This window comes from Trichoderma harzianum (genome assembly GCF_003025095.1).
Source record: "Trichoderma harzianum CBS 226.95 unplaced genomic scaffold M431scaffold_2, whole genome shotgun sequence".
NCBI lineage: Eukaryota > Fungi > Ascomycota > Sordariomycetes > Hypocreales > Hypocreaceae > Trichoderma > Trichoderma harzianum.
The window spans coordinates 1,867,795-1,932,804 of NW_020209250.1; the positions used below are offsets into that span (position 1 = coordinate 1,867,795).

General features: G+C 49.1%; 24 protein-coding genes across 24 annotated transcripts in view; 11 read left to right on the forward strand and 13 right to left on the reverse strand.

Annotated features, from left to right (window-relative positions):
- Positions 1-1,083, reverse strand: part of M431DRAFT_1765 (hypothetical protein) — a gene marked incomplete at both ends in the record, with an annotated part of 1,599 nt that extends 516 nt beyond the window's left edge. The window contains 3 exons of the mRNA XM_024913078.1: positions 1-578; positions 649-953; positions 1,025-1,083. The exon at positions 1-578 is cut by the window's left edge and continues 516 nt beyond it. Coding sequence (XP_024778791.1) covers positions 1-578; positions 649-953; positions 1,025-1,083 — 942 coding nt within the window. The remainder of the gene's footprint in view (positions 579-648; positions 954-1,024) is intronic.
- Positions 1,084-1,834: 751 nt separating this feature from the next.
- M431DRAFT_74798 (hypothetical protein) lies at positions 1,835-2,981 on the forward strand (the record flags this gene model as incomplete). Its single annotated transcript, XM_024922267.1, has 3 exons — positions 1,835-2,199; positions 2,260-2,788; positions 2,844-2,981. 3 exons carry the CDS (start codon positions 1,835-1,837, stop codon positions 2,979-2,981), a joined length of 1,032 nt encoding a protein of 343 aa, XP_024778792.1.
- A 3,189-nt stretch (positions 2,982-6,170) lies between these two features.
- M431DRAFT_544345 (hypothetical protein) lies at positions 6,171-8,004 on the forward strand (the record flags this gene model as incomplete). Its single annotated transcript, XM_024921161.1, has 4 exons — positions 6,171-6,198; positions 6,262-6,542; positions 6,620-7,495; positions 7,552-8,004. 4 exons carry the CDS (start codon positions 6,171-6,173, stop codon positions 8,002-8,004), a joined length of 1,638 nt encoding a protein of 545 aa, XP_024778793.1.
- Positions 8,005-8,413: 409 nt separating this feature from the next.
- M431DRAFT_106958 (hypothetical protein) lies at positions 8,414-9,687 on the reverse strand. The gene is made up of 2 exons (XM_024911627.1): positions 9,496-9,687; positions 8,414-9,407 (listed from the first exon to the last, which is right to left on the reverse strand). The coding sequence occupies exons 1-2, from the start codon at positions 9,622-9,624 to the stop codon at positions 8,496-8,498; spliced, it is 1,041 nt and encodes a 346-aa protein (XP_024778794.1). The 5' UTR covers positions 9,625-9,687; the 3' UTR covers positions 8,414-8,495.
- A 175-nt stretch (positions 9,688-9,862) lies between these two features.
- Positions 9,863-11,389, reverse strand: M431DRAFT_504084 (hypothetical protein). Its single transcript, XM_024918407.1, has 3 exons — positions 11,359-11,389; positions 10,132-11,269; positions 9,863-10,061 (listed from the first exon to the last, which is right to left on the reverse strand). The coding sequence occupies exons 2-3, from the start codon at positions 11,047-11,049 to the stop codon at positions 9,960-9,962; spliced, it is 1,020 nt and encodes a 339-aa protein (XP_024778795.1). The 5' UTR covers positions 11,050-11,269; positions 11,359-11,389; the 3' UTR covers positions 9,863-9,959.
- Positions 11,390-11,865: 476 nt separating this feature from the next.
- M431DRAFT_478236 (hypothetical protein) lies at positions 11,866-13,823 on the forward strand (the record flags this gene model as incomplete). The annotated part of the gene is made up of 3 exons (XM_024915652.1): positions 11,866-12,017; positions 12,098-13,594; positions 13,658-13,823. 3 exons carry the CDS (start codon positions 11,866-11,868, stop codon positions 13,821-13,823), a joined length of 1,815 nt encoding a protein of 604 aa, XP_024778796.1.
- Positions 13,824-14,076: 253 nt separating this feature from the next.
- Positions 14,077-14,886, reverse strand: M431DRAFT_75487 (hypothetical protein; the record flags this gene model as incomplete). The annotated part of the gene is made up of 3 exons (XM_024922341.1): positions 14,077-14,373; positions 14,434-14,585; positions 14,850-14,886. 3 exons carry the CDS (start codon positions 14,884-14,886, stop codon positions 14,077-14,079), a joined length of 486 nt encoding a protein of 161 aa, XP_024778797.1.
- Positions 14,887-16,771: 1,885 nt separating this feature from the next.
- M431DRAFT_63700 (hypothetical protein) lies at positions 16,772-17,401 on the forward strand (the record flags this gene model as incomplete). The annotated part of the gene is made up of 1 exon (XM_024921643.1): positions 16,772-17,401. A coding segment is annotated over one exon (630 nt), but the record flags the coding sequence as incomplete, so codon positions are not given.
- Positions 17,402-19,061: 1,660 nt separating this feature from the next.
- Positions 19,062-19,728, forward strand: M431DRAFT_478239 (hypothetical protein; the record flags this gene model as incomplete). Its single annotated transcript, XM_024915653.1, has 3 exons — positions 19,062-19,295; positions 19,355-19,597; positions 19,657-19,728. The coding sequence occupies 3 exons, from the start codon at positions 19,062-19,064 to the stop codon at positions 19,726-19,728; spliced, it is 549 nt and encodes a 182-aa protein (XP_024778799.1).
- A 172-nt stretch (positions 19,729-19,900) lies between these two features.
- On the reverse strand, positions 19,901-21,616 carry M431DRAFT_134208 (hypothetical protein). Its single transcript, XM_024912513.1, has 2 exons — positions 21,067-21,616; positions 19,901-21,001 (listed from the first exon to the last, which is right to left on the reverse strand). The coding sequence occupies exons 1-2, from the start codon at positions 21,241-21,243 to the stop codon at positions 20,030-20,032; spliced, it is 1,149 nt and encodes a 382-aa protein (XP_024778800.1). The 5' UTR covers positions 21,244-21,616; the 3' UTR covers positions 19,901-20,029.
- A 3,578-nt stretch (positions 21,617-25,194) lies between these two features.
- M431DRAFT_490746 (hypothetical protein) lies at positions 25,195-25,599 on the reverse strand (the record flags this gene model as incomplete). The annotated part of the gene is made up of 1 exon (XM_024916829.1): positions 25,195-25,599. The coding sequence occupies one exon, from the start codon at positions 25,597-25,599 to the stop codon at positions 25,195-25,197; it is 405 nt and encodes a 134-aa protein (XP_024778801.1).
- A 1,797-nt stretch (positions 25,600-27,396) lies between these two features.
- Positions 27,397-28,686, forward strand: M431DRAFT_74112 (hypothetical protein; the record flags this gene model as incomplete). The annotated part of the gene is made up of 1 exon (XM_024922194.1): positions 27,397-28,686. The coding sequence occupies one exon, from the start codon at positions 27,397-27,399 to the stop codon at positions 28,684-28,686; it is 1,290 nt and encodes a 429-aa protein (XP_024778802.1).
- A 680-nt stretch (positions 28,687-29,366) lies between these two features.
- On the reverse strand, positions 29,367-31,442 carry M431DRAFT_504090 (hypothetical protein). Its single transcript, XM_024918408.1, has one exon. It carries the CDS (start codon positions 31,102-31,104, stop codon positions 29,596-29,598), a length of 1,509 nt encoding a protein of 502 aa, XP_024778803.1. The 5' UTR covers positions 31,105-31,442; the 3' UTR covers positions 29,367-29,595.
- An 880-nt stretch (positions 31,443-32,322) lies between these two features.
- Positions 32,323-33,573, reverse strand: M431DRAFT_75215 (hypothetical protein; the record flags this gene model as incomplete). Its single annotated transcript, XM_024922317.1, has 2 exons — positions 32,323-33,341; positions 33,420-33,573. 2 exons carry the CDS (start codon positions 33,571-33,573, stop codon positions 32,323-32,325), a joined length of 1,173 nt encoding a protein of 390 aa, XP_024778804.1.
- A 2,050-nt stretch (positions 33,574-35,623) lies between these two features.
- On the reverse strand, positions 35,624-36,794 carry M431DRAFT_490750 (hypothetical protein; the record flags this gene model as incomplete). Its single annotated transcript, XM_024916830.1, has 3 exons — positions 35,624-35,843; positions 35,905-36,573; positions 36,661-36,794. 3 exons carry the CDS (start codon positions 36,792-36,794, stop codon positions 35,624-35,626), a joined length of 1,023 nt encoding a protein of 340 aa, XP_024778805.1.
- Positions 36,795-37,264: 470 nt separating this feature from the next.
- M431DRAFT_13512 (hypothetical protein) lies at positions 37,265-38,239 on the forward strand (the record flags this gene model as incomplete). Its single annotated transcript, XM_024912527.1, has 1 exon — positions 37,265-38,239. The coding sequence occupies one exon, from the start codon at positions 37,265-37,267 to the stop codon at positions 38,237-38,239; it is 975 nt and encodes a 324-aa protein (XP_024778806.1).
- A 2,762-nt stretch (positions 38,240-41,001) lies between these two features.
- On the forward strand, positions 41,002-43,671 carry M431DRAFT_1779 (hypothetical protein; the record flags this gene model as incomplete). Its single annotated transcript, XM_024913096.1, has 7 exons — positions 41,002-41,414; positions 41,506-41,700; positions 41,761-41,905; positions 41,966-42,384; positions 42,463-43,003; positions 43,062-43,135; positions 43,194-43,671. The coding sequence occupies 7 exons, from the start codon at positions 41,002-41,004 to the stop codon at positions 43,669-43,671; spliced, it is 2,265 nt and encodes a 754-aa protein (XP_024778807.1).
- Positions 43,672-44,746: 1,075 nt separating this feature from the next.
- Positions 44,747-51,085, forward strand: M431DRAFT_490753 (hypothetical protein; the record flags this gene model as incomplete). The annotated part of the gene is made up of 1 exon (XM_024916831.1): positions 44,747-51,085. One exon carries the CDS (start codon positions 44,747-44,749, stop codon positions 51,083-51,085), a length of 6,339 nt encoding a protein of 2,112 aa, XP_024778808.1.
- Positions 51,086-51,455: 370 nt separating this feature from the next.
- Positions 51,456-53,191, reverse strand: M431DRAFT_106993 (hypothetical protein; the record flags this gene model as incomplete). The annotated part of the gene is made up of 4 exons (XM_024911629.1): positions 51,456-52,083; positions 52,252-52,456; positions 52,567-52,677; positions 52,762-53,191. 4 exons carry the CDS (start codon positions 53,189-53,191, stop codon positions 51,654-51,656), a joined length of 1,176 nt encoding a protein of 391 aa, XP_024778809.1. The 3' UTR covers positions 51,456-51,653.
- Positions 53,192-54,140: 949 nt separating this feature from the next.
- On the reverse strand, positions 54,141-55,391 carry M431DRAFT_490754 (hypothetical protein; the record flags this gene model as incomplete). The annotated part of the gene is made up of 3 exons (XM_024916832.1): positions 54,141-54,355; positions 54,413-55,127; positions 55,191-55,391. 3 exons carry the CDS (start codon positions 55,389-55,391, stop codon positions 54,141-54,143), a joined length of 1,131 nt encoding a protein of 376 aa, XP_024778810.1.
- Positions 55,392-57,775: 2,384 nt separating this feature from the next.
- M431DRAFT_490755 (hypothetical protein) lies at positions 57,776-58,593 on the forward strand (the record flags this gene model as incomplete). Its single annotated transcript, XM_024916833.1, has 3 exons — positions 57,776-58,139; positions 58,172-58,173; positions 58,339-58,593. The coding sequence occupies 3 exons, from the start codon at positions 57,776-57,778 to the stop codon at positions 58,591-58,593; spliced, it is 621 nt and encodes a 206-aa protein (XP_024778811.1).
- Positions 58,594-59,432: 839 nt separating this feature from the next.
- M431DRAFT_478251 (hypothetical protein) lies at positions 59,433-59,805 on the reverse strand (the record flags this gene model as incomplete). The annotated part of the gene is made up of 2 exons (XM_024915654.1): positions 59,433-59,677; positions 59,700-59,805. 2 exons carry the CDS (start codon positions 59,803-59,805, stop codon positions 59,433-59,435), a joined length of 351 nt encoding a protein of 116 aa, XP_024778812.1.
- A 745-nt stretch (positions 59,806-60,550) lies between these two features.
- On the forward strand, positions 60,551-61,562 carry M431DRAFT_490756 (hypothetical protein; the record flags this gene model as incomplete). Its single annotated transcript, XM_024916834.1, has 5 exons — positions 60,551-60,803; positions 60,858-60,983; positions 61,039-61,163; positions 61,223-61,307; positions 61,363-61,562. The coding sequence occupies 5 exons, from the start codon at positions 60,551-60,553 to the stop codon at positions 61,560-61,562; spliced, it is 789 nt and encodes a 262-aa protein (XP_024778813.1).
- Positions 61,563-62,271: 709 nt separating this feature from the next.
- On the reverse strand, positions 62,272-63,968 carry M431DRAFT_295704 (hypothetical protein). Its single transcript, XM_024914123.1, has 2 exons — positions 63,788-63,968; positions 62,272-63,717 (listed from the first exon to the last, which is right to left on the reverse strand). The coding sequence occupies exon 2, from the start codon at positions 63,574-63,576 to the stop codon at positions 62,590-62,592; it is 987 nt and encodes a 328-aa protein (XP_024778814.1). The 5' UTR covers positions 63,577-63,717; positions 63,788-63,968; the 3' UTR covers positions 62,272-62,589.
- Between the last annotated feature and the right edge of the window lie 1,042 nt (positions 63,969-65,010).

Below are 65,010 nucleotides of genomic sequence, written 5' to 3' on the forward strand. Positions count from 1 at the left end.
AACAGACAAGTACCGAGTCTGAAGGGAGTAGACGAACGGGACCCAGACAAGGTCTCCGAATGACAGCATCATGCCGAAGCCATCAGTGGTAATGTCCATGGTCGTCAAGATGGCTGCCTCGTTCACCCACGAGTCAATGATGTACAGGGCCTGCACAATGGTAATGCAGACGACACTGTCTGTGACGAAACCATAGTTGCGGTACTGCTGAGCGCACCAAGAGCAGTTCAGAATGATCCATCCCATCATGCCGGGTCGAAGCTCGCACCACTCCTTCAGGTCGACCTCTCCAATAAGGGGGATCGTGACGCGAGGGTTCAACTCGCGTCCGATGTACCAATCATACAGGATGTTTCCCGTGTGTCCTCCGGCGGCCAGCTCGCGGTTGTCCTTGTTGCCAGCCTTTACGCTGAAGCTTCGGACATAGACAAAGGTGGCCATGCCGTACGAGAGCAGAATGCTCGCGGTGAGGAGCTGGACGTAGTTGTCGCTGATGAAGGTCCAGACGGGGAACTCTGCACCCTGGGCGATGGTTCCGGCGGCAAGCGCAAAGAGAGTCGCCATGTTGGAGTACATGGCTGTGATGAGGTTAGCATGACAGCCCGTATATGCGTATCACATGCAATTGTTTCTTTCCGTATGACGTACTGTTGAATCTGTATTTGAGGCGGCCGCCAGATCGCAGTTCTGTTCCCTCCACTTCGGCAGCAGGGAGAATCGCGTATAGAATCAGGTTGAGAAGGTAGTATGCCGCCAAAGCGCCGGAAGCCTTCCAGCTAGCCAATCCCAAGATGCCATCCTCAGGCCAGCCAACCTCGACCTTCAGCTGGTCGATTGAGAGAGTTTTGGGGCTCAGGAACGAGGGCGCGGGACAGCCCGAGATGTCGTTGCAGGAAAAGGTGAAGAGGTAAACGAGAACGGGTAGGCCGAAGGAGATGCCAAAAGCACCGAGCCTGTGTGAACACGTTAGAATCTCGCGACCCTTTTTTCTTTTCTTTTCCACAACTTAGAGATTGCGACTTACGGTCCACCAAATTCATAACCGTGAGGCTGCTCGGTGGCAGCTGGCGATGATTTGCCCATTGTGACACGTCGATGCGAAGCTCTAAAAAAAAGCTGGCCCAGCACTTGTTCCCCCTGTGACGATACTGTCGGTGCCTTTTAAAACAATCTCTCCAAGGAGGCTTAGACACACACAAACAAAAGAAAATAGGTGACACTGCCTCAAGCCATTGGGCAAGTATGACGAATTTCCAAGAGCTGGTGTCGGGAGTATACGCTTCCGAGTCGTGTCTTGTGAGTGTATACACGCTTCAGAATCGTGTCTTGTGGATTTGGAATTCTCCCGACTCAGGTAAGCTTGGCTCGGGTTCCTGGTGGGCTAGACCGAAACGGACAAACACATTACCCGATCGGCGTGTAGTTGGCGACGATCTACGTCATCCAGGAACCCGCCAACCAGAGGGCGAGACGCAAATCGAGATCCCGTGACTTGACGACAACTTGCTTTGCCCAGGTATCATTGCGCTTGAGGCTGGCGGGCTGCGAGGCTGAGACCATTTACATCACCCAAAACTCCATTCCTTTGAAGTACCACGTCGCGGATTCCCTGTTGAAAGCTACCAGGATCAGGTTGTGAATTTTCTGCCGCGTTGCAACAGCCATCGGCCTTTGCTCAAGACATTGTCGCTCGTTTTGTCTCTCCGTGTCTCACATCAAGCGCCCCCGTATTACGCGGCAATTGATGATCGCGCAAGCATCGCAAACTTGACAGCCCCTCAAGGCGCCACTCTCTTCCATCACCAACTAGTTTTCCCAAAGGATTCTGTCCAGCATGATTCCTTCAGTCTCTCAGTTCGCGTTGCTTCTGGCTACGGCCGCTGGCGCTGTCAACGCCGCCGCCGATACTCCCTCAGCGACGGCGCCTCCGCCGGCCTGTACGGCAACCTCGTCCACCACCGGTGGCTTCTTCGACCTACGACCAGATACCGCGGTGTTGCCACCGGATAATGGAAAGACGCACAAGTCAGGCATTTACAAGGACTATCACGCTCGAGGCTGGGACTATGGCAAGAACTTTACGCTCAACATCTGCGGTGCCGTGGTTGACCCCGTTGGCGATGTCGTCGGATTGAAGGAGAGCCAGTGGGCCAATGTTAGCGCTTACTACACCACTCACAACAGCGTCTACTCAATTGGGTTTGTTTGAAGCTTTTGCATTGCATCGCAGTCGGTTCCGCGCGCTAATAGTCGATGCAGATCTCTATCACTGGACTTGCATAGCCGGGGAAGAAAATTGGTTCTGCAGTACACCGGCGGATCGCCGTGTGGGGAGAGCAAGTCGAGCCCAGATAACGATGACGATTATGATTATGACAAGCGGGGTGCGAAACGCTACGACGAGGGCCTTTCATCGCCTGGCCACGCCCATGCGGTCGAGACGATTGATCGTGACGGCAGCACTGCCAAGGTTAGACGGAAGTCGGCTACAATTTCTTTTCTGTGCGATCGGGACCCCGGGCAGACTACCGCGGTCTCATTTGTCGGCGTCGATCCCGATGAGTGCTCCTACTTCTTTGAAGCCAGATCCGTGCACGCCTGCGCCCACGCTGAGCCGCACAAGCCCGGCAGCGTGGGCCCCGGCAGCGTGTTCGGGCTGATTCTTGTCATTGCCGTGCTTGTGTACATCCTCGGCGGCGTCTTCTACAATCGCACAGTCGCGCACGCCCGAGGATGGCGGCAGCTACCCAACTACAGTCTGTGGGCCGGTATTGGGGGCTTTTTCAGCGTGCGTCCTTCCCGGCCCAAGGCGGGGCTGCCTTTCCACTAATGTAAGCGTGTAGGATATGTTCATTATCTTGTTGTCATCCTGTGGACGCCTCTTGCCGAGCAGGAGAGGCTACCAGCATCTTGGCTCTAGCCGGAATAACGAAGCGGAAAACCGATTGATAGACCAGCTAGACGAGGAGTGGGACGACTAGAGTTGGCATTTGCGGGCTCTCTCTTTTATTTCTTATTCAGCTTTTGTCTGGCGTTTTCATGCCGGATTCTTTAATCTTCGTAGGGAAGTGCTGTTCCCATTTGGATGTACATATATACATGTCTCCTTTTGTTTTCTTCTCCTCTTCCCTTTCCGCTTTTTACTTTTAAACTTGACACCTTTTCACGGCATTTATGGCGTTTTGTCTTTGTTGGAGCGGGTAGGATATGCTAAAGTACGTGGATCGAAAACTTTTGGCTTCGAATACCTGCTTTACTCGGAGGAATATGGAATAATATGCAGGGTTGCGATTTTGGATACCTGCTTTGCGGTACGAGATTGTCACGGGATATGAGGAAAATAAGACTTTAGTTTATAGGTAGAGCAATGAAGGCAGGCACTCTATTGTTTTCTTCCCATTTACGATTCATACTTGGTTTGGCTGTTAGAGGGTTATTTTGAAGAGTATGCGGTAAGACGTGCAAACCCACATTCATCTTCCTGCTTGACAGAAAAGCTGCTTCATATCACATCTAGCCCTGAGAGCTGGAGATTCCGAATGGAGAAGAGTGAAATTGGATCGTCTTTGGGTCCCGGGAAAGGCGATCCCGAATATGATGGGTCGAATGCACGACTGTACGCCAGAGGGCCGTCGGTTTCTGGAATATGCGGGATGCCGGAGGTGGCGATGGGTGGAAGAGGGCATGTTTGCGCAGAGATGAAAGATTGACGGTGTTGAGATCATTCTGAACGGTGATGATGCATCTTTTCCTTTAGCAATATAGTTGACGAGGAACACCATGTTCGACGGTCCGTGTCAGCTTTGAATTACTCATTCTACCACCCACTATTTCCATGTGTACTCTTTTAGATGATAGTAGAGTCATCTAATATCATCGGCACGTCCCGTGCAAACAGATGTTCCCTCTTAGACAGCCTCACCGCTCCGCATCCGAATGTGCTTCCCGCAGATAATTTCTATCCGCGGCTAGATATAGAATCAGATTTAGGAAATGTGTCATAAAATAACCTACCAGCCTTTCTACAGCTTCCACGCTTCCATCTTCTGTCCAGGCTGGATTGCATGATGGGCTTCTATTATACGCATACAACGGAGTAGGCGATATGTTGTACTATTTGACATGACACCATATGCATGATGGACAAATATTTTGCGTCCTGCAGTGCTATTTTCTGCAATTCGGAGTTTGTGCTTGTTGGCTGGGACATGCCGTGCGACCTGCGTGCGCTCGGTTACCCGGGCTGAGACCTCTCTGTATAACGCGATTCAGCTGATGAATGGGGCGAGCTGTGGTAACCAGATGGATATACGGAGAAGACAGGACGGCACAAAAGGAAAAGGTTGGGGTGGATGATGAAAGTAAGCTTTGACTGCACGTTTCCTTTGTGCCGCCTCTGGGGATGGTGGTCTTTGTCCGAGCACTTAAGGACTTGAAGTGATGTTCAGTAGATGGCATTGAAGAATTGTAATGGAAGTTGTAACAAATATGGAAGCAATAGCTAGTGCAGTGCATACGACTGATTCTTTGTCTGTAGCTGTACTCTTCCATTCAAACCACTCGCAGATACATGGAGAACGCTGGGTAGCAATATGTGATGCAGTCTAGATGATCACCAGCCTTCTATGCATAAGTACGCACAGGGATGAATGCATACCAGTTTATGGCCTCTTGTCTCTAGACTCAGAAAATCCACATACTCTGCCTCTCGAATATTCTTTGCTTCAACACCACTCCCCACTCATGCATGTCCCTCCACGCCTTGCATGCAGACTTCCGGTAAAGACGCGGTTTGTTCCCGCTTGTTCAAACACCTTCGTTTGAACCATCAGGGTTTAGCCACGTCGGCAATCCCAGGGCCCCAGCCGGACGACATGAATGTGGAGAGGCCGCGAGAATAAACAACGGCAGATCCAGAACCCCGGTCTTCGGGAAGAAGCGTTGACGGCCGCTAAGCCTGAATCGCTGAAGCCAATCTTCGTGTTGACAGTTGAGGCTTGACGTTGCCGTTCCAGGGAAGCGGTCTGTGTTGGGAGTGAGCAATTGAGTGATGCGATGCTGTGTTGCCATTTCTCCAGCTTTATTCTGCGACTAGAATATGCAGTCCTTTCCCCTATTTCTTTCCCTTTTGTGTCAGATTGCTTGATTTGGAGGCTTTGTCGTGTTACAAAAAAGAGATCTTCTGGCGTACAATGTCAAGTTCGCCTCTTTACATTTGGTGGCGCTGGGACTGAATGTTAACCTTGAAGCTTGGAGTTTCAGGGGTATGGATGAAGATGGGTGGGGGAAACGCCTCTTTTGAGATGATTGAACGACTTCTGGCATACCGGTTTTGGAATTACTTGCATCTTCTTTAATCAAAGTTGTTATTGTCTGCATTTCCGGTAACGGGAAGCAATGACCAGTGGATCTTGCGCTATCGAGATGATCGTAGGGGGATGGCGGGAAGCTGTGCAGGATAGAAAGGGGCAAAGCAAAAGATTGAAGTGGGTTAGTATCATCTCGAAATAATGTGCATCTAACTCTCCTGTCATCACATATACTTAGTAGCCATAGGTGGTCAATTTCAAGTTGAATTTTATATCATGTGGAGGATCGAAGCTCGACCAGGGCATGTGCACCTCGGACACTTAATGTTGCCAAGTGACAGCAGCTCGAGGACTCTGTTATTGTCTGTCGAAACTCGTTGCCAGCTGTCAGGGCTTGAGCAGAGTACTACTTATTTTTCTCAAACTTCTTCCTCAGTGCAAGAAAAATATTTCCTTCTCCTTCTCCTTCTCGAGATTCACCACACGTTCTTTGAGCACAACTTCTTCACCAACATTCGTAGTTGTCTTCAAAGTTAGACGAAGCCTATTCTATTCGTTGTCACATTTTCCTTCTCAAGAAAGGAAACAATTTTCGACCTTTGCCTTTTCGAATTTTGTCCTCCCAAGCATCGCGTTTCGTTCGAGCAAGATTTGTTTTTGTTTTTTTTGTTTTTGTGACCCAAAGAGTCACATCATCGTCAATCATCCCATCGAAAGATTCATCACATCAGAATAGTATGTCCATATGCCCTTCGTCTCTTCCCACCCCCAGCTTCTCTCTTCCCCACCGCGTATCTTCAGGACGGGAATCTACATCATCACCGTGCATAGCAGATCCATCTCTAACCATCATCACAGACCATGGATAATCAGGCAGCGGGTAGTGACGGTCAGTTAAGCTGGCTGGTCTTTTTTAGGCGGGAACAGACGGACTTACTTGTAAAAACAACAGCAGGTAACCCTCCAGCCGGGAACGAAGCCTTCCCGGGAGGCCAAAGCTTTGAGGCAGCGCCAGGCTTTGGCAACGGTGATGGTACCGATCCTGTGTACCATCACCAATTTCATCCAAACTGTGAGGAATGCCGGAGACAAGCCTATCTTAGGCTTCAGCAAGAACAGTTTCTGGCGCCTCCCCAAGTGTGGGAATCGATGGACCCCAATGCGCAGTTCTATGAACTACGTCGATTGAACATGCCGGAAGACGAGTTCTTTCAGTCCCTGTCCGACTTTGAGGTATGTGTTGTTCATTCTTCTACGCCGTGTCTACCTTGGTGCATGGTGAATGCTATACTGACTTTGAATGACTACAGGACGTTAACTTTTTCAACCAGCCATACCTGGCCCAATTCCAGGAGCACCAACACCAGCAGGAATACCAGCAGCACCAGCAGTTCGTTCCGTTGCTCCCAATGGCTGAGGAACAGCAACCAGCATTCGGGATGCAGAACATCCCAGACGAGGTCATCGAGCCTCTTCTGTTCCAGCAGGTAGCACCTGGTGAGGCCTTTGTGCCTACAACTTTCCAGCCAGCAGCATCTGAGCCCATGACGGTTCAACCAGGAGTGTATGGGCCGGCTGAGCCCACAATTTATATGCCGACGCTTGTGCCTCCGGGCGTTGAGGCTTCAATCTATGAGCCTGCAGAATTCAACTTTAACACCTTGCCTCATGAACCTGTGCAGCAGCCGATTCAGGGCGAGCCTTGGGCAATGACCCACGACGGCAGTCTCTTTGAGCCGACTCCTGAGGATGGCTTCAGATATGAAGCACCTGGCGAGGAACGCAATGTGTTTTCGTCTGCCGCCCCGCAGTTGAATGAAGCTACTACCAGCATGGTGGGTATGCAGAACCCAGTTCAGTATGAACCACCAGTTCCCAGCCAAGCTCCAGTTCGACCCCCTCGTCGGCTCCTCCCGTCCAACGGTCAGCGCGAGCTGCCTGTTCACAGGCAGCCGGAAGGTCGTGCCAGACGCATGCCCCTCGTTCAGCTATCCTCTGAAGAAAGTCTCGAAAGAGCTGAGAAGGACCTTTTCCTTATAGAGTCCAGGAGACAGAACATTTCCTACAAGGATATCAAGCGGTTGGGAAATTTCGCAGAGGCAGAGTCGACTCTGCGTGGAAGATACCGCACCTTGACAAAGGACAAGAAGAATAGGGTCAGAGACCCAAAGTGGACTGACATTGATGTGAGTTTAACCAGCAGTAGTAGTAATATCGCGCCGTGCTCTAACTTTGCTGTCAGATCCACCTGTTGAAAGAAGCCGTCCGAGTTTTGGGTCATGGTTTGCACCCGGACCGGGCTAAGCTCTCCTGGATGGCGGTCTCGAGATATATTAGCAATCATGGCGGTAGCTATGATTTTGGCTTTTCGACTTGTCATCGTCGATGGCTTCAGCTGGAAGCAGATGGCCAGTTGGGAGATACTGGTTACGACGACAGCTGGGCTGACGAGGATGAGGATGCCGAGACTCTGGCCGATGCCGAAGAAGAACGCAGTGATCATGAAGAAGACCAGGACAGTGTCATGGTCGATGAGGACGATGAGGACGACCAAGAAAGTGAGGAAGAAAAGAAGGATCCCCGTCAGATGACGGAGGATGACGAGAATGAGAGCGACAGTGAGAGTTCCAGCGACAGTGACGACGAAGACGCCGGCGTTCCGATCAAAGCTGAGATTAAGACGGAAGAAGAATGAAGGAAACTTGAGAACGCTCTTAAGGAACATGACAGCACAAAGAAGGCGCGCTTTGTTTCCTTTGTCTCACTTGGCACTTTGGGATTTTCTTTTATTAGTTTTTCATTTGTTGCGTTCAGCACGCTATTCGTCACGAGAACAAAGTCTCGCACAAAGGGAGTTTTAGGGAACAAGGTTTTAGGGAACAAGGGATGGGGAAATTTGCTTGCTTTTTCGGTTTTCATTTTGTTATTTCTTTGTCGCGTTTTTCATTTTTACATTTCGCATGGCATACTTTGCGGTTTAGGCTTTGCCTTTCAGATTGCATCACATACTTTGCATTTCGCATTTGCCAAAGACGCATACCAAAGGGTAGCAACATCACGGATACGGACTAACACGGATACGGAAGGACCAACGGTCAGAAAGGCGCAGAATTTTATGTTAGAGTAAACATTTCATCTCTTCTAGTTCTAATGCATGGCTCTTTAAGTCACTTGGTCTACTTGCTGCTATAGTTTGACCTGCTCATCTATGACCTCTTCCCGTGGAACACCGATATTCTTTAGTACGGCAAGCAATTCATTTGGGCTTTTCTTCAAAGCATCCCACTCTGCTTCGCTCTTCACCAGTGCTGTCCCTGCTAAGAGAGTGCCGTTTAGAGCGAGGGATCCAACTGGTGAGGATGTTTCACTGCTTTTGATTTCGGAACCTTCGCTTAGACGAGGGCATATGACTATCGAGTCCTTTGTCATGGCCATGTTGTAGCTGATTCTGGCTTCTCCAGTGGTGGGAATTTCCTCTGAGGCTGAACTTGTAGCTCCTGCATGCTGAGCAACTGCTTGACACGCCTTTTTGTAGAGACGGAGATAGGCGGCGTGGACACTTGCTGGGGAAGTTTCCGTGCTGATGGGTTCTGAAAAAGCAACAAAAGGTGTCTTTTCTAGTTTATCTGCCTGTTGAGCGAGCACATCCCATGACGAGTCTGTGTCTAGGCCGTCCTTCATCCGGGAGATGGGCAAGAGCTGAATGTGTCTATGAGGTTGGCTTGCTCCAGAGTGCTGGCCTCCATTGAAGAAGGCGAAAAGACCATCATCGTGTGATTCTTTTTCCAGTGAAGTTGAAGTTGAAGAGGTTCCGTCTTGCTTGGCCTGTTCATAGGCGTCGATGCAGGCGAGCGTGGCTTCAAGATCGGATTCCTCTAACAGATGAGTCTGCAGCTTGTACTCTTTGGTCGCAAGGATGAAGTGCTCCGGAACAACGGCAAATTTGTTCAAGACTAGGAAATGAGATGGTCCCAAGTCTGTGATGAAGAGCGAGGCTGGAGGATTGGCAAAGGGATCAAACGGCTTGCGCGGCTGTGAGGGATCTGGAGGGGGGCCTTTGGGCTTGTTTGCCAGAGACGGAGAGAATCGCAGTTGGAACTTGAAGGTGTGTTAGACATCAGTTGATTTTTGTTTCTTTTATACTTTATCATAGATTGAGTATATATGGAGAGAGATGGACACGTACGGGAATAGAATTGACATGGAGGATGGTGACTTGAGTGGGGAAGTAGTGAAGCTCATTTGCAGAGAGGGCTTTGGAAAAGGTCGTCTTGACGAGTTCATGGAGGTTTGCGGGAACTTTCAATCGCGACATTGTGGTGATGTAAAAACGGGTAAAGATGATCAGTTGATAATGGCGTTTGTATTGAGATGGACGCTTTATAAGTAGGATTGCCTCTATTTTATGATGCAAGATGGATGACCTCGGAGAAAATGGTCCGTGCGCTATTAGAGGTTGGACAGATGCCCCTCCATAGCAGATCGGCATTCAAAATGATAGCTTCAGAGTAAGCAACAGATTTGGTGTTTCGTTTGTCTAATTCATTCTCAAACACTTTATCAGGGAAGAAGTTATTAATCATTAAGAATTCAATATGGCTATCCTATCTTCTCAACTCGAATTTATACAGTTCATGCTCGCATTGCTATCTATATCCCCGGCAAGCCAATCACTCCTCGAACAGCCGGTACAAATCTAGGCACATAATAGATGGTGTATATCCCTACGATGGCGGTCAAAAGCCCAGTAAGCTATAATACGGGTTGTCAGCTTTCTTTGTTTCTCTCTATCTCTCTCCACATCTCATATCAAGCGACTCACCTTTTCAAACCACGTGTGAAAGTATATGGCTGTCATCAGCAGCATCCACAGGTTCAATGACATGATGCCTATGGCCGTCTTTCCTGAGATGTTGAACACGGGCTCTCCTTTGCCCTCCCCAATGGCCGTCTCGGACTCTACGCTAGCGCTCTGAACAGTTCCGTCAGAAACGACGATGCTTCTCTCTTCAGCTAGCCATCCGCTGAATCTGAGAGCCGACCAGCCAACTTCCTGCATCAAAAACGCAGTTCCCAGCACCAGAAGAAAAACGTGCCCCGAGATATCGTGGCCTCCCTTCCATTTACCCCCAGCCGCCTTACACGCTACGGCCGTCAACATCTCTTTGACGGAACCATCTCCCATGGCAACCTCTCGCTGGGCCAGCTCGCATTTGCCGCCGGTCCACCGAAAGCTGCGGTCAATAATGGGTGGGCCAAAAAACCACTGCGTGACGAAAAACCACCAGCCCGTGACGGCCACCCACCGCAGCCCCGCGCGGATTCTCCTCATCAAGACGACTGCAGGCGGCGTCTTGCCGGTGGGCTGCACGAGGAGGGAAAAGACAAAGGCAAAGGTGATCCATCCCCAGCCTCGCTTGACGTAGAAGACGTTGAAGACGTTGTTCTTGCGGGCAAAGTAGCCGGGCGCCTTGCTCGGGTCTTGGTGGTGCGACTGCGACACGTGGTCATATTCAGCGGCTCGGATGTCGGGCGAGAGGACAGAGAAGATGGTGCCGAAGACGAGGATCGCGGGGAAGATGCCGAGGGCTATTCGCTCGAGGGGCGTCGGCAGATACGGCGGATGGTGTTTTGAGACCTGGTTCTTCTCTTGGTCTTGATCGTGGCTCGTAGGGGCGGCCATGTCGCTGGAGATGGAATTGTTGGGATCAGAGTTGGATGTGCGGCGTCGAGGTGCCATTTGATGCTGGACAGGAGAAAGAAAGGAAAAAGAGTGTGAGGATCTAGCGACTCGCAGAAAGACGAGAAATCAACGTGTTGCGATCATGAAGAATGGCAAGGGAATGTGTGAGGTTTATGCGATGTAGCTTGGAAAGGAGCTGTCACTGCAAGGCTGAGAACTTGGGCTGTAAAGTGTATGACGTCGCCGAGGCACTAGAAGTTGGAAGATTCTGGGTTGTCTGTGGAGATGATTTAGTGGCGATTATTTTAGGCACACGTCTTGATGATATCAATATGCTTGTTATCTATCGATATGGTCTGATCTTACCCCGAATATTGTATTGCTTGGACTGTTGCCGTAAAGGTGTATTGTTCATGGTAATGGAGCTCTTTATACTAAGGTAATTCGGGCTTTCAGTAATGAAGACATGTGATAATCCGTGATGTAAGCGTCTGGTCTGAGTATCATTAGAGAACAACTTACAGCATATAGAGAGTAGTTTCACTCGCTCAATAAATTCAAAGTATTTTTCTTTAGCTTTTCAATTCCAACTCCATTTCTATTCTAGATTCTTCCAAGATAACGAACCCCATCTTCTCCAGCTTCATGTAAATCCCAACGGGATTCTCTCGACAATTTACAGGGTAACTAAACATCAGTGCCAAAAAGAGCCGGTAGTGGATACTGGTCCCTGCCCCACTATTCTAGCCTCGCGGCAGGAAATTCTCTGATCCAAAAAGTTTAGCCGCCGCATCGCAACATTTCGAGATTTCTCTTGCACCTCGAATCTCGAGATTTCAGGCCGCGGGATTCTTCAACATCTCCAATGCCAACATGGCGGCCGCTGACGAGGCTCCTGTCGCTAGTGGTGCGCCCACGACCGAGCGCAACGATGCAAAGCCTTCAGGCGACAACCAGAATAAGAAACCTGACAACGGCCGTGGAAACAAGGGAAAGAAAGGCGATAGAGGCCGCGGAGAATGGAGGTGGGTTTATACCAGTTTTTGCTGTTAATTTGCAATTGGTGGGTTGGCCGCATTTACCAACGGCGCTGATCAGACTGTAGCCGCACAAAGGTAGACAAGCGGAAGCGCAATGACGAGTATCGCGAGTTCAAGCGCCGCAAGATTAGCGACATTGACAACCCCAAGGCGAATCCCTTCTCTAAGGAAGAGATTGAGGCCGAGAGCCGTCGACCGAAGCGCAAGGTTGCCGTCATGATTGGATATGCTGGCACGGGCTACAAGGGCATGCAGCTCAATGGCGAAGAGGAGACGATTGAGCGTGACCTCTTCCGGGCCTTTATCAAGGCTGGCGCCATCTCAAAGGCCAACGCAGACGACCCGCGAAAGTCGAGTCTGGCCCGTTGCGCTCGCACTGACAAGGGCGTGCATGCCGCAGGCAACGTCATCAGTCTGAAGCTGATTATCGAGGAGGATGACATTGTCGACAAGATCAACGAGGCTCTCCCGGCTCAGATCCGAGTCTGGGGTATCCAGAGAACCAACAACAGCTACAACTGCTACCAATACTGCGACTCGCGGTGGTACGAATATCTCATGCCCAGCTACTGTCTTCTCCCCCCACACCCGCAGAGCTTCTTGGGCAAGAAGCTGGTTGAGATCAACAAGGAGTACGGCGCCGAAGAGGAAACGAACGCACGACTGGCCGATGTCAAGAACTTCTGGGAAGAAGTGGATGAGAAGGAGATTAAGCCAATATTGGCCCGACTAGACCCAGAGACTAGAGCCGCTGTTTTGGAAAGCCTGCACTCCGAACAAGCCTCAGGAGAGGCGGAGACAGATGATGCCAAGAAGGCCGACAACGGAGAGCCTGCTGAGCCTGCTGCTCAGCAAGAGACAGCCAAAGAAGAGGAAGACTATGTCATGGTCGACAAGGATCAGCCGTCTGCAGAAAATGCCGAACCTGCCGCTGCCAGCGAAGATGCCGCTGCCCAAAAGCCGACAGTCGTTCTCGAGACGGTCCAGCCCAAGCGCCGCGAGTTGGGACCCGTGGACTTTGCCCTGCGCGACATCAAGGCGGCGTACATTGGCGCCAAGCGTGCGTATCGCGTGTCGCCTGAACGCATCCAGAGACTGCAGGAGGCCCTCAACAAGTACGAGGGAACCAACAACTTCCACAACTACACCGTCCAGAAGTCGCATGGCGACCCGTCATCGAAGCGACACATCCGGTCGTTTGTTGTGAACCCCAAGCCCATCATCATCGGCGACACCGAGTGGCTCTCGCTCAAGGTCCACGGACAGAGCTTCATGATGCACCAGATCCGCAAGATGGTTGGTCTGGTGACTCTGATGGTGCGGTGCGGAACCTCGCTGGACCGCATCACGGAGAGCTACGGCCCCAAGAAGATGGCCATTCCTAAGATGCCCGGTCTGGGATTGCTTCTGGAGCGGCCCGTGTTTGAAAACTACAACAAGAGAGCAAAGGAGACGCTCGGACGGGAGGACATTGACTTTGACAAGTACAATGAGAAGCTCGAGGCGTTTAAGCAGGAGCAGATTTACTCGCGCATCTTTGGCGTCGAGGAAAAGGAGAATTCGTAAGTCTACTTCTTTTCTTGCTCATATCATGAAAGAAGGCATATCTGACATTATCTGAATAGATTCCACAGCTTCTTCACGCAGATTGATCAGTTCAGATCGAACCACTTCCTGTGGCTGACTGCCGGAGGCATGAACGTGGCGACAATTGACAAGTCGGGTGGAAAGGACGTTGACAAGCAGCTGGGTGACGAGGACGAGGAGGATCCTGAAGGTGGAGAGGGTTAAAAACAATGTAGCTATAGATTTTTAGACTTTGTGTCTATGATTCTCATGTCCATTAAGGGCTCTTTGGCGTTTATCAATGGGATATCCCTTTTTTTCTTTATTCTCGTGTTTCAGAGTTAAATTAGTACTCGATGAAGGTCGGGTGGTATCTGTCTACACCTCTATGAACGTGAAACCCAACTCCTAAATGCATTCCCAACGCCTAGTAACCATAGCACACAAGTTCCCCCTTTCAATAACCAAACGTCATTCATCATCGTCCAGCACCAGTCGAGGCGGCAGCCGCAGCAGCAGCAGCAGCCGCCGCCGCCGCAATGGTGCTCTCCATCTCCTCCCTGACCAGCGGCTGCCACGTCCCGCCATTGCTCTCCGCCAGGCTCTTCATCTTGGAAGCCTCCATCTGGTTAAGCAGCTCCGACACACGGTTGACGTCCTGATCGAGCTGCTCCTCTTTCTCCTTGCGATCGCTGTCCTCGGTGCCGAGCGGGCCAAAGATCCAGAGCTCCTTGATTTTGCGGGAGAGGGTGAGGAATTCCTTGATGGAGGTGTACTGTTTGACAAGGTGAGTTTTGTACGAAACGAAGGAGGGGGAGAGAAGGGGTGAACGTACTAGTCCGTCGAATTCCATTTTGATGGAGATGCCGGTGACGGCCATGGCTTCGGGGTTGGCGTTGTTGCGGTCTTGTTCTGCTTGGACGGTGGCGAGCATCATGAGGGTGCGGTAACGGGTGAGGATGTCGGCGACGAGTCGGTTGTGGTTGTCTGTGAGGGGGGTGTGAGAATGTGAGGGTATAGACATGGATGTATATGTGAAGATTTATACGAGGATGAGAGACGATGAATGTGTCACATCAAAATGGACGGAATTTGAGTAGTAGGGGGAGAGCTGGGTGGGAGAATACAGCCAGCAGGGTATGTTCAAGATAGGCAATGTAAATATAGAAGATGTAGATGATGCTATAAGATCATGGATAAGGATAGGCGAAGCACTGTGAAGCATCGTGAGAGGTCATATGGACGGCTTACCCATCAGATTGGACGAGGCTGGCTGTGAGCGCTCCATGTTGGTCGAGGCTGCTTAGTTTGAGAGCATGTGAGAGAAGGCTGATGATGAGTAATGCGTCGTATCAGAGATCTATGACAGATTCAACGTCGGGTTCCGGTTCCGTGCTAGGCTCGATGCCTGTCGTCTTGTCGAAGTTGCTTGGACTGGAGCTCAAATGGTTTGTCGCGACGAAGCGAGTCTAGCGAAGGCCGAGGCTAGCAGAAGGTGGTGGGGCTGGCGGTCTGGCGGCTAAGCACTGAGTTATAGCGGCTTTGGGGGGGATCCGTCGTTTAGGTTCAGTGCAGGGTCATGGCGGGGATCAATCAAATTCTCAGCACTACTGTAGAGCGCACTCAAGGATCCAGGTCATCAGGTGTTTTGAATGCTACAATAAGCACCTAATATGTAGACTACATGTAAAGGAAAACACATACAATATCCATATTATACCTTGAAGACACTAGGAATCGGACCCTTCATAGAAGCTCAACGCACACACTCTGTTACATCAGTTGCATCCGACACAACCAAGAGCGCTTAACAGCCCAGTCACGCAACTCGTCAATGAACCGAGCCTTACCGCGAGTCCGGTAGCTGCATGTGCCAACATGAACAGTCAAATGTATGGCCCCAAGTTGGCGGATCAATGCCCTAGTTGAAAGCAGTGCCCTGTGCCGCCTCTGCCCTGTGCCTCGTTCATGGATGCGGATCCTTCTGGAGGTTGATCCATCCAGCAAATGTCGCACCCCCTGCAGCAGCTACTGTATGTACTCTCGCCCCCTCTTGCTCTCTTGGTTCCCCTCTTGAATATGGCTGATGCTGCCAAAAAAAGAAGAATATGTGGCAGTGTTGCTGCATCTGCGAGGCCAAGGCTCCAAGCAAATTCGGCTGTTATCTTCTATGGTTGCTCTATTCGATGCTATCAAATACCAACTGTCACTATTTAGCCGCCTACTGAGGAAGTGGAACCATCTAAAGACAATAGTCAACTCTTGAGAATAAGACATTGAACAAAAATAAAAACAGTCGAAGAAAGGGCCACTCTAGAGAAGAAAGTCACAGCTAGGATTCCAACAACAAAAAATCCAAAACACAACTCAAACGACCCGAGGAGAGAAAACTTGAAATCTGACCCTCCAACAGACTGCCCAAAACCACAACCCAGAGCCCCAAAATCCTCCGCATCTCACTCCCTGCAACAACTTTCGCTTGTCCATCATTCAACCTTTCCAACCCCCGGCCACAAGATAGTACAAACATGTGTCGATTCGCCGAAGCCCCACAGGCTCTCCTCACCCCCATTGGCCCGTCCGCAAAGCTGAAAGCCCGAGCCATCGCTTGTGTGGGCTTTTTCTCGCGGCATGGAGGTCGATCCTTCGCCTAGGAATCGAAAAGCCGCCCCAGCCAGGCTTTTGTGAGTGGCTGGCCCGGCTGCTTCTCTGTATGCACGCTGATGTCGTTCCCAGGAGAGGAGAACAGGGAAATTTGTGTTTTTTTTGCCAAGTGACAAATTGTACGGGGGGTGTCGTGCTATGCCGTTGTGTGTACATGTAAGGTTGAATATAGCGTGATGGGATGGGATGGGAGGGGCCTAGGATTTGGGACCATGTATGTCTGGCGTTTCATCTGCGAGAGCTCAGTTTTTTTTTTTCCCCCTTTCTTCTTTTCCTTCTTCTCTTCCTACTCTTTAGCTGATTTTCTCTCTTTTTTGTCGTGTGTCATGTATGCGTGTAGTTGATTGGGTTTGCGTTTGGCGGTTATATCCAGCAAGATCCCCTCCTCGCTACGTTAATACCGGCATTAGCTATAGAACGCGTCTCGGAGCGTTGCATTGCTTCTGCTTTTGCTTCTGCTTCCTTCTTTATTGCTACACCTCTCATCAAAAAAGCTTCATTCTTTCCCAATGGCTCAGATAGACTCAACAGCCACTCAGGCCCCGACCAAACCGGCCCATCCCGTCGTTACCTCGTTCCCACTTAACCCCTTGACGACCACTTTTACTCGTCCCGCGGACTGCGATGGCATATTTGCATCCAGCTTCCTCTCTGGCATTGACTTCTCAACGTCCTGTCTCCCAAAAGGCTTCCACACCGACGAGACATCATACTTTTCGCCCGGTCTAGTGTGCCCCACGGGCTACTACTCTGCCTGCCACGATAACATCGGCGCGAAGAGCATCACGACGGTAACATGTTGTCCGACGTTTGGGACCGACCTCTCGCTTTCATGCGTCACAGCCAGCACCCTGGAGAGTGTCTGGTCAACGCTGTTTTGTACATGGATTGCAGGCGATGTTACTTCCCTCCCTATGACAGTGAGCGACAACGGCATCACGAGCACGGTGACGAGATCTTTCTCAGGACGTGAAGGCCTCAATGCTTTTGGCGTTCGAATGGTCTACCAAAAGACTGACACTCAGACGACAACAATGGCAAAATCAACAAAGTACACACCACCAACATCGTGGACAAGAACTGGGTGGCCGGCATATCCAACGGGCTCTGATTCTGGCGGCTCATCAGGTGGCCTCTCTTCGGGAGCAAAGGCTGCGATAGGAGCTGGAGTTGCCGTGCCGATCGTCGTCGTCGGGTTGGCCCTCGGCTTGTTTTTCTGGTGGTGGAGGAGACGGAAGCAGTACAACAAAGTGCAGATGAACCAACACACAACACCGCCTACAGAGCTTCACAGCCAGTCGACGCCTAGCGAGTTGGCAAGTGGAATGATAAACAAGCCTCTGTACGCCGCCGAGGTGCCTGCGCAAGAACCTCCCGCGACTGAACTGCCGGCGCCATTGCGGTAACGATGGATCTTCTGGAGACACTGTATGATTCGGAGGCGTTTCGAAACGAGGACCTACGAGATAATGGATTGGAGTTTTTTCTTTCTTTCTTTGATGAGAGCTTTGGAAACCTGATAGGAGTGAAAGGAAGGGCGACATTTGTGAGAGGCTGTTTGTTGCATTTTCGATTCGGCATGATGCTTGTGGAGAAGCGAAAACTAATGTTTGGCGTGAGCGCTGTGGCCATACGCAATGATTGTATTTGATCCATAGGACGTGCTTATAGATATCCCTTGATTTATCGTTCAGAGAGCTCTGTTATGGAGAGATTGAAGATGTGATGCGTGCCTAGCACCCATGACTCATGGAGTGATATGATGACATGCTGAGTGTAGCTGTTGATAAATGCTTGGCAATATGATGAATAGAACATAGAGGAAAAGTATTATAAGGCGGTTCCGAACGAATGATGTACACACGTGGATTCTAGCTTGCTATAAAGCATTTCGTCCATCGAGAGCTTAATATAGCATGGAATACGTCATTTGACTCGCATCCTATGGGTTGTTTGTGGAATCCTCCAGAGCATATGCAGTGTTTCCCATTGACAACGATCGCCGCCGCCAAGATCTGTTACGGAGTATACCAACTCGGACAACTTCCGTTTCAATAACTTCCAGTTATCATCGGCTACCAATATTCCTTCAAAGGCACCCAGTCTTGTAGATATTGCAGAAATCGCCTCTTGTTCGGCCCCGATGTGAACCATCCCATGAGCCAACCAAACAGGGGCAAATGTTTCCAGAATAGGTCACCCAACACCACGAGCGGCCTCTAGGGGATCTGCATCTACGTTCAGAGGTGAAAGAAGTTGAGTAAATGAGAAGATATATGCGGAATACATACGGTTGGAAATGTTGGGCGCTGTTTGGGGTGGTTGGGTCTGTAACGGTCCCCGTTAACCTCCTTTTATGCCAAAACTCTTAATTTATTTCCTTTTTGTTTGCAGTCTTGATCAAGTGTCTTTCATTCCTAGTTTTAAGTAATGGGTTCTGCGCATTGATCTCCAAATGGTGTATTTCTGTTGTTTCTATGTGTTTCAAGACGAAGTCAGCTGTATTCAGAATACAAAGGAGGGTGATTTCTCGCGAACGTGCGGTTTCAAAACACAAAGATACGACTTGACTGAACGAAACTTTATGAACACAACAGAATCGTTGTTATTTTGGCTTGGCCTGTTCATCGCTCACGTGTTAATGACAGCTGCACTCCCTCATTAGATACAAATAAAGAGTACTAGATCAAGAGCTATCTCTCAAACAATCCTTCTTCGTCGTCGTCTCCCAACTCTAAATAGCATACCAAGTCACAAGCTTCACAAATATAAGCTCCCCAAACCACAAAATTACTCATCATGAAGTGTTTGATCAGCCTCGTTGTCCTCTATGGTGCCCTCGCAACTGCTTTGCCTAGCAACACCAAAGCCTACAATTTACCAGACATTCAAGATACAGCGGGCCTCGGCTTAGCAGACACACACAAAGAAGGAGGTGACATGCCGAAACGTGGCATTTGCAGTAACGATGCCCTGGATTGCTGCTGCCAGTGTGCTAAAGCTGAAAACTGGCCGTGTATTGGATGTTTTGGTGTGAGTTATTTTGAAGGTTTAGACAATGTGTGGCTTTGACTAACGATGATGGATTATAGGTCAAGTCTTGCCCACACGGCGGAGTGACTTTTGCGAATGAGGCGAAGTATTTGAAGCATGACCCCTGGGGGTCAGGAACCATCAATTTCCCGGCCGTTCAAGATGCAGCGGGCAACGATTTAGCAGTCACCCACAACGAAGGAGGCGGCATGCTTAAACGCGGCTTCTGCACTGACCATAAACCGGATTGCTGCTGCCAGTGTGCTGAGGCTGAAGCTTGGCCGTGTTATGGATGTACTGGTGTAAGTAATTCTAAAGGATTAGACAATGTGTGGCTTCGGCTAACGATGATGATTTATAGGAGAAGCAGTGCATAAACCTAGGCCATGTGGATTTTGATTCAGAGCTGTTAATAGTATATGAGACAAGTTAATAGTACATGTAGGCTTTAACTAAGGGACAAGAGATGATGGCGTTGAGAGGGCTATTGCGGAATAACTTGGATGAGTGGTTGACTTGCAGGATACCTGGGAGAGCATCAGTCTACATGTATCTGTCTTATCTGTCTTCACAATTCTCTTGTCCGAGAGCTATTCTTATATAGACTACTTTTCAATCATTTTCTTTTAGAGATACTACGGTATTGATATATACACACTCGAAACTCCTTTTTCATTCCTTCATTCCGCATCTCGTATTACCGACCACCAGGGTCGTAATGGGTAGTTCGCATTTTACTGGTCATTGTTCACCAAGACGTATCGGTACTTTGCCTTTCCGAGATCCATATCGACAATGGCACGGTTAGCTTCGCTCATCGGCCACTGCTCAACCCACGGCTTGATCCCCTTGTCGGCAGCAAGCTGCAGCATCTCGCGGATCTCGTGAGGTGAACCCATGAAGCTTCCAGTCAACGATCGGCGGCCCGCGCAAATCGTTCCAGCACCAACCTTGAATTGTCCATCATCCGGAAGACCGAGTTGGCAGAAAATACCTTCCCGCTTGAGCAGGCCAATGTACTCGGTCAGGGGCATGTTGGAGCTGGAGATGGAGCAGATGATGAGGTTGAGAGTTCGGGCGTGCTTCTTTGCCCATCCTTCTTCTTCGGCCGTGGCAATGTATTCGTCTGCTCCCAGAGCCAGAGCGTCTGCTCGCTTGTCCGAGCGACGAGACACGGCTACGATTCGATCGGCGCCCATGGCCTTGGCGAATAAGATGCCAAAGTGGCCCAAGCCGCCGACTCCGAGGACGCCAACAGACATGCCCTTAAGTCGCTGGTCGAGAGGACCCTCACCACGGTTTCCAAAGTGCGCAAGCGGTGAGAAGACCGTCACGCCCGCACACATCATGGGCGCGGCATGCTCGCTCGGGAGGTTGTCGGGGATCTTGAAGGCGAACTTGGCCGGGCATCGATGGAACCGAGCATAGCCGCCCATGCTCTTCCCGCCAGCAGCGGTGAGATACTTGGCGCCGTACGTCGTTGTCGACCGCGGGCAGTAAACCTCGTTGCCGGATGCACAAGCCTCGCAGTCGGAGTGGTCCTCGACGGTCTGCGGCGGCTTACGGCACTGGCACGAGTCGTTTTGCGCGCCCACGCCGACCCGATCGCCGACCTTGATGCCGGTCTGGGCGGCGGCCTCCTTGCCGACTCGCACGGCCGTGCCGACAATCTCATGGCCGACGACGACGGGATACGCAGTCGGACCCTGAACAATACACGTTTTAGCCTCAGTTCGTTCCGGGGGTTCGATTATATGAGAGTCTTGCTTACCCAGCCAGATCGGAGCTTATGCAGATCTGTGCCGCAGATACCGCAGTGTGAGATTTTAATGTCGATGTCTGTTTCTTCCCAGGGCTTAACTTCGTACTCCTGCCAGACCATCTTGCCCTCGACAGAGTCCTTGTCTAGAGCAACCCATCCCTCAAACTTGTTCTCGTTGGAAGCCATATTTGCGATGGAATTTCAAATTGCAATTGAGAGAAGATATGTTCTTCTACCTTTACTGACACCTTCTCTCTATTTTCTTTTCAGCTCTGAACAGCTTGCGCGGCTGAGCCCTTATATCCATTTCCAAGAGACCCTCCCCTCATTACATCATTAACTCGAAAGGGCAATTTAGGAAAGGCCAAACGGACAGCTCGGGCGGATAGTTTCCAGATAGTGCCCCGGCTTGTGGCCAATTACCAAGGAACCGCGTTGCCGATTCCGAGCCCTAGACTGCCGGCAAGCGACATCATCGGCGTTAGAATCGATAGTTCTTCGGACCTAGTCTGGCATTTTCTGGGGCCAAAAGAGAGTTTCCTGCCTCTTTGGCGTCGACGAAGCGCCGCCGAGTTACTACTGATAGAATTTGCCTCGGCTTATGTGAACAAGTACAGATTAGGATCTTAATTGGATTGGCCCCTTGCGCCTAATTGAGATGTGGTGTGCTTTTTAACGCCGATCGGAGCATCGTTTTTTTTTTCTCTGAATGAGTAAGCGGGATTAATAACCTGTTTCTGACCTGATGGGAAGAGCATTCTTTGTCATTAAGGCGATACGAGCGGTAAAACAAAACCCAGAGCTCAAATCTCCACTCTATTGTCTTGTTTATTAAACTTGAGGGATTATTGCTATTATTGTACATGTATATAAGAACCGTTGTTTTATTCTACCATAATGCCTGTTTTGAAGACTAAACGCCAACTGCGAAAAAGCTTCAATACCCCTCGTCTTGTCTCATACACCTGCTTAGACGAACCTCCTAGGTCTTCTCTATCAAGCATTTCTATGCATACTTGTGTACGGAACGCCCTCCATTCATCTTTCAAGAACGCAAGATAATCGGATTCAACAATACTAATTCCATCGAAACGTGAGACGACCCATCAAAATACAATGATTACACACACGTATCTTTGCTGAAGGCATCGACTTGGAACAAAAGCATCAGCGATCATGTAAAACGGCAGATATCACGGCAAACCTTACTCTTTTGCTTATTCAACCTCATTTCAAGTGCTAAATTCCCGTATTTCCGCTCTTTGAATCTTCAAAGAACATGCCATTGGCGGAGGAATGTGGAGAGGCATCACGGGAAGTTCCGAGATACGACTTGCAAATTTATTTCTATTTCGATAAAGCCCTTTAGCCCGCGGACATTCCGTGTGAGCTTCTTATATAACTATTGCCATTTTCAGCGGAGATTTCCGTTGCATCGACTACTTTAAAATGATTTGGAATTGAGAGAAGGTAGTGATTTCAAATGCGGCTTCACAGGCTGTAGTTTTCGCTCAGTTAGAATATTCATCTGTGAAATAAGATGCTGATATTTCACAAAGGTTTGATATTTAACTTTTGAGACTTTTCATCCTATATGTGGCCACGATCACTTCGATTTAACCCTCTTATTGCAATTCTACGGTAAACGTCATTGGAAAGAGCCAGAAAAGCAGCCAGGCAAGGAGGAGCCCATCAGAAAGGAGCCCATCAGAAAGGAACACATAAGAGAAGAAGACGTAAGAGAGGAACACATAAGAGAGGAGCCCATCAGAGAGGAGCCCGTCAGAGAGGAGCCAGTCAGAAAGGAGCCAGCCAAAAAGGAGCCCATCGGAAAGGAGCCAGAAAGGAGCCAGTCAGGCTATTTTACTCGCTACAAATTGAATAAAACTGCTGAAGAAAGTCTTTGTTCTTACTCACCATCTCGATTCCAATCCCACGTAAAACATTAAGGACAAGAGCCCGAAAAGTAGTCAGCCAAAAAAGGGAGGCTAGCAGCCATGCTAATAACGAATTGAAGAAGACTTTATAAAAGTCTTTATCCTCTTTAACAATGTGAATTAATAAATACAGTCGAGTGGATATTCAGAGATGATAATACATGCTGGATAACGGCAATTGCGTCTTTTGGTCTACATTATTCTTCACATTGTCTTCACTGCTGAATTTAACAAAACCTCCGCAATTCAGTGCTGCTGACCCTTCCAAGCAAAGGCATTGATGCAGTCGTCATCAGGATGGACGACGACTACCGCTCGAACTCATAAGAATACCAACCAGGCCCGATCTGCACACATCCCATAGATTCGTCGAGACAAATGAACATATACCTTCATTCGATAACGGCCAATTGTGTGACTATTCAACCCTTCTTACTAAGGAATCGTGAAGTGAAATCAGTAAACGACATCATACCGCTTAGTTGGGCCATGCGCTCACGTCTCGTATCCGAGCCATGTACTGTGAGGTGAGCACAAGAGTCATAGTGAGAAACAAGGAAAAGAGGGGAAAGAGAAATAGGTAATTAGTTGCGAGATAACACATGGCGCAGTCATATTTGAGACACGGCAACTAGTATTATTAGAGGGCTGCGTTAGCACATGACCCCAACCAAGTCGGGAACCAAGGCAGTGCCCGAAATTAACCTTAGTAGTTGATGTGCTCATAGTAGGTAATCGATGTGCTAATATTTCATCATCCAGAAAATTGACTACAGCTGCGATTAGTTGTGTTGTACAACAAACACAACAGGTAAACACCTTGTCAAGTCTGACGATGTCGTGGCCATCCTGGTTGACTGTGACAGAAAAAGCTAATTTGTCTGTTGGCAAACAAGGATAGTTAGTACAGCCGTTGTGGCCTATTTTCAACTCAATCTGCCTGGCCGATTCCCTTAGTTGCGTTGCTAGCCTTATGCCAAGTCCCAAAATGAAAGGAAAGTCCATTATTGGTAGGCAACATGGCCTGTTCGTCTTACATGCAGAGATAGCGCACAAGCTCTAAAACTGACACGACGAGAAGCGAGTCTTCTCAAAATAGTTGCTAAGACGCAGCTGCGATACTACGCGAGCATTGCATCTTTTTCTTTTGTCTATCACCACAGAAAGCTGGCTTGTAGTTGTTGGTGGTCAGCGCACATGAGTCGATTGATTCTGTGATGGTGAAATTGAACCCTGGTGAAAGATCGTCAGATCGTCGGATTGCATTCAATACTCTTCTCAACGGAGGTTGCATCACTTGAACTTTGCCACACTTTATCACATTGATAAACTGGGTCTGTACTTGAGTTCACAAGTGCCCTTATCGTAACAGCTGACATGCAACTCCTTGAGTCGACTTCACAACCGCAGGCAATTTTGGCGGCGAGAGCATCCACCCCCTAGTTCTCCGGTTGAGACTGCGCTGACTCATGCATGTCTGAGTCCACCTCCCAGCCATAGCTTATGTATTTTTAGAACAACTTTGTTCTGTAGTGGGACGGCGATTCCTACCAAATGTCCCCCAATTTTGGGCCAGGTCCATCTGCTGCAGCTAAAAAACAGGAAAACCGCGCTTCGCCACGATGCTAACTTGGGATCAGCACTGTCACAGAGTGAAACTCACACTCTAAGAAAACGGGCCGTGGCGAAAGCGGGTGGTTACAGTGGTTGAGTGGGCAAGCCTCGGCACTGGTTCCCTTTTTCCTTTTCCGTAGAAGGATAACCATGATCAGACAACAAAGATGGTGGTGTGCTGATGTGCCAGAACAGCCCAGCCAGCCACTTGCCACCCGAAAAGGATGGACGACATGGTGGCTCAATGAGGCTCTGAGGATCGAGTCTTACGATTCGATGCGGAGCAAATCGCGATCAAATAATAAGCACCAGTCGAATACGGCGGAGCAACAAGATTTTTGGCCCCCTTACTTGATACCATCCCATGCACGCAAATCCTGATGGGACTTGGTGCGTGCATGCGTGCCCTATGCGCACCTGGACTGCTGCAAAGACGCCATTTGATGATCACTTGTGTGTAATTGTAGCTGGTTGCGAAAGGGTTCGCCGCCTGCCGTGTTGCATTTCCGCCGTTTCATTAGGTAACAAGTAGGATGGCGCTCACGAGCGGGACGGGGGTGAGGGCTGAGCCGCGGTTGGTGCTTGCTTAATTGCACTTGGCATTGGCCTTCAAAGCTTGTTCTCGTGAGGAGCTACCCTCAATACGGAGCACGGCTGTCATAAATTTCTTTCTTTTTCCGGGGCCAGGAAATTGACGACTGGGACACGTCTCCCAGGTTGCTGCTCGCTCTGACGCGGCCTCTCCTGGCCCACCAGTCCCTTGTACGGAGAACCAATAGTAGGATTTTAGCACTGTAGGATTAGAATTCATTTGTTTGATCGAGTACACCGTCTTCTTTCTTGTGTGCCGAGAATAGCGGTTAAGCGTAGTAGACGCTGACGCTAAGCACTTAACTTGTCGACGTGCAAGCACGGGAGAGGCCAACAGAGACAAGGAAGCTGGGAGAAGCGGCTGCAAGTGCCGGTCGACACAGGCGAAAAGCCTGATCATGGCACGCCCTAAACAGAAGCTAAGATGGAGGAAAGGGGCCCCGTTCGGGAGGCATTGCGGCTGATGGAACGGCTCCGTTGGTTGGGTCTGACGGTGACCTCGTATTGGCCGTGTCCGGGACGGCTAGAGAAATTGCAACAACGGACTGCCTCAAAACAAAAGAACCTCCACTGCGGCTTGGTACAGTAGGCTCTGCCAAGTGATTGACAGATGTTGGTTGCTGCGGCCGTCTCAGTTGACTGCGCAATCTCAGACTTTGGTGGTGTTGATCGAGGTTGAAAGTGGCCCTGCAGATGCGTTCGTTTGCGTCCCAACAACGGCGTCCAAGGCACCACCGCTTGTTTTGTCGAAACTCATGTCTGTTTCGGGACCCCTGGTCCGTTGTGGGTGGCGCTGCATGGCTTGCATGGCATGGGAGGGGTCGTCGATATGATGAGACTGAGGCTACCCAGTCATGCATTGGCTGCATGTCAGCGACTTCACATGCTTCCCCTGCCGCGTATCTGGCCCCATGAATTGCACGGCGACAGTACCTCTCGGCTCGTGCATACGGAGTACCTGATGGACAAAGATGCACATGTAAGCAACGTCCTTGAAGCCACCTGTTTCAGACGGCGGGTCTGCATGGAACCCACTGCCTTGGCCAGCGAATTACACGGTCAGTAAGCAGCGCTATGGAGACGCCGACTTGCATGCGTTTGCAGAAGAAGAAACAGGGGTGCAGGGGTGGCGCAACAAGGAGCAAGAATGAGGCTCAAAGAGGGAAGAAAGCACGGGAGAGAAGGATGAAGAAGAGAGAGAGAAAGAGAGGTGGAAGAGGTGGAAGAGGTGAAGAAAGAAACATGGGACGATGTTGGTTAGAATAAAGAGCAAGTTGGAAGAAATTGAAGCCTGAGGAAAGAAAAAAAAAAAAAGGCAATGCACTTGTCAACCATGAAGTGGCTTACCTAACTAAAAATAAAACAACCTAATGAGATTGATGAAAAAAGCTCAAAGCCAACCGGCGTCTAAAGTCACTGGGAGGCGTCCATCCGGAGCTTGAATTGACAGCACCAGCAGCGCTAAAGGCCGGACCTCGCTAACTTCAGGGGACCAACGGCGCTGCCTGCGCCCTACGGCCTTGCCAGCGAGTGCCTGAATCCTGAATCGATCCCCGCGCCTCGTGGAGTTCCTGGAGCTGCACCTAGAGCGGAGCTAGAACAAACTGGAGCGCATGGACCCATGCTTGATGTGTTGATATTTTCAGCAGTCACTTTTCAGGATCTCTTTGCCTCCTTTCCTTTTCTTTCATATATCTTGCTTTTCCTTGCCTTGTTTTCCCCTTCCCCTTCCCCCCTCTCGTTTGTTTTCCATTCAATTCTTTAATTACTTGCCTCTTGCCTGAGTGTTGCAGCGGTGTGACTTGCATTGTATTTCTGCTTGCTGCTTCCCTCAGTCACTGCTGGCTTGCTTGTTGCGGGTTTTTCGGCTCCTTTCACTCTTTTCTCACTTTCCGTCTAGACAGCAAGTCCACATCAATTCCACCGATTCAATAGACCAAACTCCAAAAACACCTGAAGCTTAGCATCACTGACATTTGCCTGCCCCCATCGAATAAGAAAAAAAAAAGAAAGAAACAACCTTGAAGTTATCCCAGCGTCATCCAGATCGACCGAAACCATGTCGGACGGCGACGCCTTTGTCCCCACGGAGGTGACTGTCGTGGATCAACAACCAGCCCAGGGCAATGAGAAGCACCGGGCCACCAGCACGGAGATTCCCCTCGAGGAACAGCAGACCAATGTTCCGGGCTCCAGGATGGCGCCGTCAATTCCCCTCAACAGGCGTCACACGCTGAATCTCGAAGACTACTTCGCTGGCCCGCGAAACATGGACAAGCACTCCAAGTGGCCCCTGTTCATGCAGATGCACGGCAGCATCTTGCCCAAGATGATTGTGCCTCTCATCTGGATGTCCGCCTGGAGTGCTTGCGTCACCTGCATCTATGAGGTAGCAAAGAAGAACATCGCCGTCAACTCCATCCTCCTGACGGTTTTGGGTTTCGTCGTCTCCACCGGTCTCAGCTTCCGCGGTTCCACAGCATACGAGCGTTATGCTGAAGGTCGTCGTTTCTTCGCGACCCTGGTTACCTCATCACAGGCTCTTGGACGAATCTTCTGGATCCACGCCAAGGTCCTCCCTAACGTGGACGTCCGCAAGCAGATGCTCTACAAGATCAGCGCCATGAACCTGGTTGTCGCTTATGCTATTTCCCTCAAGCACAGCTTGCGTTTTGAGCCTTACACCGCGTACCAGGATATAGAGCATCTGGTCGGCCATCTCGACACGTTTGCCAAGTCTGCCACCTCCACCATGCCCCTCAATGGCGGCGTTGGAAAGAAGAACTTCTTCAAGTCCATTGGAGACTACCTCGGCCTCTCCTTTGCCGCTAGCAACCCTCGAAAGCAGCTCAAGAAGGCAGAGAAGCCCCTTGGAAACCTGCCCCTCGAAATCCTCAACCACCTTGCTGTCACCATTGACGACCTGGTTAGCAGAGGCCAGCTCCCTGTCCCCATGCAGCAGACCTTGGCTTACAACAACCTTGCCGCCCTCAACGACGCCTACACCGGCTGCCAGCGTGTCTTGAACACACCTCTCCCCATCGCTTACGGCATTCTGTTCCAGCAGATCACATGGCTCTACGTCGTCTTACTCCCCTTCCAGATGGTCGCTGTGCTCCACTGGATCACCATTCCCGCCACCACCGTCGCGTCTTACATCATTCTCGGCCTCCTCTTCATTGGCCAGGAGATTGAGAATCCCTTTGGCCACGACGTCAACGATCTTCCCCTCGACAGCTACTGCGAGCAGATTGCTCTTGACATGGACATCATCGCCTCGCACTCCAACTACAAGCCCGAGGACTTCTTCTTTAGCTCCGAGAACGTTCCCTTGTGGCCCGTCAGCGGTGCCGCCGCTGACACCTGGCTTCAGCGAAGCGAGTCTAAGCTGGCAGAGACCATCAGGACCAAGCCCAACAAGACGTTTGAGTGGCGACGCTGGAGGGGCGATAAGCTTGGTGACGAGGAGTCTGCCAAGAACGATTAAGCAGAGCACATGTACGACGATGTTGAGAGATGTGGTGAAAACGACATATGAAGATGAAGATGCAGACGTGGACAGGAATAGGGGTGGCTCGAATTTTTTCTTATCTTGAAAAAAGATGTTGATACTCGCTCTGTCGCGCTACAACACTCACCTCACAAGACACAACGGCAAAAGAACAAAAAAAAAGAGACTGGCTTTGGGATTACTATTTTTTTCTATTTTTCTATTTCATTTTGATGTCCAGGCATTTGCATTACAGGTCTTTTAAAAGGAAAATATCACGGTAGCACGGCGTCTTACGCAATTTTTTACGTTCAGGCCCGACGGAACGGTGGTATTCAGGGAGGGGAGAACAGGATTTTCTACACTCTCCCCACCGCTACGGAGGTCATAATCGGTTTTATCATATACACAGAGATATACATATACAATTCTTCTTCTTGTCAATTATTTATAATCATGTGCTACTGAGTTGTTTATGCCTGTGATGTCGTGAGAGGAATATGTCAATTTGCTTGTTTGTTTGCTTTCTTGGTTTTTTTTTTTGCCTGATGTTTTACGTCATTGAGAACTAATTTGCATTGTAATTGAGATATGAATACACTCTGGATTTACTACGACTATAAGCTGGACTCTGGATTCACTGCTACAATAAATTTGACTTTGGATTCACTACGATGGTGAGCAGGTGCTTTTAGTCTCATTCATTGATTTCAAAATTCGGTTTCTATATACAAGTGTAATGAAATGGACGAAAAAAAAGGAGAAAGACTCTTGAATCTTTCTATGCAAATGCAATGTGCGTCTTTTAGAGCACTGATGCTCCATCAGCGTATATGTTCTTCCCTCCACTTTTACTCTCAAGCCATTTTTAATATATAAGAAAAACATGTTTTCCATCGTTTTTATTTAGTCTTCGTCTTCCTCCCGCTCCCGGGCAAGCTTGTGTGACTGCTTGTCCTCTGGAAGCCATTTAACAAAGATCATGAGCGACATGGCAATAGGAATAAGTATGGCCCACACAAGATGTCCCCAGAGGATCTGGTTGTGCACGCCAATGGCGAATAGCACCGTCGACACTCCTGGTACAAAGGATCGGACGGCACTAGCGGCGGTCATGGCCAGGGCGTTGAGGGTGCCCATGACGTGAGGATTGGGCGATACGTCGTTGAGGGCGAGCTGGACTGCCGTAAAGGCCATGGACACGCCGGGTCCGACGACAGCGACGATGGGGGCGACGACCCAGAATGCTGCCATGGCGGACTCGGTGTCCGCCCTGAGGAGGAAGTTCATGACGACGTAGCCGGCGAAGAAGAAGGGGTATGCCACCACGCAGGCGGCCATGGAGCCCTTTGTGCCGATGCGGCGCTGCAGGAAGGGGAACGCGATGACGAGCCAGGCGGCCTGGGCGGCGCCCTGGGTGGCCATCCAGAGGGAGATGTGGAAGGCGGAGAATCCGACGCCGCCGAGCTTGACGGGCGTGTAGAGCAGCACGGGGAGGATGGCGGTGAAGGCAAAGGCGAGGAACATGACGTGGGTGTAGACCCAGATGACGACGGCGACGCCAGGGGCCTTGAGGAGCTCCCTGGTGGATAATCGATGTGGTCGAATTACTGGGCCTGCAGTCGACGAGGTAGTTTCAGTAGGTTCAGGCTCCAGAGTTTCTTCGAGATAGAATATACATAGAACGATGCTGACGATGTTGATCACGGTAAGTGCCACGCCGGCTAGGAGATAAGGATAGTCTTCAAGAAGCTGAATTCCCTTAAAGACGCTCGGGAACTGCTCTACCGGGTCTGCCAGCACACCGCCAATGATCGGTCCCAGGAAGATGCCCATGTTGTTGGCAAACGCAAACCAGCTAAACGCCACGGCCTGCGTCTCTGAGGTCGTGTGGTCTGAAAGCATCGTTCGAATCACCAAGCCTGAACCGCTAAAGACACCGGCGATGCATCGGAACAGGATCATCTGCCAGATCGTCGTCGAAACAGTAAAAAAGAAGGTAGCCACCGTCATTCCAGCCAATGTCCACAATAGGACGGGTTTCCTGCCAATGGTGTCTGCTAGATGACCCCAAAAGTAGAGCACAACCATCTGGGTGGCCGAGAAGAGCGACTCAATCAGGCCGCTGTAGAAGCCCACATCTGACTTGGGGAGGTTGCCGTTTTTAGCGACCATCTCCGCGATGAAGGGGAAGATGGCGAAGAAGGCGATTGGCTCCATGACCTTTGCAAAGCAGAGCAGGAAGACCTGCATCTTGGGCAAGGGCTTGCTTGGCTTGTGGTGGGCGCCATCCTCGGCTTCGTCTGTGGATTTGCCGGTGATGAGAGGAGTGTTTTCTGAGGGCATGGGCTCGGGGTCCATGAGGGTGAGATCTGAGGATGACGATGATATCGGCTCGGGCGGAGGAGGCGCCATTGTGGCGGTTGTGTGAGGTCTCTGTGGAAATAAAAAGTTGGAGTTGAAGACACGAATGGATATAGGAGACCAAAGAGGTCGAGTGAGATCAGCCGCGTCGACAAAGCAGTGCAAGAGATTTGATCTGCTTGGTCAACTGCTGGCCATCAAGAGCTGCCAGTTTCCAAAAACAAAATGCAAACAAAATGTAAAAGAAAGAAAAAGAGGAATGGAAACGAAATGGGAGGCAAATAAGCAAATCCTCCCGAAAATATGGACGAGTCACAAGAAGAAATAGGAAGGCGAGTCAGTTGAGATAAGCATCGGACTTATCATATAACCTTTTTTTTTTTTTTTTTCGCCGTCTAATGACGCAAGGTGTATTATCGATCTATGGCTAAGGTCTGGTAAGATTCCGTCTCGTCCACCACTGTCCCGACACCGCTGGATCGCTATTAGTCAACGCTAGAGGCGCTTGCTACCCCAAAAGACCCCCGGAAATCCCCCACTAACCGCGATATTACAGCGCACTGCAGCGGGCCAGCGGGGCAAATGGTGCGGCGAATCACCCCCGAAGTGCCCCCTTTCGGCGGTTGTGCAGGCGCTAGGACATGATTGTGTGCTTGTGCTGGTCGGTAGCGAAGCCGACAGGGCGCTGCCTCAGCCGCTCACCTACGCCCCGTGATGCGCTGCATCTTTGCTGAGGCACATCGAGGGTCATGAGAACAGCAATTTCGACTCCGATACCAGGACCGCTTATCTGCGTGATGGTGATTGTTATTCCCGCACCAGGGACGGTGTAGCCCGTATCGAACAGAGCTCCATAATAGCGCTGCTATTTCTTCCGTATTATGCGGGGGGACGAGACACGATGCCCCTCAACTGCTCCCCCTACCGTCACATTTCCTGGCCAATATGACAGGCAGCGTTGCGTCCCGGCTTCCGCTTTTCGGGAGGATCGATTGTGTGTGTGCCTATGTTATGCAAGGGAGCGAGTGTGCTTGCAACAAGCGGTATGGCAAGAGGTGGTATGGTAGGACGGGTTGGGGTAAATTGGCGAGCCCTGTCAAGCCTGTTAATTTGAGACTTGACAGCTTCGCCTAGTTGATGCTGTGCCCAGCTGTGTCATGAGATCGGCAAAGTTCATGCTCTGGTCAACTTCCAGCCGCGTAGCCGGCCGATGGCGGACTGTTTTGTTTTGAAGCCATCACGTTGACACAAATCGACAGCCATCGCTGCCTACAGGTATCTTGGCCCCTCGGGCAAGCTGCTGCCGGCAATGTTGCACTGACGAAAGAGGCGCACCTCGTCCTCCGCAAACGCCCCGACAACTGAGTGAATCAGGCTTCTGTTGTGGAAGATGACGAAATCGCCCTCCTCCCAGTCGTGCGCATACACATAGCCAGGCGCGATACCGGGCCGCTGTAGTCGGTGAACAATCTCCCGCACCTCCTTCAGGTCGTCGATAACCTCGCCGTTGCCCAGATGTAGCTTCCGAACCGCGGACGGGTGAATCTGCAGCGCCAGCCGGTCGTCCTGAGGGTTGCGCCAGCACATGGGCAGGATTTGGATTTTGTCTTGCTCAATCTCTGGCAGGCTGTCAAGCGGCACCTCTTTGCCCTCCGAGATAAGGCCCAGACCATCTGAGCGAGACTTGGCACTGCTCATCCACACATAGGGATGCGGGGCGTATTCGACCTTTGTGGTCATGGCGAACTGTTGGTCCTGCGGCGATAAGAGGTCATACATGGTGTAGCTAGAGACGAACGCCGTCGTCCCCAGAGGGACGGTCAGCTCCTCGCCCGTGTCTTCATATCGGATCGTCTGCTTGCGGCCGCCGGGGACCTGGGCCGCGAAGAGGGTTGTGGCCACCGGAGGGGCAAGCCCATACAGCGCGGCATCAATGTGCCATCTGTAGAACCGGGTAAAGTCCAAGTCTTCCTCGTCTGGTATAACGGTGGCGTGGAAGGTCTTGTGGTGGGGGTGCCGCAGCTGAATATTCTTCAGCCCCTCGTACTCCTCCACGAAGCCGTTTCCAATCACTTGGACCTGTGGCTGGTGCGGGATTGTCTTGAGGTCTGGATGCAAGATGGATCGTTTGGCGTCGAGCGTCTTTCCGTGGCCGTAGGAAGCTGTCGCCTTGGGGTCGAATCGTTGGGTGATTTCGTATTGCGCCTTGGAAGAGGCGTCATGCTGTGCCTTGAAAACAAGGACTTGGTATCTGTACAGAGCTTCCTTGATGATGTCGAAGTCGGCGTCTGATGTTTGAAACTATTAGCTGTCGTGCCAATGTGAAACAGGAGGGGAGGGGGCGCACAACAGCCAAGGCTCCTTACCTGATATCTTGTTAACGTTGACGCCCTGCACAACCGCTCCGAACCGAACCCCCGATCCGGGCGGATGCGCAATTGGCTGTATCGAAGCTCTGGACGCAACTGTGGCGTATGATGCCAACTGACGGCCGGCTGTGCCAATCTTTCGCAGAGACATTGTGTTGCTAATTCTCGCTATCGTGTCTCACCAAAGATGCAAGTCTTAAGATGACGGAATAGTATGGGTGGGGGGGGGTATCGGATTCTTCTTATGCTTGGTCGTTGGTTAGCTGAGAGACGGCCGAAGCTCGATTGTCAGCGAGGTGGGTCGCGTAAATAAGCTCTTGCCGAGAGCTTCCTATCTCTGTCACTTTCGTATAGGTACGAGTAGATGCTCATACTCCCGTATTATCCATGCTTAATTGACATCTCTCTTTAATAGGCGCATTCCATTCCAAAGAGTACTGGCGGATGTCGCCGGACTGCGCGCCCTTTGCGTCGAGCGAATTGCAATAGATTCGTCGGAGGGATCCACCAACTGATAAGACATGGACGAACCTTCATTGATAGCGCCAATGAAGGATCTCCGAGAGATGATATTCGTGGCCTGCGCAAAGTACTCGGTCTTCCTGCTTACAACATAGGAAATAGAGTTATTAGCACACGTTGAATGTAATAAGCTGATATCGGCTGATAGCCTTCTGTAAAGTGCGATGTCGGACTGAAGTCGTCTCTTCGCACATGTTGCCGTTCGGTTGGATTTCGGATCACCGAAGGCGATTCTCCGTATGCACCGTCTGATTCAATGACCTTTGGACATCTTATTACTGACAACCGTCAACACACACATTCGCAAGCAGCGTCTCGTTGTCTTTGTCATTAACACGCACGGGGAGGAGGTCCTTTATAATGGACATTTGAGAAAACAATGGATACTGGTCATCAAAAGACCAGCTCCTGCGCAAAGCTACATTAGCCTTACGCCTTCCTTCCGTCATGGCTATTTATGTTGCTGCATCGTCCCTTGCCTGCAGCTCGAGGCGGCCAATCCCAGCCCTCGCCATGGTGAAGAGTGTGGGCGGTCAGAATCTGACATTGAACATCAGCGGCCCCGCCAAACCATCTTGTAATACTGTAGTTGCTTGCATCCCAGGGTTGACTAATCCCAGATACTTTGCTTGTCCGCTGAGCTTCAAACCTTAAAAAGAATATTCAGTCTCATTTAGTTGACTAATATAATCCCAGGGATCCTCAATTAAGTTAGAAAGCCATGACTCTTGGGCTAAGCTCATAACAAGATCATCCGGAACAATATTATCTGCAGTCAAACCAGGAAGCTCTTCTGCGATATCCTCTTCTACATTTAGATGGGTCATGTTCGTAGCCATCTCTGTCCACATTAGCATCCTGATTGTCTTAAAAAAATGAGGCCCTTTGTTGAACAATCCCCAATTTGGTCCCTCATTACCCACTATCCCAATCATCTCCAATGCACGTTCAGCCTTCTCGGAATATTGATCAAGAATTTGAATCACATCAGCACGTTTCCTGGTTTCGAATAGATCCCAGCCGGGTTCTTTGAGCGTGTTAAGCTTGAAGAGAACCACGAGGCAGTGGGTAAGCTGAGTAACGTAATCAACACTAATACCAACCCAATCGAGAAGCGGTAGATCGTCAAACACAGCTAACAAGTGCTCAATTACGGCCAGAGCCGATTCGAGGTCTTGAACTCTTCGAAGTTGAATTCCATTATGTTGATTATTACTTTCCTTATGCCTCAGAAAGAATTCTTTTATTTTCAGTTCGGTGCTGAGCAGATAAAATTTCGTAACCCCTAAACAGTTTCAGTATACACTTATGCAAGTATGATCTAATGAGGCTGAAATAGCTCCATACTCTCTGATTGAAACTCGTCAGGTAAACTTTGCCTGATATCGTCAAGCTGTCTAAGCAGTGATGTATATAGAAGCCTAGATGGCGGGCTGAAGCCTCCAATTTCTATATTCTCGTTTTTAGGACAAGTAATCCCATTTGTAATCAATTGGCATCGTATTTGAGTCGTTAAGAGGATATCAAGGCTCGTCTCAGTACCTTGACTCAAAACTCGAGCACAATCCTCTAAGTATAGTGTCCAATCGAGCGGATATGTTTTTCTGTACGCTGCCCACGTACTATTTCTCATTAGCTAGATGACTTTCCATTTCAATCTCTCTTTGTGCCACTGAAACTCACGCAGAGGTAAGATAGTACAATGCAGCAAATGTGCGACGTTCCTCTATGGTTCGAACGGGCCTTACATATGTCTGGCGGGTTAATAGACGGCTAGGTTTGTCACGTGGTGATATCCCAGGGGTTGTATCTTTGTGTAAATCAAGTTCAAACGCCATGGACACGGCCATCTGGGTAAGCATGGTCATGAAGGGTTTGTCTTTCTTAAAGTAATGGGACCTGAGTCAATTAGTCTCTGGTACGTATTTAAAAGGTTTCAGTGTAATAAACAAATGCATACCAAGAGGCAAAGCAAATTATACCGAGAAGGAGATCTACATTTGCGTGATGTTCACATAAGACTCGTTGAGAGATAATTTTCCAAATATGATCTGCGAGATCGAACTGCTTTGAGACGACCTTCGTGGTTAAGGCGATTATGACAAGCCAAACGAAAGGCTTCTCCCTATATAAATCTGAAGCAGATGTTGTGGTTGGAATATGAATAAATGGAAATGCGGGGATAAAAGCACGACGAAATGTTGCCAGTTGCTCCTCGGCATTCAAAGCCGTGATGCCATGAATAGGCACATCGCCAGCAATTAGTAATTGAGGGCTAGTAGCGCCCGACGGTGAATCATCTGCGCTCTCGGCTGGCCGGAGCAGGTGGACAGCGCTTTCAGTCGTGTCAATAACGACTTCTGGACCACGTGCAATCGATGGAGTGATAGGATTACGCAGCGAGTTTATGTTCGATAGAGTGGTGTTATTACTTGGTTCACCTTCGAGGGTTTGTTCGACAAGCTGTTTGGTGGATGCCTGGGAGCGCAAAATGGATAAAACATTGTCCAGCTTCTCTTCTAGTAGATTCCTGGGTGGTGGCGGCTGCACTGATCGAGAGGAAGCCTTTTGAGTCCTGCGTTTGCGTATAGACGACGTCTGTTCGCAAGCTTTACCAAGACGATGGCATCTGGATACATGTACTCATGAATTAGCGCCAAGGGCTTCCAAATATGACTTGGGGTGAAGTGGATCGGAAATGCTAATACGCCCTCACCTCTCACATCCCGAACCATCAGACCGATAGAAACATTTGCATTTGGCTCGGGAGCACGCCACGCATGCCCTTCCGTATGGTGCTGGAGCCAGCGACCCCGCCAAAGTTGGTTCGTGGGAGGTATCGGACTCCATCACTTCATCCTGGCCGAAACCAATTCCGTTGCATTTGGATCAGTCAGAGCAGGATGCTCGATTCCACACTAGCAAAGCACAAAGCAATAGGAAACGAATCTGACGAGTGAGCCGCGAGGGGAGGGGGGGTTCGATGACTTAAAACCCGCGGATTTGGTTAAACCCCGTGCCACTTCCAACCCCGCGGGATTCAGCGTGCTTGGGATTGTGTGTACACAGATTGAAAACACAGAATGAATACTGTGAGAAATTTCGAAAGTTACTTTATGACTACAGTTATGGCAGAGTAGAGCGGCATTAACACAGTAATCGAATTTCCGTATATATATGCTAAGTTATCCCTTTCTTTTGCTCAGAACTCCCTTACAGCTTAAAAACAATAACTTGAACTTCAACCCATAATTTGCCTACGATTCGAAACTTGCAGTTGACGTGCCCTAAACTTTCAATCTTTTTTCCTACAAACAAGAATGCCATTCACCAAGCCTCACAGTCTCCCTTCCGATGGCTATGATTCACAGACAGCCTGGCGTGATATTCAGAAATTCCTACCCGATCGTCTTCACTTCACGCCTGAACATTGTCCAACAGAAGAATGGTGGGAGCATAAGGGATACAAACTACACTTGGATCGATGGCGTAATTCAGAAGCCAAGATTCGATTGATACTACATCATGGTGTTGGAACCAATGGCCGCCAAATGTCCATGATTCTTGGAGTTCCTTTGCACAAGGCCGGCTTCGAGCTTGTCGCTCTCGACATGCCTGGCTACGGCTGCACAGAAGTGTCCGATGGCCAGGTTTGGTCATATGATGATTGGGTTCAATTATCAAGCGATTTCGTCGACCACGAAATGAAGGCGGATCCGCGGCCTATTGCTCTCTACGGTCTGAGTGCTGGTGGAATGCTGACCTATCATTCTGCCGCTCTCAATCGGAAGGTCAAGGGCATTATTGGCATGACTTTCCTTGACCAGCGCATTCAGCAAGTCGCCGACGCAACCGCGAGAAACATTCTTATGAGCCGAGTGGGACTGCCCTTCACTCGCGCTGCTAACGCAACACCTTTCGCTCGATTTAAAATACCCATGTCGCTTGCAAGCAAAATGTCGACGCTGGTAAACAACAACGATGCCTTACGGATTTTCTTAAATGACAGCACTTCAGCAGGCTCATCTGCCTCGATGCATTTCTTAGCAACATACTCTCAATACAAACCGGCGATAGAACCAGAAGCCTTCGATGTGTGCCCGGTCCTGTTAACCCAGCCTGCACAGGACAGATGGACGCCCTTGGAATTGAGCGAACTATTCCTGCCTCGAATTACCAAGGTACCCGTAAAAACAGTGCAGCTTGAAAATGCGGGCCACTATCCCCTTGAGGAACCTGGACTGCAACAAATGGCGGACGCTATTATTGAGTTTTTGAACGAGATAAGCCTCTAAAGCAGACATAGATTATATATATCTTTTAGTATTATATTTTATAAAGATAATTTCTTCTTTTTTTTTTTTTTTTTTATATATTTTAAAGCCCAGATTAGTGGGATTCATGCAGGGTAGTTGAATTTTGCTCGTTACTTTTGACGTGGGATTGTAGCGCTGACTCGAGCCGTCTATTCGGATACTGTCATTTTCCGTCGCAACCTAGTTCTGCATTTGCTGCAGACGCTGTTTTCTTATTCTTCGTGCCAGGATTCCAAGAATAGGTGCTTTTATGCAGCTCATCAGGAGGAGCCAATTATACTTGTTCACTGATTCTTGATTACTTCGACCCCGTCAGACTTCATTTGTCACTATACGAGAACGTGAAATCATCACGCCCTTCTTTGGCTGTTTACAACTACAGGTTCCACACCGCCATCAACTCGGGTTTCCCATTTTCCGAGCAGACTATATCCGTTGCATGTGCTTAGTACGAGTAACTAGTTGTTTGCGAAATGGCCTGGCAACAACACATTAGCGGTAGATCTGGGCGCATGGGACGGAACACATGGATCCGGCCAGACATTGAGAGCAGCCCGGGTAGTGGAGCATTGAAGATCCTGCAACATCACTTGTTGGTGGTTGTTGGGCTCTAACACTTGCTCAAAAAAGAGATGCTCGGTGAGCAACACAATCATGAGTAATGAAGATATCAATATAACGTATGGATGCCCGATATTACTTCGGTTGGACAGCATACATGGATCGAATCCTTCCGGATATGCAGCCACAGATACTCGTAAGATACCCAGTTGACACGGCATAACAGCAGCCAACTGCCGATGGCATAAATTCCTTGACTCGTGATGAAGGGTGGATGATGGATGGAACTATTTTATATAATACAGACTCATATATTTCTTATTAGGGATTACACCATGTGAGTGACTTCTCCCACAGAACATAGTGACCTTGGTGCCACTTGCAAGCATACGTAGAATATAATGCCTCGTTTCCCCAAGATAGCGGCAGGGGACTTCGATCGACGCCTGGAGCTGGGCTAGAACGATGGCTATCTTTCACCCTACTGTAAGGGTTAAAAACTCCGGGTCTGGTCCCTCTGCTAGCAGATGGCACGATGTGATGACAGGTGTGGTTTGTGGTTAGCTTGTCCGCTGTAGAATCGAATGCCGCTAGGATGCCGCCGCCTGTGAAGAATCGATGCCACCACAGCGCAAATCTGAGTGCACGAGTGTCATTAGACTGACTGGGGATGGATCAATGACTAAAGATTCAATGCAAAGATGCAAGGCGCATGCACCTAAAGAGTAGCCGGTACAGGCCAAGAAGGCTCAACTTGCCTATGACGCTCAGCCACCAACCTGTTATCTGTTGGAAAGTAAGCGGTGGCTTCAAGCAGGTCGTTTGACGGCTTGCATGATGTGTGATTGAGGTCTGGTGTCAAACCTAGTGGCCGCGATGCGCTACGACGTTAACCTTCCCTTGGAGCGGTGAATGGACGTCCATTACACCAGCTGTGTTGCTTCCATGGACCTGTATTTACCTGTTGATTCACATCAGATGTGATGAGAGGTTTCAAGATGATGGAAAAGCAGTTCCTTGTATGTATCTTGCCAACTAGATGAGACACACGACATCACTCATGATACATACATTCGATGTTACATGTCCACTACTTATCGATAGCAATCATCGCCTGAACCCCAATTGTACGAGCACTCGTAGTGTGATGCAGGGGGAAGGTATGGAATGGAACTTTTCGACTTCCAGAAAAAAAAAACATGAACCACAATCAAGTGAAAACTCCTGTCCCCACGCATTGGGCGTGTCAAGATTGTCTCTCCATTCAACCCATGACTCAAGTCACCAGCCACCATCACCGCAGCGTCAAAGCCAAGCCCCAAACATCACATCAGTGCCAGCTTCGTCTGTGTCTGTGTCGTGTGCTGTGCTGGGATCAACATTGGACGGCAGCCCGATGCCATGACGACTCGCCCAAAGTCCCGACCGAAACACGCAAGGGTTCCACCACCAACTCGGCCGGTCCTCCCTGTGCCGTCAGATGCAACCAGGTTTATATTAGCCAGGGCCAGCGGCATCAATCCGAGCCTTTCTTGAGCAGCGCGACACACTAGCGGGGGCTCCGCCGCAGCCCTGGGATTGGATCGGGTGCAAAGTCAGCCGTTTGAAAGGGGACCGATATTAGTTGCTGGGTAGCGATGCTCTAGATTCGTCTTCTTGAGAAACCAACTCAACTCTGTTTATTCTCGAGGGAATCGCCCCCTCCACCATGCCATTTTCCCACGGCCTCTCTTGTGGGATACGGAGAGAAGGATGACATACTAGCAGCCTCAGCAGTCACTCCGAGCTACAGCGTGCCAGCAAATGGGCTCGTCGCAACAGCAGCGCAGCAGTGGCGCGACTGCGGCTCAAAATGAGATCGCGCCAATGGCTTCCATAGGTGAGTAGGTCTGTCTATTACAGTTCAATTCATGACCCTCTCTCCCTCTCTCTTTCTCTTTCCAAGATGACAGTTTTCAAATATGCAATGACTTGCTGGAATTATGGTCACTGACGGAAAACCCCGCCACAGCCTGCCTGGTCTGCAGATCAAGAAAGGTACGCAGAGCCCACTGAGGCCTTGGCTATTATTAGCAGGGAGGAGCAATCTCGGAGACTTCGAGTTGCTTTGGGCCTCATGTTTTGCCATTCAGCGCATTTCTCACCAGGGTTTTCCGGATTAGGTCAAATGCGACAAAACCATGCCAGAGTGTCGGAATTGTCTTCGCCTGGGAGTCGGATGTCCTGGGTTTAGCCCGCAGAGTGAGTTCATCTCCCGCAAAGAGATGCAAAAGTCGGCAGATGACATCTTCAAGGCTGCTGGCGTTGAAAAGAGAAGGGTGGGGTCCTGCGAAGAATGCCGGTCATCCAAGCATCGCTGCACCAAGACTCGGCCGTCGTGTCGCCGATGCATCCTGCGCCATCTGCCTTGTGTCTATCCTTCAAAGCCGGATAAGCAGCAAGAGCGCGAATCCTCTACTCAACCCGCCAGCTCCGTCGCAAGCTCTACGGCTGCTGCTGCGGGGCTCACCTCAACTGTATCAGTTCAACCCTTAGAACCTGGCCAATGGGCAAATCCCGCACTTTTACACGCCTTTGGTGTGAATATTGAGAGGTAAATGAGGATATCCGATGAGAGCTCTTTGTCAGAGCTCAACTGGTCGTCGCCACAACCTCATCAACTCATCAACTAATGTCCTTTCAAGTTTGTGCACAGATACTCTACCAAAGGATCATGGTCTGCGACTTCGCCTAATTAATGCCTTCTTCGATCGATCTCACCACCTTCGTTGTCTGACTTTTGTTCATCAACCTTCCTTCATGCAGTCGCTCGAGTCGGCTAGTGTAGCTCAGGATTATGGAGAGCCACTGCTCTATGCTATGTGCGCCCTTGGCGCCAGGTAAGCAATTATCTTTCGTGCTGCATATGAGAGGCAACCTAATCAACTATCCGGCCCCAGACACATCTACTTTGATGCGACGTTCACCCTAGATAGCCCCGATCGCGACTTGCTCCCAAGCGTAATCCCTGGGCAAGCATGGGCTGAGAGGGCCAGAAAGGAGATATTAGGGGAGATGCATGCTCCCACAGTCCAAAATCTCATGGTAAGGCTTACTCGAGCATTTATTAGTCGCCTATTCCGCTAAAACTAACTTGTCTGATAGACAGTAGCCCTTCTCTGCGAATATGGGCTTCGTGAGGACCAGCATGCTTTGGTCTTCATTTTGCTGGCTTTTCTGCATCGCGCCATACGGTTACTGAGCTTGGATTCGCCACGTCCCCTTCCCAACCATCCCACAACAGCTCAGATGATGCAACGAGAAATAGAAAACCGCATCGTCTGGGCCAGCTTCGTCATTGATAGCCTTGCTGCTAATGGCGTTGAAAAAAACATGTGTTGGAAAGATCACATACCAAGCATTCCCCTGCCTTGTTCCGACGATTGTTTTAATACATCTCAGCTTTCCGCACCGAGGCACTATCTTTTGCAGATTGAAGACTCGGGAATGCAGACCGCCATTTCGGAGCTAGACTTGTCGGCACTATTGGTTGTGGTTGTGCGATTGAGAACAAAAGTAATGCAGTAAGTTGTTATTTCGCTTCTCACAAGCTTTTCCGCTTCTGTTCCGTCCATCGCTAACGACTCACCCCCCTCATTTAGACTCATTCGCGTTGCCGACCCTGGCATGCGCATCTGGGAGCCGTCGTCGCAATTCGTCACAATCATTGATCAACTCATCGCTCTGTACAATAATATGCCAGAACGATATTATTTAACGGATGATAATCTATACGTGCTCAAAGATAAAGGAATGCTTGGGGGTGTCTTTGCTCTACATCTCTTTATCCACGCCGTCATCTTCGATCTCACCCGCATTTCACTAGCCGGCTTCAGCTTCCCGCTGGCACCAGCCTTCAAGAACTCACCAGTTGAATTCCGCGCACACTGCCAAAGTTTATGCCGCTTCCATGCTAGCCAAGTTTCCGATATCATCCGCACTGGATTGAGCTTCAATCGGGGTGCTTTCGACGACCTCTTTTGTCCCGATGCGACCATTGAATCGACCAAAGTACAGATCATCTTCGCTGCCACTGTGGACCAATCCCCCCAGACCTTGCAGGTCACTAGAGATAATATCATTAGCAACTTGAACTTTCTTTTGACCATCCATAATCGTGGAAAAGAGGCACCGACACAGTTTGTGAGCTTTGATCGGCCAATTGATGTATTCGCTATACGAGTTGCTAACAGCAAACCAGATTCGTGGCATTATTCCACTATGCCATCTCTTTGGCTTTCGAGACATTGCAGAGCGATATCAGGAAACACTTGGGTTCGTTATTAACCTCTGATATTTTCCAGTACGTGCTGTTGACTGATATCCACCTTAGCATACCGATCGATCCTGCTGAAGTCACAGGATCAGCCGATGATCACCACCTTGTAGCATTAGCCTCCTTCCGACGAGGGAGAGTGCAGCTTCAAGAATCTCAAGCGACGGGAAGTGCCAAGACGATGTCTTCAGGAAACGACAACAAATCACCGTTAATCCACGCAAGTCAAAGCGTCATCTATGAAGAGGCTGTGGACAGGGGCAGCGGCGGTGATTTTACAAGTTCGCTGCCAATCCTAAGGCCAACGTACCCCCCGATCGAGGTAGCACCTGAACTTTTGAGCCAAAGCTTGGCTCAAAGAAATCCCCTTCAAATTATGCCATCTGCAGGCGTCATGGTGCAAAATGGAGCCATTTTGCAGCCTTCAGTCGACGACTATGTTAAAACAGCAGATGAAATGTCAACATATCTGACATGGGGAATGACTGAAATCCCCCATTGGATGAACCTGCCTGATCCAATGCCCCCGGGGTGAGGAACGGGTGTCTGCTAATCTTAATAACTTCAACAAAATGACTCATGTACTTCAGGGACTGTCACACTTTTATTCCAACCGGTTGTGGATAAAGGGCAGAAGAGGAGAAGTTACATTTCAGCGGTCTACCATTGCGAAACAAAGAATAGTCGGAATCTGAGGCTGCTATGTGTGACAACGACCAGGATCTCTCGAGCAAAGCACCTCAAGGGTACACCCCAATCACAGTAAAGCACCACAGGTCTGTGCTTATGGTTACCGCAGCGACTTGTGCGCAGGACTTCCTGTTGAAGCAGTGAGAATGGCTGCAAAACCGATATCCTTTGATGTGAAGACTAGCGGCGAGCCTTGTGTTGAGATGAGGCTCAGGCGATACTGGACGAAGGAATGTGCGGCAGGCAAGAAATGAATGCCATGTCCTCAAAAGTCCTTGGCCAAAAATGAATCCCACTGTTTACTGCACTCTGCAGAAGTAGATCAATCCCATGAATGGGTAGAAAAAGAGGTTGAACTTGATAGATGGGCGAGGGGGATTCAACAGCCTGTCCATCTTGATATCTTCACTCAAATGCAATATTGTGATATTGTAGTTCAAAACTGAGTCATTCAAATGGTCAACATGACATAATTGAGCCTGATATCGTGTCTATATACCATTTCACTATATAACACCGCATATAGTCTTGAAAGCTATTTTTCGTTGTGTAAAGAGGAGAGAGGAGACCCAATGTAGTCTCCCCGACTCCGTATCCACATCACATAGGGAGATATCTCGACTGATGCCTCAAGGCTCTACAGGCATCAAACCCGCGACAAGAAACGCCATCTTCCTTCTTATTTAAGTACAATTTAGCCTATGATAACCAATTTCAATACCAACCAACAACGGCATCACATCACGGTATGACTCAACGGCCACCAGCCTGGAGAGTCGAGACCGAATTAGGAAAAGACTGAGACGCTGCTGCAACTTGCGCGTGTCACCCAACGCCCCAAAACCACGAAGATAAAATGGTCGCTGCTGCCGCCGTGTTTTTCGTTTGAATCAGCTGCTCTACGCTGCGTCATTGTCACCATGGCTGGTGTTGATACTGACCTAGATCAGACATTCGAAATTGTAGAGCGAGATGCAGTGCCCGCGCCTGCACCACAGCCAAACGACTCACACGAACAACGAATCCGGAGCCTAGAGAAATGGCTCCAACCAACCGACTTTCTCTCCCCCGGGAGCGAGTTCATGAAACATTTACAATCATATGTACCTGGAACTGGGGGATGGATCCACAAGTCGCCCGTCTTTCGCACTTGGACCAATGTCGACGCCAACTCTGACCAAGATCATGTTGGTGGCTCATGTCTCCATGTCCGGGGAGTTGCTGGCAGCGGAAAGTCCGTCTTTTCAGCTAGCACAGTGCGCCAATTGCAAGAATCCGGCAACATTGTTCTCTTCTTCTTCTTTCGCCAGATTGTCGACAAGAATCACAGCGCCAACTATCTCGTGCGCGACTTTTCTGCGCAACTGCTTCCTCATTGCCCTGCTTTGGCAACCACTTTGACGGCTATATCGCAAGATCATGCCATCAGCCGCAATGAAAACAGCTTGGTATGGCCTGCTCTCGTTGAAGCTATTACCAAGAGCATCTCAAAGAATGTGTACTGCGTTGTAGACGCTTTAGATGAGATGGATGATGGTGACTTTGAGGGCATGACGAGTCGGCTTATTGAGCTAGGCACCGCTGCACCTGAGAAAATCAAGGTTTTGATGACGAGTAGGCCACTGCCCAAGATTGAACAGGCTTTTAACAACAGGGGAATCGTCCGGTTGAAGCTCGACCCAGCCCTGCTTTTCCCAGATGTGGCACGTTATGTTGATGCTAGGTTGGCCAAGCTGGAGCCTCCGTTAAGCGACGACAAGAACGAGCTGATCAAGCAGACCATCTGTGAACGAGCCAACGGACTCTTTCTTCACGCCAGACTTATTGCGGATAATTTAGCCGAAGCCTTACGGGATGGGCATATCACTGAAGAGACTCTGCCTGGCAGTCTGGATCGCCTTCCACGAACACTCCAAGATGTGTATGAAGACATGTTAAAAGAACATGCTTATCGGAGCGGAGTCACAGCGGAGCAACAAGCCAAGGTTCTCATGTGTGTAACACATGCGAGCCGACCGTTACGATTGATTGAGCTTGGATCTCTGCTCTCTAACATGCTGCACATAAGCCTCGGACAAGGAAAGGACTTGGTGCGGCGGAGCTGCGGGAGGTTATTGGAGCTCCTGGAAGATGAGAGCGTGAGCGTTATTCACCATTCGTTCACCGAGTTTCTGCACGATGCCACGAGAAAAAAAGATGCTGCTGCTTTCCCAGTCTTGGATGATGTAGCTTCACATGAGATGCTTGCGGTGCTAATGCTGGAATATCTCGACGGCTGTCCGCATTTCGACGCCACTATCGATGACGACAGAGAGGAGGAGGAGGAGGAGGAGGCAAACTACGACGACTATGATTGGCGAGGCAAAGAGAGAGAAAGAAGGGAAGATATCGCAACCAAATTGCGAGAGACACATCCCCTAGTCTCCTACGCTGCTGAAAATCTGGCATTTCATCTTAAAAATGCATCAGTACAGCCGCTGGATTTTGCTCGAGAAGCTCTGACTCGCTATTTGCGCCCTGGGAAGCCAGCATTTGAGACGTGGATGCTGATGAATTGGCACGACCGACTATCTGCCTCTTTTACCGTCTTCCACCTCGCTACTGCTGTTCACCCCGAACTTGCCATGCCACTGGCAGTAGTCAAGCTGTTTGAGGAGAACGAGCCAACACTTCTTGATGCGCGTGACTCAGATGGCCGTACTCCATTATCCTACGCTGCCGAGAATGGTCATGACGAAATTGCCCAGTTTCTGCTTGCTAAAGGTGTAGACGCAGAGTCGGGCGGTAATGATGGCCAAACGCCCCTGCACAGGGCTGCATTAAGTGGTAGTTCTGGAGTTGTTCGACTTTTGTTAGCCGCTGGTGTCGATCCACTGATTAAAACCCACCCAGTTCTCAGGGAATACGATAGCTATGAAGGGTACTTCATAGATTATTCGGAGGAGCAAGCGGAGAGTCGGAGAAAGACTGCGTTGTCCTTTGCCTTCCGAGGTGATAACCCCGAGGTTGTCCAGGCACTTTTGCCCTTCATTCCACCAGACTCTGTGAATAAATACTTTCACCAAGTCAATGATGTGGAGAATGTGGAGGCCATTCTAAACACGGGCAAGGTCGATATTGACTGCTTTCAGAACGGGCAAACAAGGCTGTATAGGGCAACCAAGTCACACAAGCTGGACTTGGTCAAGCTACTCCTCAAGCATGGTGCAGACCCGAACAGGAGATGCTCCAGGAAGCGGTCTTGGGACTACAATGGCGAAATCACTCTGCAAGTTGATAACGAACGAGGACCAACACCTCTTCATGCGTTTTCTTCTCCAGATGATAGGGTCATCTTTATGAAAGATGACGTGAAGGAGGCGGAAGAATGTGTCCGAGTGCTCATAGAAGCCGGTGCAGATGTGAACGCCACAATGGAAAGGGACTATTCTCGCGGTGGTAAGAATCTGACACCTCTCCATCTCGCTGTGCAGAAGACTAGCACAACATTTGGATACTGGGGATCATTGGATAAGTCAGAAGAGATTCTCGCCAAAGTGCTCCTCGCAGCAGGCGCGGATCCTAACGTCCGGACAGACAAAGGAAACACACCTATGCACATCGCTAACCCAGAGAAGCCGCAGCTACTTGATATGCTCGTTGAACATGGAGCAGATCTCAACGCCGTGAATGCGTGGGGAAGAACGCCTTTGCTCGAGATTATAACCAACATGGGCCCTTCTTCGTCCGCTTTTGACCAGCTGAAACCGGATGTCCATACATTCAGCAAGCTCGTGGATCTCGGGGCTGATGTAAACGCTACAGACCAAAACGGGGATAATTTATTTCACCACATTATGAGTAGCATCGGGTTCTTTTCCGACAAGGAGTTTTTGCCCTTAGTCCGGCGACTGGTAAACTCGGGCGTGGACCTGAATCAGCGTAATCGGAAGGGTCATCCGCCTCTGTGGAAATATAATCTTCCTGCTCCTACGGACAGTGACGAGGAACTTCTCCGAGTGCTTGTGGAAGCGGGCATGGATATGAACGCATGTGATGAGGAGAAAGGCGAGACTATTCTATGGGTCGTCGGCAGGAGATTCCAAAAGAGCCTCAACACCATGCAAATGTTTATCCGTTTGGGCGCTGACCCCAAGGTATTCGACAGAGATGGAAGAACTCTTTTGCACGATGCGGCGAAAGAAAAAAAGGACGCCAGCTGGTTTCGCTATTTGATATCGGTAGGCGCAGATCCCGAGGTGCTCGACGCTGGGGGAGACACGATGATTCACTCGGTGCTTCGCTCGACATTCGAGGATCGTAAACTTGCTGAGATAATGCAAGTTCTGGTCGAGGCTGGTGTTGCGCCACTTGCCAAGAATAAAAATGGCCAGACGGCGCTTCACGTGGTGAAGTGCTTTGGGCCCCTGGAATATGTCCTCAAAAGCCCGCTTTTCAAGGGGTTAAATATCGATGAGCAGGATGTGAACGGCTTAACCCCCTTACACAACGCTGTAGCTCTTGGAGAAATAGACGTTGGGTTTCTTCTTCGTGCCGGAGCTGATCCAACTATCCTCGCGGCGGATGATCTATCCCTGCTACATCTTGCCTCTCGTACAGGGGCAGCTTCCATCGTCAACCTTCTCCTATCAGAGTACCGATGTCGAGGTGTGCTTGAGAAATACGTGAATCTTCTAGGCGAGGGTATGGCACCACTGCATTACGCCTGTTCTTTTGGACGGCCAGAGAGTGTCTGGGAGCTACTCCGCAACGGTGCAGATCCTTGGCTGTTAGATGTTGAAGGCCTTACGTCGCTGCATGCCTTGGCTGAGTTTGAACCTTTGGAACGTGCATGGAACTCGCCCCCAACTCGCACAGCAGATATTATTACCATGTTGCTCCAAGCTGGAGTCGATTTAACCGTCGAGGCAGTCGTTGAAGAAGACGACGGGAGGACCAAGACTGTAACTCCCGTGGATATGGCGGTAGAGAAGAAGTGCTGGGATATGGTACGGGCGCTGGTTGCACATGGCGTCAAAATCCCGGATAGCTACATACAGTCCCCAGAGTTCATTTTGGCCACAGACAAATACAAAGCCGCCCACAAGGTTCGTGGCATCTCGGCTACATTCCCTAAGCGGCAACACGTTACCATGTGGCGGGGGCGATGGGCAGTCTATGAAATGGATCGTCCTCAAAACAAAGAAAAGTTTTACATAGCTGACGGACAGACTATATTGGATACACAGGCCAGCGGGGTGACTGGACTTGACAAAGTAGACCTCTTGAAGGCTGCTCTTGATGACGGAGATTACGACAGTATTAAGGAGTACGCATCGCTAGGTGGAGATGTGCTTGCACTGGACGAGTATGAAGATAATACTCTCCTCCATTTACTCGTCACAGGAGGATATACAGACCTGCTCGAGTATTTTGCCGACCAAATCCCTCTTTTTGAAGCCCAAGACCGGGTCCAGGAAGACGAGGAAAGTTGCGGCACGCTTCTTGGCACAGTCTGCGAACGTGAACTCCCGTCTTTTCACATTATACAGTTCCTCGTTGACAAGATCGGTGTTGATGTCAATGCTGTCTATAACCGACGAGGATATTGTGACAAGTTACGAGGAGCCACCCCATTGCACATCCTGGCGAGCGGTCACTTCTTTTGGCAGATTGAGGCACTTGAATACCTCCTCTCAAAAGGGGCAAATATCGAAGCGCGGAACAAAGACGGCATGACGCCGCTGTTGGCGGCTCTGGATCATAGTTGGCCGGATGGTTACTGGCGAGAAGAGACGGTACGTGTACTGGTGAAGCATGGGGCCAATGTAAATGCGACCATTCAGCCGACCCAAGACGTGTTGGTGTCGCGTGAGCGCAACAGTGGGCGCAACATTGGCCTCTCAGCATTGGAGATGTCGGACCAAGCAGAGATCACAAGGCTCTTGCTCGAGAACGGAGCGGATGTCAATTGTGTGACGGGACTCATAGCCCGTATAGTAGCGAGACGGAACGATCCAGATACGATCAAGGTGTTGCTGGAAGCTGGTTTGGATCCGAACGAGCTACCAGCATCTGGTAAGGAGGGAAATAACGACAGAGAAGGGGCAGAAAGCGTGCGATATGCGCTCCACGAGGTATCTCGACCGTCAACTGGATCCTCCTATCTAGAGGCAGATCTCTATTCGCGAAACCAGAAAACGATAGAGTTGCTGCTCTTGCACGGCGCTGATCCATTCGCACTGTACCCAGACGGAAGATGTCTGCTCCATACTGTCGTTGAAGAACAGGGTCAACTAGACAGCTTCCTCCCTCAACTCTCACAAACAGATGTCAACCGTAAGAACCAGCATGGGCGCACACTTTTAATTTCGGCTTGTGCCCCGACTGTCCCGGTAGGGCCACCAACATACCGCGGAGATAAGCCACCATGCGCGAGTATCGTGCCGGATTCCATCCTTGGTTTGTTAAAGCATGGGACTGACGCCCTCGCTGTCGATGACGAAGGGCGTACACCACTCCATTGGCTCTGCACGCTTCCCGGGAAGTACGATAAGAAGCAACGACAGGCTTTTATCACGCTGGTTGAACACGGTCCAGCCGCTATCAACATGGTCGACAAGCAAGGCCGCAAGCCTCTTCATTTGGCACTCGCGGTGTATGGGGATCGCCTCCAAGAATCCCTGTTTGCAATCAAGCGCCTCATATCCGCAGGCGCCGATATAAGTGAACCAGATCCCGTAACGGGTAACTCGACACTTCACCAGCTCGCACCTCGTCTCGTAGGTCACGCCAGAAGAGCCGCCAAAGCCACCTCACTCTTCCGCAAGTTTTCCGCCAGTCTCGATATCAATGCCCGGAACACCTTGGGCGAGACTCCGGTCATGCGTTTCACAGCTTCTGGGTGGGAAGGCACACGGGATCCCGAGGGAAAAGTCTCGCATCCAAGATATGCCATTGCCAATGACGTGATGCACGCGACGGCTCTGGGCGTCTTTGTCGATTTGGGTGCAGATTTGATGGCTGTGGATGCACGGGGGCAGACGTTGCTGCATGTAACGGCGAGGCGAGAGCTTCCGAGCAGTAGCTCGGATTGGGATCAGCGGGAGGATCTGAAGGGTGCATTTCAGAAGTTGATGGAGCTTGGTGTTGATCCGCGGAGGGAGGATGCTGAGTTGAGGACGGCTATTGACATTGCTGTTGCGAGGAAGTTGCGTGACGTTATCCAGCTGTTCAGGGAGAAGAAGCAGGAAAAGAATGTAGAAGAGAGCGAAGAATAAGGGTAGTAGCAGTTCATAAGAGGAGTTGCTTTGATGTTTAATGTCGGACAGTCTGGGTAGGCGAGGAACTTGGCTAGAAATAACTCCCGCTAATGATAATGGTTTTCAGTTCAAGTAAAGAATAAACCAGACACATAAATTTCACGCGTGCGTCCCATGCTAGAGCTACGCGGTCTATGTCCAAAGATACGCATATGCGGAACTTCCACTGCCAGCGAGACTTCTGCGGCGTTACATATGAGACAATACTGTAGATGAATGAAACTGAATTGCCATATTCAAGATAGTCTACCAGCTAACTATACCTTGGTATTAATTTGGAATATTGGCAAACATAAGAGTTATATATATGAAACAATTTATTCCGATTGTTCGACACCACATGTTGCTCTATTCTCTCTTCCTTTAATAAAATTCACTGCATGAATTTCTGTAGTCTTCCTAGATTGCTGTGGCCCGTATTATTTCTCAAGTATCATCTTTGCAAATCTTAGTTACTATATCAGTCTGTCAAAACCAGCCGTCAACACCAGTCTTTGTGGTTCGTTGCCGGATCATGCCAAGCAAGCTAAACAATAGTATCAGCATCTATGCCAAGATGCCCAGCCATTACCGGACCAACAGTCTGATTCTCTCTTTCTTGGTGTCGTAAATCAGTTCCATTAGTAGCTTCTTCGGCAAGTGTATTTACGTGCTGTTGATTCTCGGCCGGTTGCGGATTCCCTCCTGTGAAAAATGCAAGAAAGATAGTCCACAGTATTGGTATTGAGGTAAATATCGTGACAATAAGCGAAATAAGTTGACCTGATGAAGAGATGGTGGCGCCGGATAGATCGATGTTGTTGACCCGAATAGTTCCTTCAGTCCAAATGATACCAGATATAAGAGCAAAGAGGCCGACCATGGTATATAATATAGTGGGGGAGAAAGTCGTCGGCAACAAAGTAATGAGAAAAAGAATTGCGTAGCCTAGATCAGATTTCCGAGAGGATAAGATTCTCCAAATAGGCTCCAGTCTCCAACCAGGTGGGAGTCTCCAAAATCGTCGAAATATTGAAATTGTCTCATCATATAGTTGGATTAAATCGAGTAAGATATTCCACGGCATTCCACTGAAAACATCTAGGGCTAAAATTCGAGCCTGCCGTTGTGCTTCTACAAAAGACAATGCATCTGACTCAGCTTGTGGCTTACTGGCATTGAGTTTCTTAAACTCAACCCAGAACCCAAGGGTGAAGTATAATACGACACCGAAGATAGTGGCAGGTAGAAGTGTCGAGGCTGCCAGCACTGAAGAGACCCTAAGAAAGTAATACCATTTTTTTGTGTACATATGAACAGGAACATAGAAGTTAATCATTTCTTTGCAATCTGGATGGTGGCCAAGGTTTATACCACCCCAATAGAGCCAGATTTGAGTTACTCAAGAAGGATGGATGAGAGTAAAAATGTCCAAGCTATGCTGAAATAGCCTAGGTTACCTATTGACTTGTTCAATCTCAGCCAAAATTCTTCTTTGATATCTCTTCTGACGCCATGCATCAAGAGAAAAATCAAAGCCAGGAATGATGTTTGGTAATCTTGTGGTGGTTCTGAAATAAATAGAAAGCGCTATCAGTGATATATTTGAAACCAAGAAACCATTGTTATTTAGAATAAGTGAGAGTTTTACTCACCGTTTTCTTTCATTGTTGTTGCTATGATCATAAGAATAGATATGTAGTTGAGGATCCATAAAATGAACTGCAATTGCGCAAAAATGATCCAGTATTCCAGATATAGAAAGCCGTTGCGATTGATGTCCTTGAAGAAATTGATCACAATGGCTGTGGCGACGGCATTGAAACCAAACCGCAGTGGGCGTAAGACCTCGGGCCCAGAAGCAAGAAGGCCAATTATCGCAGTAAAAGACTGAATATAGATGCTAATACGGATGCCAATGCCGTAAATGTCGCCGTCGCCGACAAGATCGCAGGATTCAGTGTCTCGATAGTACGTATACGACGCGACGGGGATTGGATAGACCAGAAGACATAGAGCAAGCGTTTTAAGGGTGTGTTGAACTTGCGATTGGTTAATATGAAATATTCCGTTGCGGCATGACATAACTCACCCATTGCGTTACAATAGCTGAGTTGTATTGGCTGCAAAGTGTGATAAGAATTCTGTGATTCACGCAGATGGATTGTCTGCAGCTTTTGAGCTCTATATAATATTCTGATTAGCTGCGTCTATTGTCTGTAGTTGCACTAAACCCTTCTTTCACCCGTTTTGGAGAAGAAATTGGTGGCTGTTTCTATTGATAGACATGAGCGGCGTAGAGCAATGAGATAAAGTTGCACAACACATGTAGTCTGACCCATCCTGAATGATCCAGCTTAACCTCTTGCTTCAGCGTTTAAGCTGTCCAATAACATTAAAGTTAATGCAACTATCCAGATTGAGACAGGCACCAAGCTACTTGTTACTGGCGTAATTTGTGCTTGCTTAATAGACTGAAACCTGTGCAACGAGGCGATGATGGTTGTGGCACCACACGACAAACCAACAACATAGACTGGGAAGGCTTGTGAACATGAGCCTAAGTACAGCAATTGAATAGATTTAACTCAAAAAGACTAATTCAGGCAGGTTTAAATATAGCCGCGGAACCACGACATGACGGCGGCATACAGGCGCGACCAAGCGCCAAGTCATTAAGACCATGTAACTCACAACCAAGTTTCACATTCCAAGCTAAGCTGCTGTTGTGTCTCACGAATATTGCTCCGCTACCGGATATGGTTTCTGTGAAGGGTAAACTAAAGCCACTGGCCAGGAGACCGACTACCACCGTAAATATTACAGGTTTAGCCCCATGTAACTCTCTTTTCACATACAAGCGCTTCAGTATCCTCAGTTGAAAGAAACATATATTATGCAAGAATGGATAATAACCACATTATGATGTGTCTAGTGAAGCTTCTTTTAGTATCTAACATATTATGATTATAGAGTAGTGCGAATAGAGTCAGCTGCATTCTCTGACCTCCCAATTCTTACCTAATGCTTTCCTTTACAAAGAAGATTTAAGAAAGTCGAATATGGAGTTGTATGCAAGCTTGTGCGAGTACCCCAAGTTGAGGCCGTGGCCACCTCCAGGAATGACGCTTGCCTTGAAGCTTGAAGCGTGGGGAAAGAAAGGCTTGGAGAAGGAGATGAGGTCGGGGAAAGTTCCCTGAATAGTGGTCGTGTCCGAGCAGTTGCCACCGCAGAAAGGCACGTCCTCATCTGTAGTCACAGATGTTAGTAATGATTTCAAACATGCCGAGAGATGGAAACACCTACTTCCTGTGACGATGAGCAGGTGGCCTTTGAATGCGTTGACCACGCCGGTACCAGCGCCGATGGTAAGTATCTCGCCGGGGGCAGCAGCTTGTCCGTTTTCAGTGGCATATGTGAGTAGCTTAGGATCGAAGTCATGGGGAGCAAAGAACTGAATATTGACGCCGGTACCTGACGGCACCGTAATGTAGCCAGCGGGGTACTTAGCAGCTTGGCAAGGGACCTCCTTTACAGGCTTGAAATTGCCGCCGAGGGCGAAGCCGGCGAGGAAGTTTGGGTTCTGGCTGAAGCCGGTCAAGATGGCAGCATCGCTAAAGGTCGGGTTGGCGTTGACGAAGTTATAGGTTATGGCAGAGCCAAAGGAATGGCCAGCGTGGACAAATTTGCTGAATTTAGCGTTGATGCCCTTCACAGAGCCTTTGCGAAGCAGTGTTGAGAGCTCTGTGAGAGCAGCAACTTCAAGGAACTGCTGGATCTCATTGATTGGGTTGCCCTTGGAGGAAGCGCCAACACCGAGACGGTCCCAGGTAAAGGTCGAGAAACCATGCTCGTCGACGGCTTCGGCAACGTAGCTATAGTTGTAATAGTCATAGGGGTAATCCCAGTAGCTGCGGTCAAAACCAACGCCGTGTGTCAAGATCTGAAGGGTTTCACCCGGGCCATGGTCTGGCTGGCAGTAGGTGGCTGCGATATTGTAATGGCCGCTGACAGTTTTGTACTTGTAAAGGGGGGATTCTTAGCACCATCAGGGCTTTCCTGGATAAGGGAGAAGTTGTCTTACTCCTGTTAGGTATTTATCGGTGGTATTAACACCTGGCCGAACAAAGTCAAGAAAGAAGTTGGTGACATCAAGCTCTGATACAAGAGCTGGAAGGTCGAAGACGGCGTTTCGAGCTGAGATAGAAATTGGAATGGTGAGATCGTGGCATTTTCGAGCCGCAACGGCTGTAGCAAAAGCCACGAGTGTCACTGATTTGAACATGATATCTCAAGAGGAAAGTGTGGGGATAGTAGTATTGGATGGTGAGAATGATGCTTGTGAATGAGACACTACATTTTGGTTGGAACCTTAGTAGGCTTATATATTCTATCATTGTTAGAATTCTCCTATGTCTTCTTTATTATTTTGTAGACGCTATTATCAACCAGATCGGCTCGGTTCCAATTCAACGCCCGACCGTCATACGTATATTCGTTTCTTTCAGAAATTGTCATCTTGTGCTCCACAGAGATCGATTCCCCAGGGAGACTTGTGGCTTGATTGCTGCTTGTGGTTAGCCTCCAATGTTCACCGATTCAAACACCTGTGTCTAAATAATGCAGGGGTAAATGTCTCAAAATGACGTGTTCGTAGTTTACAACAAAGACGATTCTGCGAATCAAGTTCCAACCGTTCCGAGCTTCCTCGGGCCGTCCGTAAGAAGAGCGTAACTGTCAGCAAGGGTGGATCTCTTCCGATCCTTCTGTCGGTCGTCGGGCGGCAGGATTCTAGAAGACAATGCCAGAAGTTATTGATTACTACTCTTATTTTTGGCAATGGCAAAAGCAATATTTGTCTGTATTTTCCAATTATTCAAGTCCGTGTTCGTCCGTGTTTGTTCGTGTTCCGCTGGTGCTTTCCCCTTGCATATTAACGCCCGGAGTTGTTTACGAGACGACCCTTGCATGCCTTACTCGGCATTGTTCCCCACTTATTATTCCAAATTCCAAATCAATGAGCTAATACGCTTGACGATGAAGCCTTCAGCTTTGGCTATTCATGTCGAGTGCTTACTCCCTAATTAGTACCATGAGCAATTACCTTTTTCCAACTATTTGTCAGGACACGATTTTATCCATGCCTACGCATCATTCTTGACCCCCACGAAGAGTTATAGGCAGAGCTTTATGATAATTTGTCCTCGGACTCCGAGGATGCGAATTAGGAGACTGCGGCAGCTGTAAATAGATTGGCCAACTAGCACGGGTGACAGCTCTGTGGCCTGATAAAGAAAAGAAATTATGAACTATCAGACTGAAACCAGCCAGGTAGCCGTTATAGAGAAAACATTCTTGACCAGATCTCAGAAAAAACAAGTCATGATATAAGTAGCTATCATTACTCTCGTCAGTCAAGACTTATTGCAATTCACCATCTGTATTACTGCTAAAATGTATGTACTATCTACGCCTTACTGGCTTATTATCATCTCGATCCGTACACGTATGCAAGTAGTAATTGGGTGTTCCATATTTTCTCCACCGTTATGTCTAACGAGTTGGGGTTGGCCTCGGCTGAAAACTGTGAGCTTTATCCAACATTAGGTCCGCTACCTTGGTCAGCAACGAGGGCGCAGTAATTTCCGCTCTTGACAGTAGAAGTGGCGCAGGTTCCATCCGGATTCTTTTATAGGGTGAGATCAGTCAGAGAGCCAGAGAAACAAGTCCTGTTGCGAAAGTAGAGCAGAGCGTGGACGTCGATCTTGGGTTATACTTTACAAAGTTTTCTACTATAATGCTACATATAATTGCTAGACGAGCGCACGAGTCGCCCAACTTGATGAGAATATAGGTACAGACTGTGGCCAACACTGCAACAGGGCTCTTCATCAAGAAGTCGACTTCAGAACACGACTTCATACTAGGTATCCGATTCTTGTTTGGAAACGGCGGATTTACTGACTTTATTTTATTGAAGAATGCTTGACATCTTACATGGTGCCTGGTTCACAGCTAATGCGTATGATAACGTACAGCGCAGCGTAAGAACAAACCATTACTCGTTCAAACTGCTCCTAAGAATATCTGACAATATCTAGGAATTTAATCAGTAACTTACATTATAGTGAATCCACATACATCCACCGCCTAGGTATAGACTACCTTCTAAACTTAGAATAGAATCATTGATACTCGTGACTATTACTTAAGAGCCATGTGGTGGCCCGGCGGCAACATGGAAGATAATAGCAATCTCGTCAATCCACCCGGTTGGCATCATGTATGTTAGCAATAAGAATAGCAAAACCTTGTTAGGTCCACCTTGAGTAACAATTTTCTTCCATCAGAACGAGTGTATGCCCCGGTTGTTATTATTACTGCTTCCACATACCAGTAGGTGATACGCGTAGAGGATAATGATTCGTCATTTAGCTAACGGGTCCGTGATTTCCGTTACAATACCTCATTGGATCATTTCAGCATTCACACCAACAAACCTACGCACCAACATACCTATGTAAGTATCTTCATTTTCACGCTTAAATATACCAACACCTGTGCCGGTTTCGGACATGCACCGCTTGTGTCACGTATGCATTTAGGCGCTTCTTCCTCTCCTTTGCAGCCCACAACTCACCAGCTCTCCGCAGCAAATAAATGTTCACAATGACTCGGCTTCTCTCATACCTTATTACTTTCGTAACCGCACTCACCACAATCGGTTTTCTCTTTCATCAGTCAAAGGTATCAATGCCGACCATTAAGGAACGGGAACAACCCGAAATGAGAATAGATGTTGTGGGAAGTTATCTGTGTGACGACAAAGAAGAGAAGAAATTCAGAGCCAGGTTTGGTAGGGGCCCAGGCGTTTCAGTTAGAGGATGGCCATCCAAGGGTGGCATATATATATTGGAGCGATGCTTCAATATCGAACTGGACTTTCTCAAGCTGGACAAATTTCATGATACGCCACAGCCATCTCCATCTAACCCTAATGCCATAGCTGAAGAAGAGGCGCACTGCGATCGGAGTAAGTACAATGCAATATTTCTACATGTTTAGGAGTTCATACATATACCTTTCTTTTTTTTTTTTTTTTTCCCCTCCTGAACACCGAAACTTCCTGAATTCGGAGAAACATTGGGTATTAGCACTTTATTGCTTTTACAACTTTCTTGAGACACTAATTTGAATATGTAGTGAGGCAATTAGGCGCTATCTGGTAGAAGAGTAAAAGCGAGGAAAACATGAGACAAATTCAACAGGCTGTCAACCCACGTCTAGGAAAACCCTTCATCAAAGTTGGATGGCCTGCCGGAGGTGGAGTCTGGGTTCTCAATATAACTGAAGATGAGGCTATCACAAGAGGTGTCGGTATCATTTACAATGCTTCTGATATGGAACATCGATGCCGATTGACTGAACAATTAGGAGGCGCCTTCTTTAAAAATCCGAACGATTGGTTAGACTTGGATTTGCCTTGAGGGCAAAGCTGTAAAGACTGATGATTTCGAAAAAGACATAGCCTGGGATTAATTTCGGGTAACTAGAAAAATAAATCAACACATTCGACAACCTATAAAACATCTCGATTTCTTGTAACTAACGTGCTACACGCCTAAAGAGCAAGTCACCTTTGTCAATAGCCACCTATGTCTTTGTCATCATAGTCTAAAAATGCATCAGCGGTGGCGATGATTTAATGTTGAAGCTAAGAGTTGGTTAAAGGGTCTTAGTTGCACATGGTTTGAAACTAAATGAATGATAAGTTGACAAATCCAAAACAGCTGATGTTCCAGAAATGAGGACTTTAGCTTTAGCTGTAAGTAGATATATCTCCATTGATTGAAATGCGACTTTTAATTTGTTTCGTACTTTATCTATGAAGTCGTTTAAGAAGAGTCTGATTAGTTGACAACTTACTCCGGGCAGAGCTCTAACCTCTTCGGTGCGTGTTGATATTCTCCGACCCCCGCCAAGTTACCAATGCCTGCAACACTTCTGCAAGCATCATTCGTTCTTATGAAGCGCATTCTCATCCTATAGAGCTTTAAATAGTGCTTCAGCTTGGTTATTCTAAGCTTTTTCACCGCTACGTCTTGGCGAAAGTCCAATACCCTCTTAGAACCACCGGAGCTGACTGGATGCTGCCAATGGTAACCGACTGATTATCATTATCTTTCGCAATGCAAGTATCTGCTCATCAAGATTGTGTTGATTCTCTTTTAAAACGTCATCTATGCCTGTCTTACAACTAGGATACGGTATCTTTTGGACGCATGCTGTTACGTCTGATGACTCGGCGACTTATATAGTAGCAATTTTAAGCAAAGATCTCCGCAGTGTCAACCCCCTGAGGCGTAGGAGCATCGCGAGCGAAGATCTCGGCAGTGTCAACGCCTTTAGGTGTAGGGGTGCTACGAGCAAAGATCTCGGCGGTATCTACACCCTTGGGGGTTGGGGCTTCATTTCGGGCAAATATTCCAGCAGTTTCGACACCATTAGGCGTCGGCGCGTTCCGAGCAAAGATCTCGGCGGTGTCAACACCCTGGGGAGTAGGAGCCTTCACTGTGTCGTACAATGTTAGTACCGCCAAACATTGCAGAGTTTCTGTTTTCGTTACCTGGAATAGGGTTTGCCACGGCAGAACCAACAAGAACCGCGAGAACCGCGACTGAGATGTTGGCGAAATACATTTTGGAGTTGAAGTTTGGAAGTCGGCACTGTTCGAAAAATGATATGTGGAGTTGCGTTGAAGCAAAAAGAAGAGGTGAAAGGACAGTAATTTTTTCTGAGATGAGAAGAGTGTGATTGCTTATGAGATGAGATGGTTTGATGTTTACGAGATGAGCTGATACTTATACTTGTAGAGTTGAGTGATACCCGCAACTCTTGAGTTGTTGAAGCTAGAGCAACAGAGCTGATGAATCATCATGCTACAAAATTAGCATCTTCATTCACCGAAAATCTCATTGTAACCTCGTTTTTCCTTCCCATGCCAACACCATTGTAACGCGAGTGTTGATATCAGCGGTGAGTTCTTGATTTGACGATCTAATACTACTTCCACCATTGCGTGGAATGGAGCAATCTCGGAGCTTACTCAGACCGCGCGAATGAGGCATCGTTAGATGCACGACTCGCCAGCCCATCAAGGTTTGAAGACATATTAACAAAACAACCGCTCATATGTTACAAGTCATTCCAGGATCCGGCATCCGGAGATGCATTAGCGCGCCGATTTCCCTTGAATCTGACACAGATCCATGTTACCTTGGGAGTTCTAGATTGCAATCGGGCACCAGCCGTGGCTCCGCTCATCCATACGCGTACTCTCATTAGACAAACAAGATACCAAAACCCGGACCACATACCCCAACTTTCTCGTCCGTTGTCTCTCTCTTCTGTTCAACTTTGATAGTTATTTGCTGTGCTTTCATAATGGCCGTTTCTTTTTCTCGACTCTCAATGAGTGACAGCTCGTCAGAGAACGATGAGTCTGACCGACTTATGGAGAAAGGCGGTTCGGTAGAATCACTCTTGCCGCCTACAAGAAATAATGTGGCAAAGGTCTTTACCTGGGGAAGATTATACTCTCTCGTGCTTCACATATTATGTGTTGGCTTGATAGTTGCGCTTTGGATGAGCCGTCAACAAAGCTCTTACTCTGCTGCTCGTCGCGGACGTAGTTGGTGTAAGTCTATCCAACCACAAGTCGTCTAAAACTCGAAAGCTTATCATGACTTAGCTCCTGCTGCGAAACATGTTGAATACGAAGTCAATGAAGACCATCCTATGGACTATCACGGTGTTAACAAGTACGCTGGTCCTCCAAACAAAGCTCAAGACGCAGCGTGGGACGCCTTGATTAGACGTATGCATCCATCACCCAGGGGGGAAACGCTCGCCACCTACTAACAATACCATAGCCGTCTATTTCAACGCAAGTGTCGAAGAACTAGAAAGGGCGGGAGAGTCATTCGATAACATTGCCGAGTTGACTGGTGGCGGCTATCCCGCCAGCCTCGGCGCCTATCACCAGCTGCACTGCGTGGTAATTTTCTTCTCTTGTAATCGGTTACTTTGAATCAGATAAACTGACATGAGCTACAGAGACAGCTGCGCTTCTGGATTTACCGCGATTACTACTATCTCAACCTTACCAAGGCAGAGGATGAATACCTCCACACCCATCTCGGTTAGTAGATGCTGTCACATTCTCTTGACTCATGCACTAATCATCCAACATGCAGATCACTGCACAGAAACTCTACGATTGGCCATCATGTGCCACGGTGATACAGGAATGTACTCGTTCTCTTGGATGGACCCCAAAGCACCCAAGCCGATGGCGCAGACAAGCTCAAAGTTGGCCTGTGTAAAATGGAGCTCAATTGAAGACTATGCCCGTAGTAGAATGATTCCAACACATCCTTCTCTAATCCACCCATAAGGTGGTTTGGAGTAGCCAAAAGGTTTTGGCGTTGGCAAATATTCGATAGTGTTGTACTTGTGCAATAGCGCCTCGGGTCATAGAGGAAAGGGGGAGGAGATAGCAAAATAATCTCACGACGCAGTAATATCCACGGTGAGAAACGGTTGTTCATAGTAATTCACTACTTTTTTCATGTACTTTTCGTGTAGAGAACAAATTCTAAGTTCATTACGTCTTTTTTTTGTCTCAATTATTATAGAGCTCTGTGACCTTTTTTAACAAAACTTAATGCAGGCGGTATCAGCCTTACATGCTGTTTGAGAACACTATGTTTTCTTCTCTCGTGGCGGCTACCAGCTGTATAAAAGACAGCAAAGCGATATACCAGATGTGAGTCTCTGTTCATCATTCTTCAAATTAACTACACAGCTGACTTTTACAAGCCCCGTGGTTGGACATTTGCATTTGATCTTAATTGTATCATACTTCCGGGTAGGCCAAAATCAGAAGGGCCTTGAATACTTCTGCCACCCACTGACTGTACAGAGTCCTCAGCATGTTTACACCATATCAATGGCTCATACATCGCTCCAAATGTTTAGGAGTATATATATAATCTGCTCGTAGAATTGTAACTTCACGTTTACCGGTAAAGAAGAATTGAGAAGATAATAATAATGAATTAACGCGCGCGTAACGGCGACGCATAATTGACTAAACAACTACTTGAACAAGTTCATTATCATCTAAGCGAGAAGAACAAGAAGAAAAAATGCACCGTCGCTCATCCCATGCAGGGAACGCAAACTGCCGTCGTGGATCTGCTGGTACACCACTCGCTATGCAGGCTGTAGTATACAATATCTATCCCGATCCTCGAAAACCCAATCCCACCCGAAAACGAAGTAGAACAAAAACGCCGAGAGAAAAAGAATCATGCCAGGTTTGTGTGATGGACCAGTCTGAGGTGAGGCTCTCCCACCTGTCCAGTTTCCAAATCCCGGCGGAGCACGGGGGGATCCTAAGCAGACCTGCTGCGAGTCGATCAACCCAGCATGATCCAAGTCTCCGAGGTTGGGTTGTTTGCGTTCTCCACAATCTCCGTCTGGGACGGCACATCATCGTCAAGCTCGCTGTCGGTAAAGCAATCGTAATCAGAGAGGTCAAGCATCAGCTCTGGGGGTTGAGATGTCTCGACGTCAAATGTTGGATTTGACGCGTTCTGCCCGTAGACGATTCTCAGAGGAGGGAAGGCCTCACTCGTCTCTGAGTCGTCAGCAGCTGAATGCCGAGCTGTTGAAGCGTTTGCCTTGGTGCTGCACTCGCCAACATCGGAATAGGATAGAACGAGGGCTGCAGGCTTAGCCTTCTTGGACTTGCGACCCCGCTTCGCAGGACGAATGGTATACACCGGGGCCTCGTGTTGGATGCTGTTGAGGTTGAAGATTTCCTCAGGGCGCTGCTCGTCGCCGTCGTAGAGAAGACCCTGTTGGTAAAGCTCCGCGATCTGCGCATCTTCACTTTCGGGGGAAGCGCGGAGGTGAACTTTGCCCTTGGCGGTGCTGGCAACCCGGAAAGCCTCCTCGCGTTCCAGGCTGGGCCGTCTGACAAGACGAGGAACGTCACTGGGGAGCGGAATCTCGCTGCGAGCAAGATCCCGACCTTCCTGCTCTTCGTTCCGAGGTGATACGGTGGGAGCGCGGTTCTCACGCTTGCCCTGCTGCTCACGAATACCGTGTAAGAGGTAGCGAAGGTCCCTCTCGACGTCTACTTGAAGAGGGCGCGGAGCCTCGGAAGAGCCGCCATCCTTCCGCCGAGCCTCCCACGCACCGGAGAGGCAGGAATAGTCGGGGTATCCCTGGTAGGAGAACTGATGGTAGATGGCGTGGCTTTTCGACTCCATCAAGCGCTTCGCAGTAGACCTGACCAGGTAATTGGTACCACGACGCCGGAGGACGCCGCGCTTGGACTGGACATGGCGACGCTTGGCGGCGGGGGATGAGAATGACTTGTGATCCATGATGACATCCATGATGGCTTTATGTAGGTATGCGATTGTTGTAGTGGACAGATGAGAGAGAGAAGCGTCGAAGCTGGTCGGATGGTAATAGAAGATGGTCGAATGCGAAGATGTCACGGACGACCGGTATAGGGCGTAGGAAGAAGTGATGAACTGTCGAAAGGGGTGCCATGTCAGTCGAGATGGGAAAGACTAACACGATCCAAGGCAGGGGATCACTTACCAGGGCGTGTACTAAGCACGAAGGGGTACGTAGATTACAAACGAGCAAACGACACGCAGTGAAGCGAGTAACGTTTTGTTATAGAAGGCGCACTCAAAGGAATAAGGCACGCCTAAAGGAGGGATTCGTTCGTGTTTGCCTTTTTGAAGTAGAAGCTCAAAGAGCCGTGTAGAAGCAGCAAAGAAGACAAAGAAGGGCTCTAGCAGGCCACCCCCGGCCCAGAAGACAATCTTATATCAGTTGCCATCTTGCTGATATCATGTCCTACTCGACTGGGCGATGGCATGCTGATTGGCCCTGAGAAGAGTCATCTGGCCGCGCCTGGACGAGCGCATGACGTGACTCACTCTATTCCAAGGATTGGCCGGACTGGTGGCGCAGTTGGCCAAACAGAGACGGCCTCGGGAAAAGGGGCTGTTGGCTGGAAGCGGAAGAGCGCCATTGCGAGGCTGACGGGAAGGATGGCGCACGAGTAGCAGTACTTTGGCGCGTACTCATACATACAGTACGGTTATGCTTGTGCCTTTGTGCTTAGGTGAAAGAAGGTGTGGACGATGATGAATAGGTGTGTCACCGGTAAGAATACGGGGCAGAATAGGAGGCAGACACCGGAAGAGGAAAGCGGCGTGAGGCCTGCATGCATGGGGAGTGCGGAGTACAGGGAACGGGGTGGATACTGCCAGGTACCAACGTATCTCCCACGTCATATCAGAGGAGAGGTGCTGAGTACTTGGGGTCCCGTGGTACAGCGGCGATGCGCCACGTACTGATACTTGTTATCAATAGCGCCCAAAGTAGCTGTTCGGTAACATTAGTCGACGTTTCCAGCGGCGTGGGATTGGGACATGCAGCCCCTTTGCCCAATTCCAGTGTCATCATTACACTCCAGCTGTAATGCATCTTGCTGGGACAGGTTCTGTAGAGTAAGCGGTACAACTACTCCGGACCCTTATCCGCTTCCGAGATCACGAACAGCTTCCATCCTACCAAGGCAGTGATGCTTATCTTAACCCAGCCGAAGTTTTCACTCGTTGGCAGCAAAGACTGGGCAGACGTTGGTACCAAATGTACATGCAGAGGGAGGACAAAGCCATAGCCGGGGCTATCAGCTCAGGATGCTTCCCCGGAGCCTAAAATGGCCGGCTGCGTTTGGGCCGATGCCGCGCGCCTCACATGGGGGCGAACAGCCGCTATCAGTGGCTTACTGCCAGGCGACCCTTGGT

What these genes read in the sequence shown, in the direction of transcription:
- M431DRAFT_504090 (XM_024918408.1), bottom strand. Translation starts at nt 31,104, where the DNA reads ATGGCGCCTCCTCCGCCCGAGCCGATATCATCGTCATCCTCAGATCTC.
- M431DRAFT_134208 (XM_024912513.1), bottom strand. Translation starts at nt 21,243, where the DNA reads ATGGCTTCCAACGAGAACAAGTTTGAGGGATGGGTTGCTCTAGACAAG. An exon ending in ATAAGCTCCGATCTGGCTGG is followed by an intron (nt 21,002 to 21,066) that starts GTAAGCAAGACT and finishes TGTATTGTTCAG; the next exon opens with GGTCCGACTGCGTATCCCGT.
- M431DRAFT_106958 (XM_024911627.1), bottom strand. Translation starts at nt 9,624, where the DNA reads ATGTCGCGATTGAAAGTTCCCGCAAACCTCCATGAACTCGTCAAGACG. An exon ending in TCCATGTCAATTCTATTCCC is followed by an intron (nt 9,408 to 9,495) that starts GTACGTGTCCAT and finishes CACACCTTCAAG; the next exon opens with TTCCAACTGCGATTCTCTCC.
- M431DRAFT_295704 (XM_024914123.1), bottom strand. Translation starts at nt 63,576, where the DNA reads ATGGATGTCATCATGGATCACAAGTCATTCTCATCCCCCGCCGCCAAG.
- M431DRAFT_504084 (XM_024918407.1), bottom strand. Translation starts at nt 11,049, where the DNA reads ATGGCACCTCGACGCCGCACATCCAACTCTGATCCCAACAATTCCATC. An exon ending in TTCACACGTGGTTTGAAAAG is followed by an intron (nt 10,062 to 10,131) that starts GTGAGTCGCTTG and finishes CCCGTATTATAG; the next exon opens with CTTACTGGGCTTTTGACCGC.